This window comes from Choloepus didactylus, chromosome 3, assembly GCF_015220235.1.
Source record: "Choloepus didactylus isolate mChoDid1 chromosome 3, mChoDid1.pri, whole genome shotgun sequence".
NCBI classification, from domain to species: domain Eukaryota; kingdom Metazoa; phylum Chordata; class Mammalia; order Pilosa; family Megalonychidae; genus Choloepus; species Choloepus didactylus.
This window is the reverse complement of record NC_051309.1, coordinates 167,335,470-167,407,558: the sequence shown is the minus strand read 5'-3', so window position 1 is coordinate 167,407,558 and position 72,089 is coordinate 167,335,470. Positions and strand designations below refer to the sequence as shown.

General features: G+C 40.6%; 1 long non-coding RNA gene across 1 annotated transcript; it reads left to right on the top strand.

Annotated features, from left to right (window-relative positions):
* The first annotated feature begins 18,153 nt into the window (after nucleotides 1-18,153).
* Nucleotides 18,154-59,330, top strand: LOC119528879. The gene is made up of 3 exons (XR_005215782.1): nucleotides 18,154-18,290; nucleotides 56,266-56,384; nucleotides 58,540-59,330. It is a non-coding gene; the product is annotated as an uncharacterized LOC119528879 (long non-coding RNA).
* Nucleotides 59,331-72,089: the final 12,759 nt, after the last annotated feature.

The window sequence follows — 72,089 nt, the reverse complement described above, 5'->3', positions numbered from 1 at the left end:
GAGGAAAGGTAAGGTGGAGACAACCAAGGCATTTCCACTCTGATCTGAGTTCACACTAGATCAGTCTGTAAGATTTTATTTGAACAAAAAGGGTTTTTGATGTTAAAAAAAAAAGTTTGCAACCCCCTAGATTAAATAGATATCTAAGGTCCCTCGGGTTTCAAAATCCCCATGGTAGAGATTGGTTTTATAATTTTACCACTTAGGTAAAAATTGCAGTTTTATAGTTGTTGAATCTTTGGTGTTTTTTTTAAAATGCAATTTTATTGAAATATATTCACATACCATACAATCATCCAAAGTGTACAACAATTGTTCATAGTATCATCATATAGTTGTGCATTCATTACCACAATCAATTTTTGAATATTTTCATTACTCCAAAAAATTAAAATAAGAATAAGAATAAAAGTAAAAAAAGAACACTGAAAACATCCCATATCCCTCCTTGCCCCCTATTATTCACTTACTTTTTGTCCCCATTTTTCTACTCAAACTGTCCATACATGGGGTACAGGGAGTGTGAGCCATAAAGTTTTCACAATCACAGTCATGCCATCTAAGCTATATAGTTACATGAACACTTTCAAGAATCAAGGATACTGGATTGCAGTTCAACGGTTTCAGGTATTCCCTTCTAGCTATTTCAATAAACCAAAAACTAAAAAGAGATATCTATACAATGCATAAGAGTTACCTCCAAAATGAACTCTCACCTCCATTTGAAATCTCTCAGCTGCTGAAACTTTATTTTATTTCATTTCTCTTCCCGTTTTGGTCAAGAAGACTTTCTCAATTCCACAATGCCACGGCCAGGCTCATCCCCAGGAGACATGTCCCACATTGCCAAGGAGCTTTATACCCCTGGGAGTCATGTCCCACATAGCGGGGAGGGCAGTGAGTTTACCTGCCGAGTTGGCTTAGGGAGAGATGCCACATCTGAGCAACAAAGATGTTCTCTGGGGGTGACTCTCAGGCACAATTATAAGTAGGCTCAGCTTCTCCTTCGCAGTAACAAGGTTCATAAGGGCAAGCCCCAAGATTGAGGGCTTGGCCAACTAAACTGGTAGTCCCCGATGCTTGTGAGAATATCAGGAATTCCCCAGCTGGGGAAGCATAATATTTCCACATTCCCCCCTCCCAGTCCCTTAAAGGGGCATTGCAAGTACTTTTTATTCTCTGCCCAGTTACTCCGGGATGTATCAGGGCTTCGCACTAACCTATACAAACCAACTGATCTCATTCCGTATTCAAAGTTCCATGTAATCATGGTGTTTGAGTAAACTGACCATACAAGTTAAATTATGTAGTGTGCTACAGAAAATATAGATTGTGTTCCAAATAAACTTCTCTTCCTTTGGTCCCACACAGAAGCTGCAGTTTCAAAACACAGTTAATATCATTCCCTACCCTTTAATCTGATCTACCCCAATCTCAACCAAGTCCATTTCATTCATATCTCCAATCAAAGTCTGTACTCCTTTTCAGCCTCTTAAACATTTGCTGCATGGGGCAGTGTCGACACTCACAGCTGCTGAACTCTGGCTCTGAGTCCCAGGTGCCACACAAACAACTGAAGCTCCAGGGACTGACCAGGACACACACACAAACAGCTTAGCATCTCAGAATTTAGAAATAACTGTTATAACTCATGAATAGATGTGACTGCTGTAAGAACTTACACTCTAGGAACCTTTACAATGAGCCGTCTCCTGATAGCCCATGCTTCCTGATTCAATTCTCAGAGTTTGCATATTACTGTTAGTCCATATTAGTGAGGAGATAAAATGTTTGCCTTTTCATTTCTGGCTTGTTTCCCTCAACATAATGTCCTCAAGGTCCATTCACTTGCATACCTCAAATTCATTCCTTCTTGCTGCTGCTCAATATTCCATTGTACGTATCACTATAGTTCACCATTCAGTTATCAGTCAATGTACCCTTAGGCAACCTCCATCCACTGCAAATCGTGAATACTGCCACCACAAACACCAGTGTGCAAATGTCCACTCGTGTCCCCACTTTCAGCTCCTCCCAGTATACAACCAATAACAGGGTTGCAGGACCATATGACAACCCCATTCTTAGCTTCCTGTGGAAACACCACACTGCCCTCCAGATGGGCTGCACCACTCTACTTCCCCACCAACAGTGAATAGGTACATCTCTCTCTCTCCACATTTTCTCCAGCATTTGTATCCCTCTGTTTATTTTTAAAGAGTTTTATTCACACCCCATACAATCCATCTTAAGTAAACAATCGATTCCCAGTATAATCACATAGTTATGCACTTGCCATCACAATTTATATGAGGACATTTCCATTTCTTCTGCAATGAAAGTGGAAGAGGAGAAAGAAATGAAGAATAAAAAAAGATAGAAAAAAATAAAATACAATGAAAATGTCATACAACAACACCACCGCCAAGAATCCCATACTACTCCCCCCCTCTTATAGACCTTTAGCTTTGGCATATTGCCTTTGTTACACTTAATGGAAGAATATTACAATGTTACTGTTAACTATAGACTCCAGTTTGCACTGATTACAATTTTCCCCTATACCATCCAGTTTTCAACACCTTGCAATGTTGACATTCATTTGTTCTCCCTCATGTTAAAACATTCTTATATTAGTACACTTAATCACCATCACTGACCACTCAAGGTTTCACTAAATTACACAATCCCAGTTTTTATCTTCTGTCTTTCTTTCTAGTATCATACACGCCTCTAGCTTTCCTCTCTCACCCATACTCATATTCATCTTTGTTCAGAGTACTTACAATATTGTGCTACCATCACACAGTATTGTGTAATCAATTTCTGGATCTATACAGTCAATCCTGTTGAACATTCTTTATTCCACCACTATCAGATGCCTGATCTCTACCCTCTTTCTATCTCCTCATAACCTGTGTTCTCAACTTAAACTTGCAATGTTTGCTCATTAATGTTAGTTCACATTAGTGAGACCATACAGTGTTTGTCCTTTTGTTTCTGGCTAATTTCACTCAATGTAATGTCTATTGTCTATCATTTTGTCTTTTGGATTTTATATATAATATATTATTTTATTTTCTCTCTCTCTTTTTACCCTTATTGATAGTCTTCATTCCTACACTCTTCTCCAAACCTCTCTCCTGTCTTTTCCTATCTGCCTGTAGTGTTCCCTTTAGTATTCCTTGTACAGCAGGTCTCTTGCTCACAAACTCTTTAAGTGTCTGTTTGAGAATATTTTAAACTCTCCCTCATTTTTGAAGGACAGTTTTGCTGGACATAGAATTCTTGGTTGGCAGTTTTTATCTTTCAATATCTTAAATATATCATACCACTGCCTTCTTGACTCCATGGTTTCAACTGAGAAATCTGCATATAGTCTTATCGAGCTTACCTTGTATGTGATGGATTGCTTTCCTCTTGCTGCTTTCAGAATTCTCTCTTTGTCTTTGACATTTGATATCTGATTATTAAGTGTCTTGGTATAGGTCTATTCAGACCTATTCTGTTTGAGGTACACTGTGCTTCTTGGATCTGTAATTTTACATCTTTCATAAGAGATAGGAAATTTTCAGTGATTATTTCCTCTCTTACTGTTTCTGCCCCTTTTCCCTTCTCTACTCCTTCTGGGACACCCATGACATGTATATCCATATGCTTCATGTTGTCACTCAATTCCCTAAGACACTGCTCATATTTTTCCATTCTTTTCCCTACCTGTTCTTTTGTGTGTAGGATTTCAGATGTCCTGTCCTCCAGTTCATGAATTCTTCCTTCTGCCTCTTCAAATCTGCTGTTATGTGTCTCTATTGTGTTTTTCATCTCTTCTATTGTGACTTTCATTCCATAGGTTCTGCCATTTATTTTTTGCAAGCTTATGAATTCTTCTTTACGGTCATCCAGTGTCTTCTTTATATCTTTCATCTCTTTTGCCACATTTTCCTTCACCTCATTGATTTGATTTAGAAGATTTGCTTGAACATCTTTAATTAGTTGTTGCAGCTCCAGTATCTCATTTGAAGTGTAAGTTTGTTCCTTTAACTGGGCCATATCTTCATTTTTCCTAATGTGACTGATAATTTTTTGTTGCCTAGGTATCTGGTTTCCTTGATTGCCCCAATCAGATTTTCCCAGACCAGACAGGCCCAGGTCTTGGAGGAAGGTGTAATCAGTAACAAGTTTCCCTGAGGATGAGACCCAGTATGTTGTCAGACTTTCCTGTGAGGCCTTTAGAGACTGTGCTTTTCTTATCCTGTCCAGCACATGGTGTTTGTCAGCTCACAGCTCCCTGCTGGTGTAAAGAGACCCTGCTCTGGTGGGGGGCTGAGGCTCTCTGAAGCCAAGCTCAAGTTATTTCTGACCCCACCCCGGGCCCTGGGGTCTGAATTCTCTGAGGGAGAGCAGCCACTTGAACTGGACCACTCTCCCCTTTTCTTAGGGAAGATAAACCCTTTATGGAATTATCTCTTACACTTGAATTCCTCCTTTGTCTCTCTAACTCTCTCAATTCCACCCTTGCCTGGATCAGGGCTGGCAATTGAAAATGCCTGAGGCTTTCTCTAATGAGCTACTTAGAATGGAAGAAGAAAAAAGGGAAAAAAAAGAAAGCCCCTACTCAGAGCCAGTCCCCAGCCCCCCAGTTTTGCTGGTCAACTGGAGTTGGTACCTGGTTCTCTGTACCCCTTTTCTTGGGACACAGCCATTTTCCAGTATTCTGAGTTCAGCCATCTCCAAAAGCCTTTTTTTAGACATCTCAGGGTTACTTTCCTGCTTGCTCTGGGTTTATCTTTGCTTGTATTCAGTAGTCCGAATTTATAAATTAATACTGCAATTGGAGCTTGATTGAGTTACTTTCCCTCACTCCTAGTAGCTGGCTTCTTTTCTCCACAAGGAAGTGTTCCAACTCAGTGTGCCATGCCAATGGGGGAGTGGTGCAAGCTCCACAGTTTGGGGAACTTTAGTTACAGGTCTATGCTCTGATCCCAGTCATTGCACCTATTCCAGACTGGTGTACAATGTGTGTCCAGTCACGGATGTCCCCCAACAGCTGTTACAGCCTACTTATTTGTTATTCCTGGCTATTTACTAGTTGCTCTAGAGAGCTAACTAAATTCCACACCTTTCTATGCTGCCATCTTTCCCCACCTCCTCTGACTTGGTTTTAAAAGTTAGTAGCAGCTATGCCTTCTCTAGGGATGAGGATTAGGTTTTGGTCAGGAATGAAATACCTTCATTTACCACAGTTCCTCTGGAAAGTTGGATCCACATGAAGAAGCTCTGCTTTGTGGTAGGAATTCTAGGAGGACATGGCAGAGGCAAGGAGCAATAGATCATCCTTCTGTTGCTGCAGGAGGAGATAACTCAGGGTAAGAAGACAAAGGACAGCAAGAAAATACCAACAACATTAGAAGCTATGGAGAGAGATTCAATCTGGAAAGAAGGCAACCAAGTATCTTAGTTTGCCAGGGAAGCTATGACAAATACCACAAAACTAGTTGGCTTAAACAACAGGAATTTATTGTCTCAGGGTTTTGGAGGCTAGAAGCCCAAAATCAAGGTATCAACAGGACATGATGTCTCCTGAAGTCTGTAGCGTTCTGGTGGTGACTTGCTAGAAATCCTTGGGGTTCCTTGGATGGCAGCTCTACCTCTGTCACATGGAGAGCTGCCTTATTCCCTGGTTTCTTTTGGTTTCTGGCTTCCACTCTCATGTCCTGCCCAATTTCCTTTGCTCATGAAAACTTGAGGCATATTGGACTAAAGCCCATCCTTCTTGAGTTTGGACAAACCTTAACTGATGATGACATCTTCAAAAGTCCTACCTACAAATGGGTTCACAACCACAGGAACACAGATTAAGACTTGAACATGTCTTGTGGGGTTTGGCTGGGAATGAATGATTCAGTTCCCAAATCGAAGTGTGAAAGAGGAAAATGGTTCTGAAGTGGCTACTTACCCCAGAGGGAAGGAAAAGCTGTGAAAAGCATTTCACATGTAGGAGCCTGCAAAGCTAAAATGGGACTAAGGAGAAGAAAATAGAAGATGGATGAGAAGTGAAAGAAATAAAGAGAAGGTGGTAATAGTTCTGACATTATTTGAGAAGGCTTTCAAAGGAGTGACACCCAGTTGAAGAGAAATAAAAAGTTAAAAATCAGAAGATAAAGTTGAACCAAATATAAATTTCACAATGGAAATAACAGTAGTAGAAACAAACAAAAAAAATGAAAACGAGAAGAAAAGTAGAACTTGGAGGATTCAGCCAAGGAACAGTTTGTTTTAAGCCACGTGTTTAGGAAAAGGATGAGCCTTTTGTGGAGGCTAATAGCCCTAAAGATGAGCTTCTGAGTCAGAGTATCACTGAAAGTTCTTATAACTGTCATATAAATGGTCCTTTTAATTTAATGGCACTCAGAGGGCTCAGAATCCATTCTTAAAACATCTTAGAACTCAAATCTGGGAGCTATGAACAGCTTTTAGTCACAATCTTCTCTATTTACCATCTGCACAACATTTCCTCTCCCCGTTCAATCTTTATCAACACTTTTAGATGTCAGTTATAAAACAAAAACAAAAGAAAACAAAGCAAAATGGAAAGAGGAAGATGAAGATTTCTACAGAAAAGAAAAAAATGGTAAAAGGAAGTAACTTGTTTTAGGGTCCAAGTTACCTCATTTTGCAAACCTAAAGAATTAAATGAATTAAATATTATGACAATTTGTTACTGTGAAAAGGAAAACTAACTTTTTTTTTAATCCATACTGACTATAAATTCTGTGTCTGCCAAGATAGGCAAGGTAAGAAGCAGTTGGAGGCAACTAAGCTAAGTCAGATGTCCCTGCAGGTTTGAAAATTTCCATGGAACTTCCTCTGATTCTGCCAAGAAATTTGTCACTTTCTCTCTTTTCTAAAATTGGGACAACTAGTACCTTTTATTGATAATAATAGTTTTTACATTTATTTATTTATTCACCTTAATCAAAAGAGAACAAAAAAGCTATATGATTAAGAAGAAAAAGTAGCCTGGAACAATTTTCCCAGCACTAAATACTCACAAATCAATCATGGCTTTACATGTTTAATGCAAATGGTACAATGAAAAAGACCTTGTTTGGTGCCAGGCCAGCAATAAAGGGAGCTTCTGGTTCACACTGATCACTTCCTTCCCTGAATTCCTTCCACACAGAGTCCAACCTGAGAACTTGGCATTAAATCTCATGCTGCCTTTTAGTTTTCTCTAAATCAAGTACATATGTCTTGCTGTCCCACTTGGGCATCTCATATCTTCTGTTTTCCTCATGGCCTTAACATAAGACTCACTCTGGAACTACTTGCTGATTTGAATTGATTTGAATTGGTCAGTGAGGAGAAAGAGTACACAAAAGAAAATTCCTGCAACCACATATACCTGAACTCTTCCCTTTTCCTAAGTGTACAGGGAGGTGAGAGACTTCCTCCCCAAAGTTTCTGTCTGTTCATAATCAGAGTCCAACAGTAGCATTTGTGCAAGTGAGAAGAACTTGGAGGAATAAAGTAAGTCTGTATTCTTTTCCTCATACCAAATGGAGGCTTTTTTTATCTCCTCAGAGCCTAGTAATTTTAAAACTTGTCTATGATTTTGGAAAAAAAAAAAAAGGGAGACTTGATGGTTTATTGAAGCCAATGTATGAACTTTAGACATCTATTTTCTCCTTTTATTAATTCATGATCATTTATTAAAAATACTTAGCTATAGAGTGCCTATGGTGGCCATTATGATAAGCACTGGGTATACACTGGTGAATAAAACATGTTTGTTCATTAACCTCATGGATCATGTAGGCTACTCAGTGAAACAGATATCACAGATATTAAACAAGTAAACAAACCTATCAAAGAACATAGAAATGAATAAATCAATCCACATCCCTGAGGGTATGAACCCATTATAAACAGGACCTCTTGAAGACATTATTTTGAGTCAAGGTATGACCCAACAAAATGAGGGTGGATTTTTATCCAGATTACCAGAGGACTTATAAAAGGAACCTGGAAGTCACAGAAGCAGAAAGGAGAGGACATTGTCAGGTAACAGGAAAACCAAGGAACCCCAAGGATTGCTGACAACCAGCACCAGAATGCTACAGTCTTGTAGGAGAGAGCATGCCTTGCCAATATCTTGATTTTGGACTTCTCTAGCCTCAAAATTGTGAGCCAATAAATTCCTATTGTTTAAGTCAACCCATTGTGTCAGCCCATTGTGTAGTATCTGTGATAGCAGTTCAGGCAAACTGAGATGGTATGTCGGTTATAGCTCAATAAACTGTTATACAAAAAATAGAAACCACAGAGAGGGGTGTTTCTAAATAGGGCAGTCAGAGATACCAGTTCCTACCTTGTGTTCTAACCAAGTGTGAGCAGCTTCTCCCTCTCATTCGATTATCATCTACTTATCCTCACATGGTACTCTGCACTTACTAGGTGCTTCTTAAATATCCATGACCCACTTAAAGTATGATGGGCAGTGTTGTACCTTTTTTCTCTGATGATTATGAAGAATACAAGGAAACCCCAAGCATTTAGCTACCCAATGTTCTGGTCACATTTTAACTTGTCTGATTAGTTTGGCTCTTCCTGAGCCCTCCCCTCTCCCCCTCTTTTGGGGGTAACTTTAATCTCCAACTACTTCATTTTCCACTTTGGTGAGTCACATAGCCAGCGGATGGAGAATGTAAGTCATTACTTTTCTCATCTTTGCAGACAATTTGATACTATACACGGTCCTTTAGAATGTTTCTTTTCAATTTATATCTTGGCAAGGGTAGGCTACACTGTTTGCAATTCTCCTTTTCTCATTGCCAGCTTTTTCTGGAAAAATCAAAGAAAATAAGATGCAGGATACATCAAGCCACAGCCACTTGGCTCCCTGGAACTGCGGGGTTTTCTCATCGCCCCATCCCCTCTTTGGTTTCCAGCTCCCTCTCTTTTTGCCTGTGCTTTTGAGGCTGCTCCCTCAGGGCTCTTCTGGGATACACAGTTGTGCTCTTGGGCTGTTTGAGACCACGGTAATCCCCTTCATCTTTCACACCCCAAAAATTAAACATTCCAGAAAAACTCTTCTTCAAGGTGAGACTGATTGGCTTAATCTCTGACAGGTTTTCTACTTGTGTTGACATGAGAGGCAGAGAAAAATGTGGTGTTCTCCAGTAGGTTCTCTAAGAACACAAAGAAAGAAAGCCCCTAATCTAAACCAGCCCAGAGTTCCAAAGTTTTGGATGGGTCCCACGCTCTACAAATTGTTAGAGCTAGTTCCCCTAATAACAACAGGAAATTATGAGACTCACAAAAGATAAGTTACCATTTTCTGCTCCATGCAGCATTTAGGAGAGCTTTCCCTGATGGAGTCAAATTATCATTACAGGCATGAAAGTGTCCCTTTGATGAATAGAGATGAAAACTGAGAGTTATTGACTAACACTCGACAGTAGCTACATTAAAGTATAAGCCCTGCACCTTGAGTTTCTTTGACATTTGAGTTTGAATGTTTTCCATATAGTGAATAAGAGCCTACAGACAAATATTGACACTGGGTTCCTTCATGTCAGTCACATGTCTGAAATATATCCTATGATTAAACAGCCCGCCCTGGATTTATTTGTGGATGGCACTGAATCTTTATTCCCCGATGCATCTGTGGAAGATCAGCTGCTGTGGGACATCCCTCAATTATAAGAAGAAACTGATACATTGTGCCCAGAGGGAACTAAATAAGGAGTTTGAACCATCCTCTAAGTGGAACACCAAGCACTGAACTGAATAGCATATTTGATTCAATGATTGCAAAAAGGGTTACCTCAACAATTCAGAGATTCAGTCACGGTTTGATAATGAACTTGAAAATGTTCATTTCCTCATACCATGTAGACATAAGCCTATGGAAATATCTTTTCAGTAGAGACAAGAAGAGCCAGTGATTATAATATTAATATAAATAAAATCTCAGTATGGAGCCAACTTCCAATTCAAGGGAGTAATCCAGGTGGCTTCTACTTTTCCTATACATTTTGGAATTTGACAGAATAATCAAGTTAGATGATTGGATCAGTTAAGGAAGTATGTCTCCCTGACTCTTCTATACAGATCTATTCCCAGGAACATGGCACTATCCTGTGCAGATGGCTAGACCCAAGACTACATATGTTGTTGCCTGAAGGTTTCCTTATGCTTTGGAAATCCACTGTAACTGGGCCAGTGGAGGCTCATTTGATGTTTCTAGTTTAGTTCCCTGGAATCTCTGTCTTGCCTCACCTGCAATTCAGAGCAAGCAAAGAAAGGACTGACCTGGAGGCTCCAAAACATGGAGAGAGAGCATAGCAGAGGCAGCCACTGCTCTCAGATATTTACATCCCACTTTCCCTTAATAGGCCTTGGATTATATTTTTTTCCTCTGTTAAAGTATTGGATGGGTTTTCATTTTTCACTTCCCGTTCACTTATTTAATCTCTAAATTTTCAATTTTTAATTTCTACTACAGTTTTTGTCCATCAAGATTTTAAAAGCACCTTTTTATTTTAAAATGTGTCACTGGAAATGGCAGATTTAGTTGATGACTTTTCAGTGGAATGTCTGTGCATCAAGGGAAAGGAAAGGAAATGCTTATCTATGAGTTTTAATGCATTGCTCTTGCCAAAGCAAAATAAATGTCCAGCCTTCAGTTAAATGGGGTCTGACTCTGCAGCACAAAATGATACTAAGCAGACAATGGGCTCTCCATCAGCCTCTTTCCCACAGGTAAGTGGACACAGTTTCAGTGGTTCTGAATCCTTCTTTATCACCTGGTCCTGTCATTAGGGAACAGTGAGTATTTAACAAGATAATACAGTGTCTGCTTCAAGCTGAGGGTTCAATGAAGAGACACTACTACTGCTATAATTATTAACTACAAAAATAACTTAGATTTCCTTTCTATAAATGACCTCAAATCCTTTGTGAAAGGAAGCAAACTCTAGAAAATCAAGTGAAGAATATCCAGAAGGTGAAAGTGACTGGTTGTTTTTTCAGAACATTGAAAAAACTATTGATATCCAGAAAATTCTCTCACATTCCTGAGCCCTGGCTAGAAATCTGCTCCCACACATACCAAATGATTACAGCTAATGCCCACCTCTGGATAACAGGGACATCTAATATTGGCTACCTGTTATAATAATCTGGATTTGAAATCTTGTGACTGCCCAACAAAAATCAGTGAATTGGAAAATCTTTTACTACGGGGCCTGAGGCTCTTTTACTATGCACTCTTTTACCAACTTGTTAGCACCTAAATTAGCTGATCTCTAAAGATGGTAAATTTTAAAGAAGATAATGTAATTTTGTGGGAAAACTGTCCTTTGAATTAAGGCACAAATGCTATGTTTGAATATGACTGGTTTTAGAGATAACATCAGCAAGGATTGGTGGGCCGCATGTCCGTGTGTGACCCTGCCTGGTGAATGCCTGTGCACCCTTGGGCCAGGGACCTTCTCCCGCCTCACTATGGACTGAAGGTGGCAAGAGGTGCCAAGATGCCTGCATTGGGTTTACTTATACAATGTGAGTCTGGGATCTCCATATAAGAGAGTCTGGGATCTCTGTACAAGAACTGATAGTCAGTGCCGTAATCACCGAGCAGAGGGTTAAGAGAATAGCCAGTAAGTTCAGGTAGAAAGCAAAGGTGGAATATTGAGTTTCCCAAGTTTCTTGTTGATATCAACTTTAAACTTATGAGTTTTTTGCAACTTTTTATTTTGAAATGATTTCAAATTTAGACATTGTAAGAATAGCACAAGTTACCCCCAATACCCTTTACCATCAATTGTTTATTTTGTCCCATTTGCTTTATTGCTCCAGCATTCCCTCTCTCCCTATCTCTCTCTCTCTCTCTCTACACACACACACACACACACACACACACACATATATATTCCAATTCATTGGTTATTGTTGGGCTGTCACAAAATTTCAAATCCAGATTATTGTAACAGGTCAACAGCTGATATTAGATGTCCCTGTATCCAGAGGTGGGCATATTTATATCTATACACACACGCATGCATATACACACACATATATATACATATAGACAAATACAGACAAATTATTTTTTCTGAAATATTTGAGAGACTCTTGAAGACATAGTGCACCTTTACCTCTTAATACATCAATGTTTATTTCTTAAGAACAAGGACATTCTCTTACATTGCCATAGCACAGTTTTCAAAGTAAGGGTATTTACTTTTGATGCAGTACCGTTACCTAATCCACAGTCCATTTTCAAAATCAGTTAAACGTCCCCAAAAATGCACTTTCCTGTGAATTGTTTTCCAATCCAGGATCCAATCCAGGAACACACACACTGCATTTGGTAGTCACATCTCCTTAGTCTCCTTGAATTGGGAACATGTCTTCAGACTTTGTGTTGATCTTTGCACTTTTGAAGATTACAGGATAGTTATTTTATGGACTGTTCCTCAGTTTGGGTTTGGCTGATGTTTCCTCATGATTAGATTCGGATCACACATTGTCGGCAGAAATGTTACAGACGTGATGCTGTGCCCTACTCAGTGCCTCCCCTCAGGGGTCACATGACATCGGTGTGCCTCATTATTGTGACATTAACTTTGGCCACTTGGGTAAGGTTGAGTCCACCGGATTCCTCCACTGTAAAGTTACTACTTTTCCCTGTGTAGGTAACAGTTGAAGCCCCTCCAAGATGGCTCTTACGTCGACATTTTTTGATATGCCCCCATTATTCTTTGAACACTTTCTTACTTTCAAGCAAAACAAGGGTTTGTGAGTCCTTTTAACAAAATAGTTGCATGTTTGCATTAGCTGTACTCATAAAAAATACCGTTGGGGTCAGCCTCCCCTTTGCATGCCATTGCCCTGGCAGGCGCGTGGATGGACAGGAACCAGCTACTCCAGGCAAGAGGGCTGCCTCCAGCCCCGTGCAGCCAGCAAGCCTACAGGCCAGCGTTTGGTGGCAGAAGCTTCTGACTGTGCTTGAGGATTGGGGGCTGCTGAGTAGAAAGAAAACGTGCTTATTCCATGTATTTCCCATTCAAGCACCTTTGAATGCCATCTACATAGTTTTACGACTTTCTCTACACCTCCCATGCAGGATAGATGAGAAAGAGAAAGAATCAAATTCAAAAAGAATCAAGGATCTTAGACACTCAGTGGCCATGCCTCAGCTGTCAGCCACACCACCTGAGTTCACATCAGGCACTGCTGCCCCAGGAGCTGAGGGCACGAGGCAGCGACAAAGCCCCTGAAGAAGAAACAGAACGTGGGCAGGTTTCAGATTCTTCTCCATCAGTGCTAGGGAACATGGAGGGAAGTTTATATTTCAAACTTAACACCTAAATTCCCACCCTCTCTTCCACCACAAAGGGTCATTGTTATGTTAAAGTTGTTATATTATTCTCACTTATAAGAAAGAATGTTAAAATATTTATTTTAACCTCTAATGCTTCCTCAGACCTTAAATGAAGATTAGAAGATTAATGGTATGAGCAAAGGATCTAATTCTATTGTGGTTTTTTGTTTTGTTTTGTTTTTTGTTTTTCTTGGTCTTAAGATCATGTTTTAATAAAAGAAATCATGATTACAGTATATTAATCATAATACAGATGAATTATAGTTTCTCTTGTTTGGAAGGCAGCAACACAATTGCAGGCTCAATTCTGGAAAGTTGTGTTCTTCATAATATTTATTGAAAGGAAAAGAGAGTAGTAGGTTAGATTCAGCTAGAAAATCTAATTCTGTGAAACTGTAAACAAATTGCCTCAGGGACTTCTCAGACTGCCTTAAATCTGACTTTGCCAAATATGGGCCTTATCCCTAAAAGCAGGAAAACCCAATATCCCAAATCTACACACATGATGACAGACTTGAAAGAGAAATAACTTATACCTATAATAGCCTTGATTTAATCTTTTGGGCATGGTAGACTGAAAGATGAAGTAAGGCCAAAACATTTCCTCACCTACCTCATAACAAAGTAAGCCCTTTTATTTTTGCAACAGACATTAATTTTATGATTTGGTTAGGCACCATCACCCTCACCTCTCCACATAGAGAAGAATTTTCTCTTGACTAAAATCCAGAGAAGAAGGGTAGAGGGTGAGGAGAGAAGCAAGAGGCCATGCGAATGATGTGGTCCAAACGCATCACACTTTACCTTCTGCTATTTGGATATATGGTGACTTTAAAAGTAATTTAGAAATAAATATGCTAGCATGTGGAAAGTTAGCCTTAACAGAACATATAAGGGGTCTCTTGGCACACAAAGGTGTCTGATAAAGTGTGTTCCAGACCAAAGCTCCAAATTAAGTATTTGAGAATGAAATCCAAAAGGGGGAGAAAAAGCCAAATAGTTGGCAAAAGCACAGCTGAATCATGAAACTGTACACCAAGCTGCCAAGTTTCAAGGAATACTCTTAGGTACAATTTACTAAACCAACTAAATAAGAGGCAGCCATAAATTACAGATGTATGCAGATGTTGGTAGACTCTAGAGTCACCTCTAAGCCTATTAAAACTTTAAATACTTTGGGCCTGATAGCCTGAAAGGTTGAAAATAGTGCTGTGGTGAGCTGCTTCCAGAATACAGAGGGGAGTTGAGGGTGGTGGTGGAGAGACCTACTGCTGGGTTCCCACTCTACTCCACAGCTCCTGAGAGCGTACCTCAGAAAATAAAATAACATGCCTGCGGTAATCACCACACGGTGCCAGTGGAAAATGTAAACTGCTCCAAGAGCAAAAGTGCCGACCGGGCTGTTGACGTCACAAAACTTTCACTGATTTTTAGAAACAAAATGCCTGCATCGGGAGATTACTTTCAACACAATTCCATTTAGCTAATGCATGAGGGAAAACTTGAATGTTAGATTAAGAAACCAGCTTCTACACCACCCCAAGGAGAGGGAGGCCCTGTGTCAGGGCTGAGTGACTGGGAGACACTGCTTTCTTAGCGTGAGGAGCTTGCATTCAGCTTTGTGTCTCTTCAGACAGAGCCACAGCTCTATTTCCCTAAGAAAAGAAAAGATACTTTTGTAAAGCATTGTGCTATGCTTTGCAATTTACAGAGAACAAGAGCATACATTTGGAACTTTCAAAGTTGCAACTCCTCTGAAATACTGGATATCATTTGTTCTCAAATAGGTGTTTAGGGGATCCAAAATGCAATCCTAAAATACTGCCTAAAATCTTCTCCAGTGGCAAAAATTATAGTAACTTACTCAGTTGGCTTGGGTTGATCACCAGATAGATAGGAAAATGGTCAAAGTTCAGACAATCTGAAACATGAATTGCTTGTAAAGTGAGAACCTTCATACTTCAGCAACTTTACTCAACTCTTTCCTCTTGTAAATCTAGGTTGGGACTATAATTGATACATTCACCAAACAGGTGTATTATGTCTTCTCAAAACTGATAGTGCAAAGCATAACAGTCAAAAAGATATGAGGTAAACAACTCTGAACACACATCATAAATGATACATATTTAATCTCAAGATGAGGCACACAGACTTGGGAGTCAGAACGCTTGGTTCAAATCCCAGCTCCACAGCTTACTGGTTCTGATGACACTGGGCAAGTTACCTAACTTCTCTGTGCCCCAAGTGTCACATTTGTAAAATAGGAAAATCATAAAAATACCCACCTCAGAAGATTTTTGTGAGGATTAAATCAGTTAATTTATGTGAAATGTTTAGGATCACAACTGGCAGATAATAAGTGCTATATAAGTATTCATGGTGCCATTCTTATTATCATTCTTATTAGGTAAGGAGTGTTGAGTGACAAAGGAGCCACAGTGACTACTTTCCAGGAGAGATCCCCATTCCCCTCCCACGCAGTTGGGACAGGCCTCATTAAAAAAAAACAGGGATTTCTGGAAGCTGTGATACTGAGGAAAGAGTGGTGGCTGGAAAACCACAAGACTAAAGTGTGCCTTGGGGGAAACCTGCCTCAGGGCAAAGGGGATTGACCGTGCAGGAATAGGGGCACAGTACAGAAGGTGAGGCCCTTGGCACTCTCTTGCAGAGCCATTGGAAGCCTTTTGAGGCCTTTGGGAAGGGATCGAACGGATTGAGTGGAGGGGGTTTAAGATAACATTGGCAGCAAAATTAAAGGAAAGGCAGGGCAGGAGGTGGGAACTTTTAAGAAGAGGAGATGGCAACACTCCCAGTAATGAACTAAGTAAGAGCGGCCATTTGTCCACTGCTAGGACTGCAGGAATGAGAAAAAAGGTCTATAGCGGCTTTGAAAATATGGCAAGGTTTCTTGCTTAGGATGTTGAAAATTGCCTGCAGGTTGGCCCCTGTAAAGGGGAACCTAAGGGAGAGTGTCAGAGAATTAAGCAACTTCTTTCTACAGGTAGCATGTTCGTTCAGCCTTTTCCCTTACTATTTAGCTTATCTCTCACTTTAAATAAACCCACTCTGCTGAATGTACACTATTAATCAAATTGGACACTAAATTATTCTGCTCAGTCCAAAGGCTCAAACATAACACTGCATGTTAGACAGAGACAAATTATGTTATTGCAGCTTAACTCCAGTAGACATTCATAATCCGAGAGAAAAAGAGAGGAAGAAATTTGTTATGGAAGCAGGGCACCCATAAATCCTTACACATGGGAGGTTAAGACTGGGCATTCTGAACCAGGAATTACAAAAGGGCTGAAAAGCCACTTGTAGTTCCAGAACAAAGATATTCCCTCATCTCAACCCTTTTCTTTTGCAGTTTTTTTATTCAGCCCCTGCAGATATTTTTCCCCTGGTGGAAACCACTCAGATTTTATCACAAATTTTAGTGAAGAAATCAAATTTCTTTTGCATCAATGTGCTTTATAGTTAACACTGTTTGAATTCATCTTTTCCATCTAGCTTCTCCCTTCCAAATCTTAGATACACTAGTGGTGGCAAGAAATGATACCTGATTTGAAGATCACCAAAATGCCTGGAAAAGAAAGGCAAAGGAAAGAACCAATGGCCTGGCATTGCCTGATGGCAGTGTTTAGGCACAATAGTGGTCAATGTCATATACAGTGTATAGATCTTGCTCTACAATGGCCCAAACTATCTTGAAAACTCTCATGTGTCCTGGCTAGTATGCAAGTCATAGGAGTAGAGACACTCACAGCTTCTCTTCCCATCTTTCCTTAAAAAAAATAAAACAATAACAAAAAATAAAGTCATATTTAGTTGCCATCCTCTCCTTCAGGCACTATACAGTAAATAAGTCGAACATGCATGAGATAAAAAAAAATTTCTGTGTGCATTCCATTTGGCTAAATTAGAGATAAATAATAAAAATAGCCAATCCATTCAACTTAATATGTGCCAGGTACTTACTAAGTGCTTTACATACATTATTTCATCTAAATCTCATAAACTCCATTGTCCTTATTTTATGGCTGAAGAAACTATAGCTCAGAGAGGTTAAGTAGCTTATCCAACGTCACACAGCTGATAAGTGATGGAGTTGGAAAGAACCCAGAGTGTGGTCTCAAAGTCTACCTACTTAAGGAACATGGCAATGTGCTATCCTCACTTTTCACAAGCCTAAGGAGGTTAAATGACTCTTCCAAGGTCATGAAATTAGTAGCAGGGCCTAGGACCTAGATTTATGTTCTTTCTTCTTCACTTTCCTGTCTAATCTCGGCCTCTCCCCCTTGTCTTTACCTCCTCTGCTTGGCCTTTTCCCTGCCTATTCCCTGCCCCTAACCAGTGAGAGTCCTGTGTGTTTTGTACTTCCAGAGGGCATTTCTTAGGTACTTTATAACATAGCACTATCTTTCTTTATTTAAAAAATGACAGTGGCACAGATAAGCCGTCGGACTGAATTAAGCCAGATGGTCCTGCCAGCCATCTCCAGGCACCTTGCCTGCTTTTACTCTTGTTTATGTGTTTTTATAATTTTTAAGCTTCCCCAGCGATTCTGATGGGCAGCCCGAGTAGGAAACACTATGCAAAGGTAAATTCCACATTGAAGAACAAAAGCTGGGACTTCATGTTCTATCTCTTCTTGCCATATGGAGACTTCCTGTGCTACCTATTGTGAAGGGTCCGACGTGACTTCCCTTCCCTTTGGTGGTCCGGATAGCGCTATCATGGGGGGAGGAGCCAGGTCTGCAGGACAGAAGTGGCAATCGCTCCGCCCGTCGTCCGATTTTCCTTGATCCGTCCTGATTTGTGATCTGCTCCAGTCAAGGGTGTGAGATAAGCTTCCTGGGAATGCTGTTCTTGGGGAGAATTTTGAGTCCTGGTAAGCCCTCACCAGAATTCCTAATTCTAACTTCTGCTTTTAATTTAAAATGACAACTTGGCTCCTCGATTTCGAAATAAGGAAGGCAGGAAGCAGGGAAGCGGCAGCAGAACCGAGAGGAAACTCCCCTCTGGGGAAGCTCCCTCGGAGCCCTCGGCCGCGGATGCCGCTGTCAGTTTCTAAACAATTCCCTGGCTCGTCGTGGCCAAAGCAGATGTGACCACCGGGACAAGAAGGATTGGACATACCCTGTCCCTCAACTTTTTAGATACTTTATTTCCTTTCAGACTCAGAAGAGGTGGATGAGGGTTGAGGGAGGGTGGGGAAATCACAATCTCAGTTTGCAGGAGAAACCCAGACCCCAGCGAAGGCTGTTTGGGGGAAGACGCCGGTGCCGCTCTGCACCGCCGCTCCGCACGGCCACGCTGCAATCCACGCCCCTGGCTCAGCGCGGCCGGTGGAGGCGCCGCCCTCCACAGCTAAGAGGAAACAAATGCCTGCTTCCAGCCTCATGGTGCTGCGCCCAGTTTCTTGTTTTCGAAATCAGAGCAAAATTCCTGACGGTGATATGGAAAGGTGAGGGGGTTAAGTAAGAAAAAGTGGGTAGAAACCAACTGAACTCGAGTTTCCTTGTCTCCAGATTTATGAACCCCCAGCACGGGGATTTCCAACAGACATTCTCCTGCCATAGCTGTTTCAGTTTTTTGTTTTTGTTTTTGTTTTTGTTTTCTCCTCAAAGTTAGAATCTCTGAGCCAAGTCTTCTTTCTTCTTTCCCTGGAGAAAACAGGAAAAAGCCCACGTTCCGCATTTTAAAACATCTGGTGGGACCATCAGGAGAGAAAATGCAAAAGCTATAATTTAGCTTACCTTTTGGGAATATGTTTATTACATTTACTTTCTTGGAGACACAAAAAAAAGTTTGGCATTTCCCCCATTAGTTAATGGGTTCGGAATTTTATTAATCAATGTCTAAATGTTTATAAAATAATGCCACCTTTTAAAACCTGGGGCAAGGACCATTTCCAAATGCTTCCAGTCAGAAGAAATAATATTAAAATACCAGTTGCATATGTGCTAAAACCAGTCTTTGGGGAGTAGGGCATAAGCTCTCAATTATCCCAACCAACTCCAGAGCCAGGGAGCAAGGCCAGAAAGTCACTCCCGGGCTGAGGAATGTACCCCAGGTCTGGGCTTACGGCACCCTCAAGCAGCCCGGGCTGAACTCCTTACTTCTGGATACCCAAAACCCACCCCTCGCCCGGCCCTCACTCCTGCCCCAAGGGATACCAGAGCAGTGCAGCATTAGCCACACGTCTCCAGAGAGATGTTGATGCTCAGGACCAGTGTGGTTCTCCCTAGAGAACATGCTACAGCGCTAGTGTGTGGGAAAGGTGGAAGTGCATTTTACACTTTCCTTTCTGTCTGAGTTCTTACTCCCTACGTCACTTAGTGTGAGTATTTGTTTATGTCAGCTTTCCCTGTTAGTTGGCAAAATTATTGAAGGCGGTGACTATTTGTTTTGCTCACATTCAATACCAAGCACTCAGCACAGAGCCTGGTAAAATGCCCAGCATTCCACTCTAGGTAAAAAACAAAGAGAAGTGAGTGGTTTTGTCTACTGAAAGTCATGAACATGAATGTTCATAACAGATTTGTTCATAATAACTCCAAATTGGAAATACCCCAAATGTCCATCAGTAATAGAATGGATAAATAGATTGTGGAGTATTTGTGCAATGAAATACTATCCAGAAATGGAAAAGAATAAGAAAAGAAGCTATGACTCTACTCAATAACATAATGTTAAGTAAAAGAAGCCAATGAAAGCATAATTACATTTATATTAATGTTCAAGAATAGCACAAATCTATGATGACAGAAGTCAGAATGGAGTTACCTCTGTGGGGAGAGAGGGAATGTGGGTATTCGCGGAAGGGTCCAGAATTGAGTGAAAGCTGGAAACCCTTCCTTTGGGTTGTGATGGAGCAGATGGTGAACTGTTCCCCACTAAGAATGATAATTAGTGAGAGAAAACTATAGTTAGGGCTCTGCCTAGGTATTTGGCCCAATTAATTGCCCTGTAAGAAGGAAAAGTTCCTTGAGGAAAGGGTCTTTGACCTTTTTCATCCTGACTCCCAGCACCTGGAAGGGTGCCCATCACACAGTAAAAATATTTTTGAATTATGTCATACTTTGGGCATTTCCACCTTCCTGTGGCCATACTCCCCTGCCTGGTACTCCCATCCAATACCTTCTCATCCTAACTGAATACTCTCACCACTATGAGAGCCTGCTGGGTTAAGAGGGCAAGCTGCTGACCCCAGTCAACACATCTAAAATGGAACACGTCATATTCCCACCTTCAGCTAGTTTCCTCTCCTGAGCTACCCCTTTCTCACCCACACCTCCCATGTATGCACAGCTACCTTAACTCCTTCCTCTCCCTCATATCCCACAGCTAGTTTGTAAACAAGAGACCATCTCATGTAACTGTTCCCTCCTTTCAATTCCCACCACTGTCATCCTGGAATTTCATCCTGGAATATCCTCCAGGAACCTCACCCCTTGTGCTGCCAGATTAAGCTTCCTAGAGCACAGTTTCAGTCCTGGCATGTTCCTTTACAAAAACTTTCAAAGGCTCCCCATTGCCTACCACGTAAGTTTCCCAACTCCTTGGCCTGGCACTGAACGTCTTGGTAAAATAGACCCCAAACACCTTCTTAGGGGATTTGGGAAGATGGCAGAGTAGGAAGCTCCAGGAATTAGTCCATTCACCAGAACAACTATTAAACAGGCAGGGACTATCTGAATCAACTATTTAGAACTCCAGAGTCTAGTGGAACACTCTGCAGAATCCAGGGAAGGGTGGGAGGAAGAGGCTGATAAATTGGGGTAAACGCCAGTGAATTTCACTCTCCATGTAGCAGCTGCCATTATCCACCCTCCACCCTCATGGCAGACAGTAATGAGGTGTGTAATCCCAGCCCTTGGTGAAACTTGGTGAAGCTTGCTGATGCCAGGGTGAGATATAAAGACCCAGTTCTGCAAGACCCATGGATATGTGGTCCAATTGTTGATTACAGCTTTTGATTAGTAACTTCAGCTTGCTGGGGACCCAGCGCTAAGAGTAGCCATTGTTCCAACCTGCCTCAGGCAAAAGCAACAGAAGAGACTTAAAGAAAGTGCCCTTCCTCAAAACTACAGAAAAGAGTTACAGAGCTGTATTTACAGGGCGAGTGATGAAACAAGAAAACGCAGCTTGAAAGGGAAATAGGACAAGCTACTGGCACTCTTGCTGGCTTCTCGCTCAGCCCTTCCCAAGCAGAGGGTGGAAACAACCAGCACTCCTTTTGTGGGTCCTTGGCCTTATTCAGGCTGAGAAAGACTAATCTGGGGAACCCTTCTCCTGTTTGCTCCTCCTCCCAGAATTTGCCCTCCAAACAAAAGCAGCTTGGGACAGCAAAAGTGGTATAATAAACAATTGAGGCAGGTGACCTGTAGCAAAGATTTACCTGCCTTAATTCCTGCAGTGGAGCACCCAGGAGAGGGAGAAGGTCTGTTTCTTAGGGAGTACAGGGGTCATTCGGATTCATGTAAGCAGGGGAACACCTGAGGCTACCAGCAAGCATAAGCCCAAGACAAGACACAGGCCATAAAAGGCAAGAAGGACCCTGCACTTGGCATTGGCCTTGGGCTGACCTTCCTGATAGGAGCACTGAACTCTGAAGAACACCAGCCAATGCAAAGCCAATTTGCATCAACGGTAAAAGCTATTTCTTCACATTGATTTGTTTGTTTTGCTAGGTCTTGCACTCAAGAAAATCTGTCATATCACCAGCTGAATAAAAATTCAAGAAACAGACAACTCAGGAACCAACTCCCAGAATTAACATTTTAAAATATTAAAATGTACAGTGTGCAGCAAAAGATTATAAGACAAACAAAGAAACAGGAAATGATGGCCCATCTTTGGATAGGCCATCTTTAACCTCTTTGGAAGAGGTTAAAATAAAAGTCCAGAAAACTTCAATGAAGAAGACCATACTGTGGACATACCAGACAAAGACTTTTAAAAAACAACCTTCATTATGCTCAAGGAAATGAAGGAAAATACAGAGAAACAGATAAAGGATATCAGGAAAACAATGAATGAACAATATAAGAATCTCAATAAAGGGTTAGAAATTTTATAAAGGAACCAACAGAATGACTGCCATCCCAATTAGATTAAGTTCTAATTTCTCCAGAAACCAAGGAAGCAAAAAGGTAATGGGTTGAAATACTTAAAGTGTTGAGAAAAAACAATTGCCAACTGAGAATTTTATATGTGGCAAGACCTTCTTTCAAAAATGAGAGCAAGATTAAGACATTCCCAAATTTAAAAAAGCTGAGGGAGTTCATTACCCCTAGACCTTCCTCTTGCATTTAGCAATGTAAAGGGAGTTCCTCAGACTGAAAGGAAAGGACACTAGACAGTGGATCACAGTGACATAAAGAAATAAAGACCTCCAGTAATTGTAACCATTTGGGTAATTATAAATGCCACTTCCATGGCATTGTATTTTTTGGTAGGTAACTCCACTTTCTCATTCTTACAACTGCTAAAATGCAAATACATAAAACATAATGATAACTCTATGGTTTGGAATATACAATACACAAAAGATATAATTTGTAACAAGTACAAAAAAAAGGTGGGGGGAAAGAAGGGTATAGGAAGAGTGTATGTATATGCTACTGAAATTCAGTTGATAGCAAATAAAAAATGATTGTTATATATTTAGGATGTTAACTTTTAATTACATGATAATCACAAAGAAAATATATGAAAAATATATCCAGAAAGAAATGAGAAGGGACTCAATATGGTACCATACAAAAAATCAAATAAATATGAAAGGAGATAGTAACAGAAAAATTAAGGGTCAAAAAAAGGTATGACTTATAAAGATTAAATACCAAGCAAACCCTGCACTCTCAGTACTTACTTTAAATGTAAATGGACTAAACTTTCCAGTCAAAAGGTAGAGATTAGCTGACTGAATTAAAAAAAGTATGACCCAACCATATGCTGTTTACAAGTGACTCACCTTAAATGCAAAGACACAAGTAGGTTGACAATGAAAGGATGAACAAAAATATACTATGCCAGTAGTAACCAAAGAGAGCTGGAGTAGCTACACTAATATCAGATAAAATAGACTTTAAGTCAAAAATTGTTAGGAGGGACAGAGATACTCATCACTTACTGATAAGGGGTCAATTCAACAAAAACCCATAACAATTATAAATATATATGCACCGAACAGCAGAGCCCCAAAATGTATGAGAGAGATATTGACAGATATGAAGGAAGAAATAGACAATTCTACATTAATAGTAGGAGACAAGAAGACACCACTTTCAATAATGGGTATAACATCTAGACAGAAGATCAATAAGGATATAGAAAACTTGAGCAATACTCTAAACCAACTAGACCTAACAGACATATATAGAACACTATACCCAACAAAAATAGAAGACACATTCTTCTCTAGTGCACATGGATAATTCTTCAGGATAGACCATGTTAGGTCACAAAAACGTCTCAATAAATTAAAAAATAAAGAAATCATACAATGTTTCTTCTCTGACCACAGTGGAATGAAGCTAGACATCAATAACAGACAGAGAATTAAAAATTCACAATACGTGGAAATCAAACAAGATACTTTTAAACAACCAATAGTTTAAACAGGAAATCAGAAATAAAATTAGGAAATATCTTGAGGCAAATGAAAGAGAAAATAAAACATACCAAAACTTATGGTAGGCAGTGCTGAGAAGGAAATGTATAGTTATAAATGCTTACATTAAAAATGAAGAAAGACTTCAAGTCAGAGACTTAACCTCAAAACTGAAAGAACTAGAAAAACAAGAGCAAGCCAAACCCAAAGCAAGCAGAAGGAAGGAAATAAAAAAAAGTTTACAGCAGAGGTAAATGAAATAGAAAACAAGAAAACAATAGAGAGAATCAACAAAACCAAAAGTTTGTTCTTTGAAATGATCAGTCAAATTGACAAACCTTTAGTTAGACTGGTAAAGAAAAAAGGACTTTATCATGAAAGTAAAATGACAATCTACACAATGGGAGAAAATATTTGAAAACCGCATATCAGATATCTAGAATATAGTGTCTAGAATATATAAAGTCATCCTTCAACTCAAAAACAAAAAAACAACCCAATCTTTAAATGGACAAAAGGTTTGAATAGACAATTCTCCAAAGAAGATATATACGTGGCCAAAAGGCACATGAAAAGATGCTCAATATTATTAGCCCTTAGGAAAATGCAAATCAAAACCACAATGAGAGTTATCTGTACTTTTTAATGTATTTTATTTTATTTTTCCTCTGCCATTTTTTCTTTTATTTTTTCTTTTGTCTTTTTTCTCCTCTTTCTCTTTTTTGCAGAATAAATGGAAATGTCCACATGTAGATTGTAGCATGAATGCATAACTGATTATACTCTAAACCACTGATTGCTTACTTAAGATTGAATGTTTAAAAAAATGGAGGGGTACAAGTGCTGGAGAAAATGTGGAGAGAGGGATGTACCTAATAACTGCTCGTGGGGAAGTAGAATGGTGCAGCCCATCTGGAGGGCAGTGTGGTGGTTCCACAGGAAGCTAACTATGGGGTTCCCATATGGTGTCCTACAACTGGGTTATTGGACATATACTTGGAAGAACTGAGAGCAGGGATATAAATGGACATTTGCACACTACTGTGTATAGTGGCAGTATTCATGATTCACAATGGATGGAGGTGGCCTAAGGGTACATCGATTGATGAACGGAATGGTGAACTGTGGCGTATACATACAACAGAGTATTGAGCTACTACAAGAAGGAGTGAAGTCGTGAGGTGAATGGACATTGAGGACAGTATGTTGAGTGAAATAAACCAGAAATGAAAAGAAAAACATTATAATGCCTTACTAATATGGACTAACTATAATGTGCAAACTCTGAGTCTGAGAGCACAGGTTATCAGGGAAGGTTTATTGTAATGGTTCCTAGATATTAAGCTCTTATAGCAGTTACTGCAATTCCTGAATTGTAATGGTTGTTTCTAGATTCTGAGATGCTGAGCCCTTGTGTATATCCTGGTCAGCCCCTGGAATTTCAGGTATCAGTGTGACACCTGAGAATTGGAGCTACAGTTCAGTAGCTATGAATGTCAACGTTATCCCATACAGCAAATGTTAAAGAAGCTGAAAAAGAGATCAGACTTTAATTAGAGATATGAACAAAATGGCCTTGGTTAGGACTAAGATAAATCACGCTAAAGGGTAGAAGATGATATTCACTGTGTTCTAAAACTTCAACTTCTGTGTGAGACCTAAGATAGAGATGTTTAATTGGTGGAAAATCTTTATTTTTTGTAGCACACTATATAATGTAACTTGTATGGTCAGTTTATTCAACCACCATAATTCCATGGAACCTTGAATAGGGAGTGAGGTCTGGTTTGCTTGTACAGGTTAGTGTGAACCCCCAATATATTCCAGAGTAATTTGGGCAGAGGATAAAAATGTATTTGAAAAGCCCCCTAGAGGGACTGTGGAAAAATGTGGAAATATTAAATTTACCCACTTGGGGAACTCTTTATATTTTCACAAATATTGGGAACTACCAATTTAGTAGGCCAAGCCCTCGATCTTGGGGCTTGCCCTTATGAAGTCTGTTACTGCAAAGAAGAAGCTAAGCCTACTTATAATTATGCCTAAGAGTCACCCTCAGAAAACCTCTTTTGTTGCTCAGCCTCTCTCTCTAGGCCAACTTGGCAGGTAGACTTGCTGCCCTCCCCCCTACTCCCAGGGGTATAAATCTGCCTGGCAACATGGGACATGACTCCCGGGGATGAACCATATCCCAGAATCATGGGATTGAGAAAGCCTTCTTGACCAAAAGGGGGAAGAGAAATGAAACAAAATAAAGTTTCACAGGCTGAGAGATTTCAAATGGAATCAAGAGGTCATTTTGGAGGTTACTCTTATGCATTATATAGATATCCCTTTTTAGTTTTTAGTGTATTAGAATTAGTATATACCTAATATATAGATTAGGTATATATATTGGATGTATTAGGATATATTAGGATATTGGATATATTAGGATGTATTGGGTATATATTGGGTATATTAGGATATATATTGGGTATATATCTAGGTATATACCCAAAAGATTTGAAAGCAGGGACTTGAACAGATATTTGCACACCAATGTTCATAGCAGTATTATCCACAGTTGCCAAAAGATGGAAGCAACCTGAGTACCTATCACCTGATGACAGGATAAACAAACTATGGTATACACAGACTGTGCCTGTTTGAATGTATTATGTCCCCCAAAACGCCATTATCTTTGATGCAATCTTGTGTGGGCAGACATATTAGTGTTGATTAGATTGCAATTCTTTGAGTGTTTCCATGGAGATACAACCCACCCAACTGTAGGTGATAACTCTGATTAGATAATTCCCATGGAGGTGTGGCCCCGCCCATTCAGCATGGGCCTTGATTAGTTTACTAGAGCCCTATATAAGCTCAGACAGAAGGAGTGAGCTTGCTAAAGCCAAGAGGGACACTTTGAAGACTGCACAGGAGCTGAGAGAGGAGCTGCAGCTTACAGAGCAACATTGTGGAGATGACCTTCGAAAGCCATTTCCTGCTCTGGAGAAGCTAAGAGAGGACAAACTCCCCAAGAGCAACTGATAGTGACATTTTGTAGAAGAGCCACAGCCTAGAGAGGAACGTCCTGGGAGAAAGCCATTTTGGAATCAGAACTCTGGAGCAGATGCCAGCCACGTGCCTTCCCAGCTAACAGAGGTTTCCCGGACACCATTGGCCATCCTCCAGTGAGGGTACCCGATTGCTGATGTGTTACCTTGGACACTTCATGGCCTTAAGACTGTAACTGTGTAACCAAATAAACTCCCTTTATAAAAGCCAATCCATTTTTGGTATTTTGCTTAACGACAGCATTAGCAAACTGGAACACAGACAATGGAATATAATTCATCCATTAAAAGGAATGAAGTCCTGATACATGCAACAACGTGGATGAACCTGGAAGACATCATGTTGAGTGAAATAAGCCAGTCACAAAAGGACAAATATGTGATCTCACTGATATAAAATAATTCAAATAATCAAATTCAAAGAGTCAGAAACTAGAATATGGTTTACCAGGGGCCAGACTAGGGATAGGGAATGAGGAATTAATGCTCAAATTGTAGTTTTTATTTGGGTGATGGAAAACTTTTGGTAATGAATGGTGGTGATGGTAGCACAAGATTGTGAATGTAATTAACAGGACTGAAATACATATTTGCATGTGGTTAAAAGAGGAAACTTTAGGTTGTATATATGCTACTGGAATAAAAATTTTTAAAAATCCATAGGATTGTACAACACAATGAACCCTAATGTAAACCATGGACTACAGTTAATAGTACAATTATAAAATCGTTCTTTCACCAGTTGCAACAAGTGTACCACACTAATGTAAGGTGTCAATAATAGGGTGGGGTATGGGAACGCTGTAGTTTAGGCATGATTATTCTGTAAACCTACAACTTCTATAATAATAATTTTAAAAGGCACCTTTTGATCTTTATCTGCATTATTCTCCTACTCACCCCATACACTTGAGTAAATGGAACCCTTTGCATTCCCAAAACAAATGTTTCTGTTTCCCACTGCCCCTGCTGATGGGATTCCCTCCCCTGGGTGTGACTTGGTCTCTTTACTCCCCCCTGGACCCTCTACACATCTGACCGTTGGTTCCAGTTAAGTCCTGACCATCAACCCACATTCTGCCTCCTCCAATGTGTGTTCCCTGAATTCCCCAGTTGTTTGTACTCAGCTCCTGCTCTCAAGTAATTTATTTTGTATTTGTGCTATCTTTATGGCACCACTTACTATTTGTTGCATTGTGGTGACTCATCTTCCCTTTTAATTGTAAACTCATTTAGGGCAGAGTCCAGGTCTTATTCCTCTTTGAACTCACACAGAATCTTGTACTTGGGTGTTCATTGGATGCATATTGATTGAAAGTATAAATGCATGAAGGAGAGAAATTAATCCTCAGTTATCTGTTATATTGAATACCACTCAGTAAATCACCTCACGCTTAGTTGCAAATGACTTGTCTAAAGGGTTATACACATGAAGACATTTTCTTGTAATTGGGGACAATCCATTAACCAAAAAGATGACTCTAAAATGATGGAACTTAGGATTTGTAGTGTTGGATATTCCGCATGGCCCTCAGATCAAATCAGTGACAATTCTGCTTTTATAAAATCAGCCTTAAGGAAGGGCCAGGTGTGGATGTTTCAGGGTTCCCAGAAGTACTTGTCTCCCAAGTGGCTGGGTATGACTTTACCATACCACTCTCTTTACAGTACCATACTTTACATATGACTTCATATACTTTACAATGCCATTCTCCCTCAGCTCAAATTCAAACAAGGCCAACTGTCAACTGGCTCTGCCATCCACTCACATGTGGCATTGGGAAGTGACCTACTTCTCTGAGCCTCAGTTTCCCTGTCTCTCAAACAGGACAAACAGTTCCACTTTGCCAGGTTCTTATGAGGAATATGATCCAGGGCCGGCATATTGTGTGAGACATGTAGCTATTAGCACTAATGTTCCTTCTTGGACCCTCTTTCACAGCAGGCGTGCTTGTGGTTCTGTTTGGCTCTGCATGACTTTGGCAGTAAAAGCCCCATACTGGACACTGTCGGGTGACGTTCCAGCCCTCCTCACCAATCCCCATGAGAAGTTATAACGGGATGATTTGAGGCAGGCTCCCTGATTCTTACAAATTCCTCCACCTCTGAGTTCACTAAGACCAAAGGAGGTTTCCCGGGGAGAAGAGAAACATTCCAGTCTGCTTACATACAAATTCCCATGGGATGGTTGAGGAGGAAATCACTGTACAGGAAAGAGGATTGAAGAGACTGCTTGGCGGATGCTTCAGGAGAACAAAAGGTCTCAGGGTTAAGAATGCAAAGTGAGAGGAGAGTGTGCTGCTGCCAGTTCCTTTTGATGAGCACATACACTCAGTACTGAGAGCAAGCATGCACACGCACACATTAAAGTACCAAAAACAAATGTGAAGTTTCCCTTGGAAACAATTATAGGCCCTGGCAGAAAACCATGAGGTAAAGAGCAAGAGACTGGGCCCGTACTGACCCACTTGCACCCCAACACTCTATCTGCCTAGGAGAATGCTTCTTTCTCCCTGCTGGTCAGGCCAGACCCAGGCCCAGCCTTTGGCTCCCTTTGGCTCTCCTTAGGGACTGTCTCGCAGGGAATCCGAACAAACTGGAAGGGAATCAACTCGCCTTAAGTAAATTCATATGCACCTCTCAAGCTCACAGTGGATACACATTCACCTGGGCCCCTGCCCCTTTCAGGGAAGGTTGAGCTGGCCTGTATACTGAGGAACTGGAAAGAGGTCTTTGCTCCCCAAGCCCCTGTACTTGTAAAGACTTTCTCTACAAGGAGTCAAATACTGGCTCTTTCTTATGCTTTGGATTCTCCGTACACATTTCTGTGGCTATGTGCTATATGTAAAGTTAAGAGAAGTTGATAGAGCTGAAAACCTCCACAAAAGTTAGCCACTGAGCATGAATCTAAATATGCCCCAGGAAAAATGTGCCCAGAAAAATTGTTAATTAAATCTTGCTGGAAAGCTAAGTCTGACTACAGTTATCTTGAGTCTAAAATGGATCTGCTGAGGAATAATGGAGATTCATCTTGTGGTTCCAGCTGGAACTTTCTCACTGCCCAGAGTTGACAGGGGTGGAGGCGGAGTGTAGCCCTGCACTATCTGCTTAGGGGTCCTTGAATCGCAACAGATAAGCAAGACCCTGAAGGAAGGACTGGATGAAGGGAAGACTGGGGAGTTTGAGAGTTTATAATTAGCTGCCTCCCCCTTTCTCTCTCCTTTGGCACATTCTCCCTTCTGTCTTTAGCACAGTAGCTCCCCCCCCCACCCCCACAACCTACTTCATTAAAGGTAAACTCCAAAAGATAATGAATATCCTCTATGATGATTCCATTTGGCTCTTTGAAGAGTGTTGGAGAAGAGACCAATTGCCACTTGGTGTATGAGTGGAGTGGTAGGGGGTGGGGAGGAGTTGGGTGTTTGAGGTGGGGCAGTAAGTAGCAAATGTTTAAGGAGAGAAGAGCAAATTTGGAAATCCTTCCATAGCAAATGGAAAATAATAACGAACAGAGGCCACTGGGGATCATGAATGCCCAGTGGTGGTTTGAGGCTGCCCACATGAAGAGGTGTCCATCTGTAGGGCTTTCCCCAGAGCTCTGGAGTATATGTGGAATACACAGGGAGAATGAGGTCAGGCTGGAGATTCTGAGAGATAGTGGGACATAGAACAGGAGAGTGGTTGACTTGATGGCCATCCAGTCTGCCAAGAAGGAAAGGAATGGTAGGAGGTAGTTGATGGTTGGAGACAAAATCCAGGAATCAGAAGACTGAGGAACATTCTGTAAGACCAAATCCAGAGTTTACCTTCTTTGTGAGGCCTTTCGTAAATGAAGGGCCCAGAAATCTCTTGAGCCCATGGAGCCCCGGGGAGCCTTGTGTCTGCTCTGATTTGTTCATGAAGACACACAGGGCACCTTCCCAGTTTACATAATCTTTTTGACTCCCTCTCTGCAACCCACACATTCTCTGCTTAATTTGATTCTTTATACAGGGCTGTGGGGAGAAGCTGGGAGGAGATCATACAACACAGGCAAAAGACACAGCTGGGGAAGGTTGGGGCAGGAAAGGTGTTGCAATGGTGCACATTTGCTTTTTATTCCTCAGTGGACAACTATGTGGGAGGGAGAGGCAGTGACCCAGGAAGTCTGCTGCCCTTGCCTTGATGCCCATTAACTCCAGTGCAGGCCACCAAGCAGGGGCTGCAGGAGGCCAATGAGGCAGCAGATGGGGCAGCCTCTGCTTCCCGCTTCCCAGACCCATTCCTCTCTCTGGGAAGAAAGGCAAAAGCAAGAAAGGAAAGGAAGAGGAGGAAGAAGGTAAAGATTGCCTCTCTCCCTTTTCCTTCACCTTCTGCACCTGCTGCATTTGGCAACCATTGCTGATTTCCATTTTGACAACCCTGAGACACTACAGCATCAACAAGCCCATCCCAGTGATGCAAGATTGATTAGGTTGTAGCCTGTCTGTGCTCCACCTTACATTCTTCTCAGGAGATCATTTTTTCCTGTGTTAATTTGTGAAAACTGACAGTTCACATAGCATATCTGTAGAAATTCTCAGTACAACTAAAAGAGCCATTTGAATACAACATCCCTTGCCTGGATGTGTTAAACTTCATTTAGTCCTACTCATATTTCTGCTTGTCTGACTCTAGTATCCTCAGCACTCAAAGTCTAACCTAAATGGGCAGTTGATGAAGGCATAAGGATTTGTGCACCTTTATGGGTGCTTTTAGAGTATATCTGGTCAAATCCTTTGGAAAGCCATTTTACAATACTGTCAAAAGTCTTCACCTTGCATTCCCAGAGATTCCACCTCCAGGAATTCACCCTAGGGGAAAATGCAAAGATTTATGAAGAAAAATATTAATGCAAGTGTTCTTTATAAAAGCAAATGTTAAAAAGTGGAGATTAAATTGAATGAGTTATGGCAAAAAGGAACACTTCGAAACCATTAACAATTGCATATTATTATGCATTTATCACAGAAAGGTGCTCCCAATATATGAGGCAAACAAAAGGGGGTTACAAACAGCATGAGCATGTTTTTGTGAAATGAAAGAGAGAGAAAGAAAGAGAGGAAATAGGCAAGGAGAGAGCAAAAGAAGGAAAGAAAGGGCTATAAGGGTATACTCTTTAATAGATCTCTGCGTGATGACTTTTTCCTTACGTTCATTGGTATTTTATAAAATTTCCTTATGAACTTGTATTATTTTTCAATTAGCAGGGAAAAGTGTTGTTTATACATACACAAAATCTGTCAGCTTAGCTGTGACTGTCTCTGAAGTGAGACTAGTGTCTGTGACTAGTGTCCTTCCCCTCCCCATCCCCTTGTCCCCCCAATCCCCTCTCTGTCCCCCTCCCCCCACTCCCACCCCTGCTGTTCTTGGGGTGCTCACCCACCATTCCAGGAGGCCAAGAGCCACTGGGTGAAGGCAGGGAGGAAGCATGTGGAGGGGCAGATGATAGAATGCCTGGCTATTCAAGTTCTCCAATTACCAGCACAGGCACACGAACCAAACCAAATCTCCTGTTACAGATATTTTTGTTTTCAGAGCCCAAAATACTGAATCTCCAGGAAAAGGAGAAAGCCCGAAGGGCTCTGCTGGCTCTCAACAGGTTATTTCAATCCATGGCTTTACATTCTTCGTCAAAATAGTTTAAACGTTTGCTTCCTGCTGAGGAGCAGCGAGCATGTGCTGTCCACATGGGGGCTGCGTGGTTGCAAAGTGTCCTGAGCACGGAGCAGGGAGAGCCCCCGGAGCCGCCGGGCCCACAGTGCCACCGGCTGAGACCATGGCCCCTCACTTACTCTCCAGGCTTCAGCTTCCACTTCTGTAATAATGAGTAATATTTGTTCAGTAACAATCTGTGTGGTAATCGGTACTTTTCACCGTGTTTGAGGAGCTCCATGGGTCAGTAAAAGTGCCTCAGTGGAAAGGGGTCCAGTGGGGGTCAAAGAAGATGCCAAGTGGGCAGTGTCAGGAACCCCACCCAGGATAACCAGAGTGGCTCCACATCGACTGCTTTTATGTTAAGGTTCAGAGCAAGGTTTTACCTGGAAAATAGAATTCTACAATTATAAGGTTGAAAACCCTTTGACTGGAAATGTAGCTCTAATACTCTTTGTTATAAAATATCATTGGTCCCTAAGCACAGTGAGCTTAAAATTATTTTTTAGTTGAAGCAGGCATTGATCACTGGACCCATTTCTGATCTCTGGTACAATTAGGTATTCACAGAGAGAAGGGCTGTCATCTTTGGGTACAGCTTCAGAAAAGAGATCGAAATACTTACCAAAGATGTGTTATTAACTCTCCTTTCTACAAGGTACCTGGCGGCAATTAGTCCTGGCCTTGGGTAAGAGGCTTTAGCAAGAGTAGTCTAAAGTCAGGGGGAGCTATTTTAGGCTTTTTGCTTGGGTTTTATTGGGTATTTTCTTTCCACACAAGGAAATGGTTCACTGTCCTGTTCTCCAGAGTACCTGCTATTTAGTGAGGGCGATGTCTATGTTTGTGCATATGTACCTATACATAATGACCTTGGGTAGGAGATACCTGCATTTTAGAAGAACATTGGATGAAGGGAAATATATGCCTGGCTTTATTTCTTAAAATAACACACCAAAGCAGACTTCCCAAGTTATCTGGCTGGACAAATTTTTAAATTCCCTCCTTTCCTGGAACAAGATGGAGGAAATAGAAAAGTAGGAGGAGACAAGGAGAGGAAATGAAGAGGGAAGGAGAAAGAAGAGGAGGAGGAAAATAAATTAAAATCCATTTATTTTAGAGCAAGCTTTTTAATCTTGACTATGCTGGATTTTAGTTCTGTTTGTGCTGACAGAATTCTTAGCCTGTTCAAGTTCCATAAACTTGAAAAGCAAAACCATCTTGCTCTCTTAGAGGTAATGGGCAGTTCTGGATTTGTACCCAAGCCCCAGTTCGTTCCTAGAGGAAGATATGATAGGCGATTGCTGAACCCTAATACCATCAACTTTATTCAAGAGAAATCAAGGTAAAATGAATAGAAAGGGCATCTTAAAGAAAATGTAAGTGGCGGGGGGAGGATTTAGAACATGATGAAAGTACTCCTTCAGTACGAAATAGGAGAGGAGCACTGACACCCTCCTCATTTAATAACAAAAGCCAGACAGCTGTGTTTGCATCCTGGCTCCACCACTTATTAACTGTGTGATCTTGGGCAAGTTACCCAACCTCTTTGAGCCTCCGTTTCTTCATCTAAAATGGAAAGAAATCCTAGACTCTTATCTCCATGTTTTGTTAGAAGTATTTAAAAAGGTAAAGCACAGGCCTGGCACTTGGTAAGCATTTTCACAAATGCTGGTTCTCATCATGTGTAAGAGGACTGGGGTTGGATATGTTGTCCAACTCCCACCCTCAACAGCTTCTCTGCTGGGTCGCCCTCCACAGTAGCGTGAGGTTTGTGCAAACAGTGGGTCCTGGGGCATCACTCCTTATTTGCCCTATCTTAATGATGGGTCCACCTGACTGAGGTCCCTTCTAGAATCGCCTTCGCCTATGGAGACAATGCCCCTCTCAAGTCCATGCACAGGGCTTACACCCTGCCAAGAAGTTCGATGATCTCAGTAAAACAGGTCCAAGCAGCTACTAAAAGTGCTTGGAAGACCTGATTCTAAGGTAGAGTCTTATGGTCGGGGCTGGCAAACCCATGCCATGTATTAGCAACACAGATTCTCTTTGACTAGTTGACTTCTTGGAGACAAAACAAGATAAAACCCTTAGAGGTCAAAGTGTATTTCAAATACATGGGAGAGAATCAAGAACAGTTCAAAGTTTTCTTTTTTTTTTTTTGTTCATGTGTTGAGGTATAATTTACACACAGTAAAATTCATCCTTTTTATGTGTACAGTTCTGTGAATTTTGACATGCTTACACATTAATGTAACCACCATCACAATCAGGACATAGAACATTTCCATCAGCCTCAAGCCCCTTAGTAGTCAATCATCTCCTGTTCCCACTGCCAACCCCTGACAACCACTATAGTTTTGACTTTTCTATGAATGTCATGAAAATTCAGTTTTACTTATGCAGCATGAAATCGTATATAACTTTTTGTGTCTGGCTTCTTACGCTTAGCATAATGCTTTTGAAATTCATCCATGCAAAAGCATTTATTAGTAGTTTGTTCCTTTTTATTACTGAGTCATATTCCATTGTGTGGCCATTACTACAGTTTGTGTATCCATTCACTAGTTGGTGAACACTTACGTTGCTTTCTAACATCCTTAATTATGGAAAAAGCTGCCTTTAACATTCACATTCAGGTAGGTTTATGTGTAGAAATATGTTTTCATTTTTCTTGTGTAAACATCTAGGAGCAGGATTTGCTGGGTCATGTAGTGTTTCTTTAACTTTATAAGAAACTTAACAAGCTGTTTTCAAAGTGGCTATAACATTTTGCTTTCCTATCAGTTGCTCTGCCTCCTTGCCAGCACTCGGTATGGTAGTTCATGTTTGTTTATTTGTTTGTTTGTTTTTATTCAAGTCAGTCTAATAGAGGTATAGTGGTTACTCCGTTATGGTGGTTTCATTTGTTTGTTTTGTAAAATAGTTGTTCTTTTTTAATTAGAGAAGTTGTAGGTTTACAGTTGTAGCTTTCTCTATTATTATCACTTTGGATTACTGTGGTACTTTTGTTACAACTAAGGAAACCATCTTATTATAATTATACTATTAGCTATAGTCCATAGTTTAGTGAATGCAATTAACACCACTGAATTGTATATTTGAAAGTGGTTAATATGGGAAAATTTGGGTTCTACACATGTTAACATAATAAAAAATATTTTAAATATAGAATAGTACCGCACGAAGAGTGAACCCTGATGTAAACTCCATTATGCTTTGAATTAGTATTTGCCTGAAGACTAGTAATATTGGACACTTTTCATGTGCTTATTTCCATTTCCTATCCTTCTTTGGTAAAATATCTGTTTTTTTGAGGATTGGATGTTGTTTACTTATTTTTTTACTTTTGAGAATTCTTTGTAATTTGTGGATACCAGTCCTTTATCAGGTATGTGTTTTGCAAATATTTTCTCCCAGCCAGTGGCTTGTCTTTCCATTTTCTTAATGGTATGTTTCAAAATGCAGAAGTTTTACATTTTCATAGAGTCCAATTTATCAATATTTTCTTTTATGGTTTGTGCTTTTTGTGTCCTCTCTAAAAAATCTTTGCCTAGCCCAAAGTTACAAGGATTTTTTTTCTACATTTTTTGTCTAGAAGTTTTATAGTTCGAAGTTTAATGTAAGTTCTATGATTCACTTCATAATTTCTATATATAATACAAGGCATGGACCAAGTTCCTTTTTTTTGTATATGGATGTCTAATTTTCCTAACACCATTTATGAGAAACTATTATTTGTCCTTTGAACTGTCTTTGCATCTTTGTCAAAAATCAATTGATAATATACGTGTAAGTCTATTTCTGGACTCCACTTTGTTCCATTAAACAATGTGTCAATTCTTATTCCAATATCATACTGTCTTGGTTACTATATCTTTATAGTAAGTGTCAAAATCAGGTATTCTCTTTTTCAAAATTGTTTTGACTTTGGGTCCTTTTGATTTTCCATATACATTTTAGAACCAACCTGTCTATTTCTAGGAAAAAGACTGCTGAAATTTTGATTGGGATGAGTTCTATCTATAGATTAATTTGGGTACAGAATTAACATGCTGACAACATTGAGTCGTTCAGTGCTTGAACATGGCATATCTCTCCATTACATTTGGTCTTTTTTGCTCATATTTTGTTAGATTTGTACCTAAGTACTATTTCATGATTTATTTTATTCTCAGTGATGCCCTTGTAAATAGTACCACTGGTTTTTATTTTCACTGTCTAATTATCCATCGCTAGCATATAGAAATAGAATTGATTTTTGGATATTGACTTTGAACCCTGTACCCTGTTGGACCTAATTGCATTTTTCTAGATTCTTTAAGGTTTTCTATATAAGCAATTCATGTCTTCTGAGAATAAAGACAGTTTTATTTATTTCCAATCTGTATTCCTTTTATTTCTTTTACTTTGCCTTAATGCATTGGCTAGACCTTCCAGTATAATATCAAATAGGAGTGGTGAGAGTGGATATCCATGCCTTGTCAGTCTTAGGAGGAAAATATTCAGCCTTTCATCATCAACTATGATGTTAGCTATAGTTATTCACAGATGCCATTTATCAGATTGAGGAGTTTTGTTTTGTTTTGTTTTCATCATGATAAATGTTGAATTTTGTTAAATGTTTTTCCTGCATCTATCAAGATAATCATGTATTTTTTTCTCTTCTACATTGTTGCTACAGAGAATTAGATTGACTGATTTGCAAGCATCAAACCAACCTGATATTCCTGAGATAAACCCTACTTTGTCATGATGTATTCTATTTTTTTATATTACTGGATTCTATTTACTATTTTTAAAAGGATTTTCATGTCTATGTCCATGAGAAATATCAGTCTGTAGTTTTCTTTTCTTATAATGTCTTTCTCGGGGTTTTGGTATCAGACTAACGTTGACTTTCACATAATAAACTAGGAGAGTCCATCCCAAGTGGATTTTTACCATGTGCAGAGACTTGAGTAGGAATTGTAAGAATTTATCGTGACCTATGTGCTCTTCCTCCAGTTCTCGCTTATTCAGGGCTTGTAGATTTGGAAGAACTGCAATGGCTGTTCTGTGGAATTTTGCAATTGAAGTGACCATTAATTGTCAGTCTGTGGATCGTTTTTTCTGAGGAACAGGAAGACTATGCCATGCATACAATGACAGGTATAGTTCTTTTACTGACCAAAGGTTCAGATCATGCAAAGAAGCAACCCTCATGCAATGATGAGCATTCTCCAATATAGAAACTGAAATGAAGTACTGCTGTCTCCATTAGATTTTCATTCTGGTCATTTAGATGAGAGCATATTCCCCCCATGCTGAGGAGCTACATTTGTAAGACCTGTATTTCTACAGACAAGACTAAGGTCAGCACTGTCCAATAGAACTTTCTTTAATGATGGAAATGTTCTATGTCTGTGATATCCAGTATGATAGCCACTAGCCGTATATGGCTATTTTTTCCCCTGCAATTTTATTCAGATATATTCACATACCAAACAATCATCCACAGGATACAATCAATTGTTCACAGTATCATCATATAGTTGTGTATTCGTCACCACAATTAGCCCTTGAACACGTTCATTACTCCAAAAAATAATAAAAATAAGAATAAAAATAAAAATAAAAGTAAAAAAGAACACCCAAAAATCCCATAACCCTCATCCCCTCCTATTATTCACTTACTTTGTGTCCCCATTTTTCTACCCATCTGTCCATACACAGTCACACTGTATAAGCTGTATAGTTATACAATCATCTTCAAGAATCAAGGCTACTGGATTACAGTGCAACAGTTTCAGGTTCTTCCTTCTAGTTATTCTAATACACTAAAAACTAAAAAGGGATATCTGTATAATGCATAAGAATAACCTCCAGTATGACCTCTCAACTCCATCTGAGGTCTCTCAGCCACTGAAACTTTGTTTCATTTCTCTGTCCCCTTTTGGTCAAGAAGGCTTTCTCAATCCCATGATGCAGGGTCCAGGCTCATCCCCGGGTGTCATGTCCCATGTTACCAGGGAGATTTATACCCCTGGGAGTCATGTCCCACATAGCTGGGAGGGCAGTGAGTTCATCTACTGAGGTTGCTTGGGGAGAGAGAGAGGCCGCATTTGAGCAACAAAAGAAGTTCTCTAGGGGTGACTCTCAGGCACAATTATAAGCAGGCTTAGCCTCTCCTTTGCAGTAACAGGCTTCATAAGGGCAAGCCCCAAGATTGAGGACTTAGCCTACTAAATTTGTAGCCCCCAATATTTGTGAGAATTTAAGGAATTTCCCAGGTGGATAAATTTAACATTTCCACATTCATCACAGTCCCTCACGGGGGCTTTTCAAATACTTTTTTTTATCCTCTGCCCAAATTACTCTGGGATATATCAGGGCATTACACTAACCTGTACAAACTAACCAGATCTCCCTCCCATTTCAATGTTCCATGTAATTATGGTGGGTGAACAAACTGACAATATAAGTTAAATTATATAGCATGCCATGGACAGCTATTGAACACTTGAAATGTGGTTACGGTGACAAACTGAATTTTTAATTTTTAATTTCTTTAACAATTTAAACTTAAATAGTCACATGTAGCTAGTGTTTACCAAATGGACAGTACAGCTATAGATGATCAATTTTGCCTCTTGAACTCTCATGAATATAAGTCCTCACCAAGGAAAGGGAGACAAAGACTTGGGGTAACAGACCAATCCATAAGGCTAGAGGTAGACTGGGCAGCCTGCAGTCTGCCACACATTCCACCACGCTGCAGTCTGATGGGGTCTCAATGCTTCTTAAATTAATTCTATTCTGATTTGTTCTGATATTAACACCACCATGAAGACAAGACCAAAGTTGTCAATGGATGACAGCATAAATATTGTTTATTTAGAAGTTGATGTTCTTATGGTGCTCTGTGTTGTTCAATACATATTCTCTGTGGGAGGCATCCAATTGAATATTCAGCATGGCTTCTCTGAGATTTGATTCCCACAAATTGAACAAATGTTTTGGCTCCTGAGGGATGGTGGCATGAATGCCTGAGCTTTACATCTTCAAACCTCAATAGAAGACTCAAAAAGGAATCCAACTTCAGTTTTGCTTTTTGTTTCTTTCCTAGAAATTTAATTTCCTTTTCTACCTTTCTTTTTTCCTTTCTTTTCTGCTTTCTTTTCCTCTTTCTTTCTTAAAAACTAAGATGAATGAGGAGAACAATTAAAAATAAATGGCATGCTTTGGAGTGGCATTGAGCTTGACTCGATTTTTATGCTTTTCTATCAAAGTATAGTTTACGTTAAATCACTTACTTGCTATGGGAGATACACACAGTGAGTACTACTTAGAGATTCATCAAAATGACAAAACTGAGAGTCTCCAGGGTAGGAAAAGGTCACCACACTGTACAGCGCTTGGTTTGTGTGCGTCCTTAACAAATGGTCTCAGGATGGTGATGCGTTTGTTCTCCTCTACTCTGAGGGAAATGATTTAGTGAATGCTCTGCACCTTTCTCTCCTTTCAATGCCACCCTTGACCCTGCTCCCACACCCTTTCACATTAGATCTTTTTGCTTCACTGGCCTTTCCTGATGAAGAAGAGTCTCACCAAATCAAGAATATATCTTTTCAAGGGAGGTCAATTAGTCCTGGGGTGTAAAGAGGGCTAAGCTGTCGTCTCCACTCTGATGGTTGATTTAAACACTATTCAAAAGCTACAGGGTGCTAGTGAGACAACTCTGTGGGAACTGATGAGGGACATCATCCTCTATTCCCATAACCCATGCCTAGTCACCCAAGAGAATCAGCCACCGGCCATAGCTCCCTCCCACCCAACTACATGATAATCAAAACAAGCCCCTTCTGTGCACACTTTCTGTAGCATGTAATTGGCCAATTGGGGGAAAGAGAAGAAAGGAAAGGCAATGCATTGAAACAGCTTTCACAGAATTATCTTAACAAGAGCTCTGAGGACCTGGCTCTACCTGCCAAGAGGCAAATTTACGGCATGACCCATGCTTGGAGGCTGAACTGTGCACAGAGCTGCTCTGTAAAGGACCCAGAACCACATACACCAAATGAGCCAGCTAATGCTTCCTAAAACTATAGCATCCCAGAGTCAGGAGCCCTTAGAGATTGTTGGGAGACCTACCCTTTCTCTTCATATTCCCCACTAGTGGCCTCCAGGGAAGGATCCCCAGAATAGATCCAAATCTATTTCTCCCAGAATAGATGCAAATAGAACCAAAGATTTCACTACAACCATCATATTCCCCTACTCTCCTTGGGTTTATCTATCTGCTCCAAGCATATTTCCCTGCTTCTTTCAATGGTGCTCATATGAGATGATTTTGAGGTCTTTCCCTATCCTGCTCACTCTTACAGTCACAGGCGGTAAGGAAATTCAAGCTCAGCTACATCTGTATAGCTGCAGTCATTTGCCTCTAAATGTTTTATTTGAGTTTAGCAGAGTTAGGTCAGAGGTGCATGAAGAGTGTGGAGGCAGGGAGTCAGAGGAAGGAGAAGTGGTAGTAGCCTGATTCTCTCTCAGAAGCACCACTGAGAGCATGTTGGCTTAGGGTAGGAGGACGTGGAGACATGTAAAAACTTCAGTCTTATATAATAATATAATAACAATATAACTTTTGAGTACCTGTCAGGAACTATACCAGGCATTTTGCACACATTTATTATTACCAGAAGGTAAGCTTTACTATTCCCATTTTACAAGGAAAGCATGGGGCTCATATTTTTTAAACTGATTTGTCCAAGGTCATATAGATAATAAATGGCAAACAATTTTTTTCTCAAAAGTTTCTAACTTGGAATCATTTCTCCTGACCAATGCCATGTCCTAGAATTATACCACCTCTTGAGGTCCAGATGTTTCCTGTTTCAACCTTTTAGATCCATCCAGTCACTCTAGTATCTGATTTTTCAGGGCTTAACACATTTCGTACTATGACATTTAGTTCCTTCCTGATTCTTCCAGAAGGATTTGCCTGCTCTAAAGTTGGGTATCTTCCTGATCCCATGAGCCAGCCTGAGTCCCTACTTCTTCCCTCATTGTTACGTGACGTAACTCTTTAGCTCCAGAGATTCCAGCTCCCTGAATCACTGAGTCCATGTGTTCTCTTCTTGGCAAGTTCTGTGAAATGATACTTGTGCTGGTTTGGATGTATTATGGCCCCCAAAACACCATTATCTTTGAGGCAATCTTGTGGGGGCAGATGTATTACTGTTGATTGTATTGGAATTCTTTGATTGAGGGTTTCCATGGAGATATGACTCAATCAACTGTGAGTGAAATGTTTGATTGGATAGTTTCCATGGAGGTGTTACCCCACCCATTCAGGGTGGGTGTTAATTGGATCACTGGAGCCATATAAAACAGCTAACAAACAGAAGGAACTCAGAGCTGCAACTTAGAGGGACATTTTGAAGAAGGCCGTTGAAAGCAGATTTTTGCTCTGGAGAAGCTAAGAGAGGACAAAACATCCCAAGAGCAACTGAGGGTGACATTTTGAAGAGCAGCTACAGCCAAGAGGGACACTTTGAAGAATGCACAGAGAGGGGCTGGAACGCAACGTGGGATCACAGATGCCAGCTCGTGCATTCCCAGCTAACAAGACGTTTTCCAGATGCCACTGGCCTTCCTTCGGTGAAGGTATACTTGCTGACGCCAGAGCTTAGACACCTTTGTGGCCTTAGGACTGTAACTTGGTAACCATATAAGCCCCCTTTATAAAAGCCAATCCATTTCTGGTATTTTGCATAACAGGCAGTATTAGCAAACCAGAACAATACTCTAGGGGATTAAAAAAAAAGTCGGTTTTTAGATCCAGGCCTCCAGATGCCATTAGACAAAGTTTAATATCTCAAAATTTTCTGCTAAAAGTTCACATCCTCCTTCCACTCTGTGATCTTTTCCAAAGAATCTAGTGTCCTATGGACACTTCCTGAATTGTCAGAAAGAAAGAAAAAATGAAACAAGCATCCAATTTTTTAAAGGCTTATTAAGTTGACTTTCAGCATAGTGCATACTCAAACGATACAGCTTGATCAAATCTCTAGAGCCCTTTTTTGAACTATCCTGCTTATAATACAATTGAGTTGGTTGAAAGCCATTAGAAAATTCACATCAGAAGTCTATTGAGAGTGAACGTGGACATGATATTCTTACTGATGAACCTGGTTCTCACCAACTAAGGTGTACTTTTCACTTTTAACAACTGTTTATAAACTACAGCCCCATGTGGTTCAGACTCTGTGAGTCAGAACATTCAAGTAGACACAGTCCAACACTACAAGTAATTAAAATCAATTCCAATGTTTTCTGGAATTTCTTCAAGAATGTCAAAGGAGAATGGTTTCATAACCCATAGTAACACTTCTTAAAACTTTCTTCATTATTTTCTCTCTCGATAAAAGTCATATTCCACAGTTGCCCCAAAGTTTCTTTCTTTATATTTCATTGCAACCTCCAATCCCAAGGTATTTCTTTAAAAACAAGTTGGCACAGCCCTTCTGGGAACCCACAGGAACCCACCCTGCACTAATATACGTGCAATCCACAGTGCAAAGTAGTTAACCTACAATGGGCAAACCTTGACCATTGGGGTATAGGAATTGATAAATAAATATTTCTTCCTCTCTTCCATTGGGCATTTCATAAACATTTCCCATTGTCCTAGAGAGGTAATTTATAAGATGCTTAATATCCTTTAATAAATTCCTTTTTTGCTTGAAGTAATCAACGTTAATTCTGTTGTTTGCAACCAAGAACCATGTCCAATAAAGCTTCCAATAACAGTTATTTGAGTTTCAGTTGCCCTGAGTCCTTGCCAATATGATTATTACCAATTTAAACAAACAAAACAAAAGCAAAATGAAATCAAAACACTTCCTTAGGATCTAGCTTTATAGGACAGGAGAAACAAATAAGTTTCTACAGAGTGGCCCACAGTGAGCTACAAACTTGCTTCAGGATTCTCATAAGAACCAGGGACCATAGGAATTTAACTGGGAGGCAATTTCCATCCTTCTGTTACTCTGATTGTTTTGTACTGTGACCCCAGATCTTACCTGATACTTGGTAGAAACAAATGGCTTTGGAAAGCATGACTGTTTCCAGTTGCCAAACTAAAGGAGGGTTTTTCTGACCTGATGGACACCATAGATTTGTTCCTGCTTCCCAAGGTATTTATCCAAATTGCCTTTTCTTATAACACTTTCTCAAAATTATCTACCAAAGTACCCCTAATAACAAAGTGAATACGTTACCTTTGGAGTATGGTGACAGATAAAAAGTGGCACAACTCAAATTTAAAATGTCTTTGAAGTTTGTTTTTATCAAGAAACTAATTCAAATTTTACATTCTGCTCCCTAAAATATCAATGTCTACTCATATATAAAAGTAATATTTAGAATTACCTACCAAGGAAACTTCCAATTAAATAAGATAGATTAAAAAATGCATATTTATCTCTGCTCCATCCCAAAATGCCACTAAAAAAAAGTTTTAAGAGATATAAAACCTCAAAGAAAAAGAGAAGATGGCATAGAATGAGGGTAAAAAAGAGATGCCAACTAAACTATGGAAGATAAAAAAGGAATTAACAGTAAGTGACTTAGCAGAGCAGATAAAGTTGAAACCTCAATGACTATGGAGGTTTCAACAAAGAAACAAAAATCCAGACTCTTTGGGCTGCAAAATTCCAGGAATGGCCAGGAATTAATGTATCAGTTTCTCAGAACTGTTTGAGGTTTGAGGATTAGGACTGAAAACAGGATTTCTCAGAATTGTTTGAGGTTTGAGGATTGGGTTGAAAGTCTATTTAGGGAGCACCTTACATCCCAAATCCTCTCCTCCTATGCTGCCGGGTGACCATGGCCCCCACACCCCTCTCTGGAAGAAAATGGAAAATTTACTTTCAGAAGAAAATAAGCCAGAGAGCCAGGGCAGTAGACACATTAGGGTGTGTAGGATAGTACCCTACCAAAAGCAAGAAGATAAAGTGAAAGTCTGCATCTCAAACTTGAGCACCTAACCGTCTTCCCTCGCTCAGCTCCCAAAGCCGGTGGCACACCCAGGCCTGGAGGAAATGGCTGACCCTAGAGGAAAGGCCTAAAGAAATCGACATCCGTGGAACACAAGCGAAAAGTCCAGGCCCCTGAACCAAGTGTGTAGAAAGGACAGGGCAAGGGGAGCTGCCGCCCAGGGTGTTCACAATAAGGGATTGCTTGGAGAGACCAAAATTAACAAACCAAAAATAAACTTGGGTGAAACAGAGACCAAGCAGGGACAGAAGGAAACTTAAACCTCAATCTAAAATCCTCAGAGACAAAAGAAAATATTGCCTCCTCAAACAGGAATAATAAGAATAGGGTGTTCTTTCAAAAAGAAAAGAAAAACTTTCAGAGAACAAGATAGCCCTCTTGAAAATTAAAAATATGGAGGCAATAATAGAAAAAGAAGGTAAAGTTGAGAAAATGTTAAAGACAGTAGGACAAAAAAATAGCAAAATGGAAAACAGGAGAGATAAGAGCAAAAAAATGATAATAACAAAATGGAAAATAGGAGAGAAAAGTTTTTTTTTAATAGAAAACCAGTCCAGAAAAGCTGACCTCTGACTAATGGGAGTTTCAGAAATAACACCAGGTAAACAGACGGAAGAAAAAATCAGATAATATAGGACACCTTCCCAGAACTAAAGGCCATGAGTTTCCAAACTGAAATGGCTTACCAACTGCTCAGGACAAGAAATGAAAGCAAACAATACCGAGGCAAACCGCTATGAAATTTCTGAATATTGGAAATAAAAAAAAATCCTAAGAAATTCCAGCAAGAAGATACAAGGCATCTACAAAGGGCTAGGAATAAGCATGGCATTAGATTTTTCAAAAACAGCCCTGAAAGACAAAAGACACTGGAGTAATCATACCAATATTTTTAATTAAAGTATTTTCAATCTAGAATTCTATAGACAGCTAACTAGAAATCAAGTGTAAGCTTACAATAGAATATTTTCTGACTTGCAAGGTCTCTAAAATTTTACCTCCCATATGACCTATCTCAGAAAGCTACATTAGGATTTGCTCCACAGAAAGGAAAATAGTAAACAGAGAGATGAATTTTATGCAAGACATCCAGAAAATGGGGACTACAGACTCAGGAGGAAAGTAAAGAGAATTCTAGTAACAATGATAAGTCCTATGCAGCAGGACTTGAGTGTCCCCCAGTTCTAATCGGAAAAGGAAAATGAAATACTCCAGAGGCAATTTTCTTGCAAGAGAAAAATAGAACTGATTCCTAACATCATGTTCTCCTGGGAAATATGGAGATGAATCAGTGGTATGTACATAATACTAAGCAAATTAAAAGAAAAAAAAAAAATTTTGAACTCCACCAAAACCAAAAAGCTGTACAAGAAAGGAAATGGAATCATAGTGAGCTGAAAACAATATTTACACCACCACTGAGTACTAGTTTAACAAACAATTATGATGCAACTGCTTTGGAAGTTGTCTAAACTGGGGACTAGAGGGAAGTACGTGCGTGTATGAGTTATGTAAGGAGGCTGAAGTTTCACCTTTCACAAGGAAAGTCAATAGTTACTATTAGAAGTATCAGTGTCATTATATTATTTAGAAATATGGAACTAAATGCTAAGGAAAAAAGCTAGAAGAAATGAAAGCAGGTGCCTCTGGGGAGTATGACTTGAGATGGGAAGTCGAGCGCTGCTCTTTTAAGTCTTGTGCTACTTGATGTTTTTAATTGCATCCACATATTACTTTGGGCAGACATATTTGAATGAAAGAAGCAGGAAACCAGAATTTTATTGGAAACCTCCAGGCTTAATATGCATTAAAATTTAATATAAAATTAAAATATAAAATGGGAAAGGGGAACACCATAAATACCTCAAAGCTCAAACAAAGTGTCCCTCTAAACTCTCTAGGCCAGATCAGCCCTGTGGACCACTGGAAGACTTTGAAGGGAAGGGAATGAACATTTATTGAGCACATACTGCATGCTAGCATCATTGTAGATGATTTTCAGAGATCATTCTACCCGATCCTCACTGCAACTCTGAGAAATAAAGGAGGTTATTTTACAGATGAAGGACTAAGTTTCTAAAACAGTTTCTAAAACTTGATTGCAGGTACTTATTTATATTTCAGAGTCTGAGCCCCAGATAGCCTGTGGACAGAATCTGAAAATTGGTTCTCATCACTATTGAGTGAAATGCATGAAACCATTTCAGAGATGAGAAAATTGAGGCTCAGCAAGGTCAAGTGAGTTGGCCTGTCATACAACTAATAAGTGAAAGAGCTGCTATGTGGTGACAGGGACTATGAATTATTCCTACTTGTACCCCAGGACCCAGCACACAGTGTGGTGTATAAGAAATACTCATCTAAAGTATACTGTCCAAAGGAGGCAAGAACCTGACTGGGTCTTGCCTGCTTTATCCGCCCAGGAGTGCTTCCAGCAGAACCAGCTTCCCAAATTCCCTCCTCTCCTGACCTGACACACATGTGACCTCAGCCTGGGTTGTTTGGATACAGCTGCTGCAGAGACAGGACCCTCCAGCAAAACAAGAGGGAACCATCCAACCCCCTCAAGTGGCCCAAGGCGTCCGTTTACAGCTCCAGGACCCAGGCCTTAACACTGAAATGTCACAGACTTTAAATTACAGGACAATAGCAATTTGGGGCTTGAAAAATGGAAAAATTAAAACTTCAATAAAAAAAAAAAGGAATTGTGGAAACAATTTTGGAGCCCACAGAACTTTTGAAAAGGTCATTAACAAACTGTGAAATCAGGGAGATAAAAATCAGATGCCCGGGGGAGAATGGCAGTGCCCCTTGTCCAACCCCTCACCCTGAGTCTTGGACAGACCAGTTTCCACTCTGCAGGTCCAGGAAGCAGTGGGTGCGGAGCTAATGCAAGTCGCCTGCTCCACACTGGCTCTGAGGGGGCAGTGTTGGGAAACAAGGAATGAGGGAATTCTCCAGCAGGCAAAGTCAGATCAACAGGATATACAGAGGATGATGCACAGAGAGCCAATGCTCAACAGAGGGCCTGGGGGGCCTTGGGTCTTTTCAAAGAATCTTAAAAAAGTGGATTCATTCTTGTGGTTTCCCCTTGCTAATTCCACATCTCCGGGCAGGAGGCAGAATGTCAGAGCCTACAGCGGGGTCTTCCACATGTTCACGAGTTGAAAATGATTCCCCGGAGAAAAGGACTTGCCAGAGGGGTGAAGTGTGTGTGGAGCATTCACAGACAGCAGAGTAGAACACAAAATATTTTCCAAAGATTCCCTTTGTTTTCTAACAACTCTAAGGTAATGGTAACATTAGCAAAATTTGCGTTCTGCTCTTGATCAGAAATTTTGGAGTCAGCCATCCTCGTTACCCACAAAGAAGCGTCTTAAGACTAAGGTGATGATGAAAGAGACCTAGAGAAGTTTGTCCAACCCTAACTATACATGGCAGAGTGGGAAGTGATTTAAATTCGCTGTCATGATTGCCAGGTTTAATGGAAAGGGTGCATGAGGAGAGGGTGGGAGGAGCTAAGCCTCCAGCTCTGCCTCTGAACATGTGGGCAGAATATAGAGGGTGTGAGGAGGCAAAGGCCCTGGCACTCAGGAAACCCAGATCCGATACCTTCTTCATCCCCATGAAAAACAACACTTAAGTCCCCAAGAGACAAGGGTTTATTTCCATGGAAGTTCATGCATGAGGCCACAGGTCCTGCTTTCCTCAAATATGGTCGGTCATCCACAGCTGTCTTCTTAACCTGATCTCTGGCTCACAGGAATTACTCAAGGACCAACCCCAAGCCCTGTGGAATAGCACATTTTCAGGCCCTGCTCTCTACGCACTAAGTTGCAGAAAACTGCAAGGATAGAAGAGCATTTATATTTTCAACCCTATTATTAAACATTTTGGAGGCTCCATCACAAGTACCAGGTGCCTGCTGGATCTCCCCGGGGCCAGCCTCCTGGGGTAGGGTGGCTGTGTTCTTTCCCACCTCTGTTGGAAGGCCATGAAAGACCAAGAGATTCAGCGTCACAGAAATGCATGTTCTGTGCATTCGTACTTGGGGTGAGCTTCTCTCATTTAACAGCCTCGGAAGGAAAACTATTGGATGGTGGGGACCAGCAGCATATCATGGGGAAGGGCATGCAGGCAAGACTGAACTGCAGACACTTATCTTCAGGAACGTTCTCTAGCAATCTTTGCTCCAGAAATCCTTGAATTCCTGCAATATTTCCTGGGAGATCTCTCTGTCCTCCCTACTCAAATTCACATTGAGGCAACTGGTCTATGTTCAGGCAGAAATGTAGACTTTTAGGAGGGATTTGTTTTCTAGATTTTTTTGCCTAACAGTTGGGAGAAGTGTTGCTGCTGTGCCTAGAGGCTTTCAGGCTCACAGCCTGGCCCTGCAGCTGGCACTGCTCTGCAAGTCAACACCCTTCTCATGCATTTATGCTTCAAATCAAAATCATCTCCACCATTGCCTCCTACATGCCAACAACAAAACATTTTAAGTGCTGAAGGTACATCTCACCTTTCCTGGGGGCTATTCAAATTCAGTAAATGAAATCCTGCGGCCTGACTCCAGAATCTTTCTATACAAAATAGAAGGCTAATAGTAAAGGTTGCCCTATATTGATTGTCTGAAAGACAATCTGGCACTATATAAAAGAAAATCCTAAAAATGAGCATTCCTGAAGTGAAACTTCACTTTCAACAACTTATCTTGTGGCAAAATTTAAGGTGTTTTTTTTAAAGATATTCACGTCCACAGTTTTTATAATAGGAAAAAATTGAAGTTAATCTGAATGTCTGTTCAGACATTGTGCTGGTTTGGATATATTATGTCCCCCAGAAAAGCCATGTTCTTTAATGCAATCTTGTGGGGGCAGACTTATTAGTCTTTTGGTTAGGTTGGAACCCTTTGATTGAATGTTTCCATGGAGATGTGACCCACTCAAGTGTGGGTGAGACCTTTGATTAGATCAATTCCATTGAGGTGTGACCCTGCCTATTCAGGGTGGGTCTTGATTAGTTCACTGGAGTACTCAGGAGAGCTCAAGAGCTGACACAGATGCTGACACTTGGAGACACTTGGAGATGCAGACAGAAGGACATCTGGAGATGCTAAGCTAAGAGATGAAGACCAGAGTTTGCCCCAGAGAAGTTAACAGCGGATCCCCAGATACTTAGAAAGGAACAACCTGGGAGAGAGAAGCAAGGACACAGACACACCAAAGCTGAGAGAGAGGAGCAAAGATAGAAACCCAGAGTCGTTTTTGGAGAAAGCCATTTGGAAACACAACCTGAGAGCAACAGACCAGCAGACGCCAGCCACATGCCTTCCCAGCTGACAGAGGTGTTCCGGACGCCATTGGCCGTTCTTCAGTGGAGGTACTCTCTTGTTGATGCCTTAGTCTGGACACTTTACAGCCTTAGAAATGTAAATTTGTAACCCAATAAATCCCCTTTATAAAAGCCAGTCCCCCGGGGAGGAATGTAGACCTGGCATCGTGGGACGGAGAACATCTTCTTGACCAAAAGGGGGATGTGAAAGGAAATGAAATAAGCTTCAGTGGCAGAGAGATTCCAAAAGGAGCCGAGAGGTCACTGTGGTGGGCACTCTTATGCACAATATAGACAACCCTTTTTAGGTTCTAATGAATTGGGGTAGCTGGTGGTGGATACTTGAAACTATCAAACTACAACCCAGAACCCATGAATCTCGAAGACAATTGTATAAAAATGTGGCTTATGAGGGGGGACAGTGGGATTGGGAAAGCCATAAGGACCACACTCCACTTTGTCTAGTTTATGGATGGATGAGTAGAAAAATAGGGGAAGGAAACAAACAAACAAACAGACAAAGGTACCCAGTGTTCTTTTTTACTTCAATTGCTCTTTTTCACTCTAATTATTATTCTTGTTATTTGTGTGTGTGTGCTAATGAAGGTGTCAGGGATTGATTTAGGTGATGAATGTACAACTATGGAATGGTACTGTGAACAATCGAAAGTACGATTTGTTTTGTATGACTGCGTGGTATGTGAATATATCTCAATAAAATGAAGATTAAAAAAAAAAAAAGCCAGTCCATTTCAAGTATTTTGCATAATGGCAGCTTTAGCAAACCAGAACAGACATTGTTTAAATGACTTATGATACATCCATGCACCATACAAAGATCTACTGCACCACTGATAAGAATAATGACATGAGGGTCTATTCACTGAGAGGGAAAATGCACATGAAACAATATAGAGTGAAAAGGTGGACCACAAACAGTCCAGTAGGATAGAGTTTACAATATATATATACATGGATATAGAAGATGTTGGTTCATTCATTCTATGTTCCAGTGCTTTTCCAGGCACTGAGCCATGAGCCAAAAAGCCAGAGTTCCCACCTGTTCTAGTTGCTTTGCTGTTGAAAGCAGATACCATAAAATACATTGGCTTTAACTATGCGAATTTATTAGCTTACAAGCTAACAGTTTTGAAGCTGTGAAAATGTCCAAATCTAAGCATCATCAGGGCGATGCTTTCTCCCTGAGGACCGGCTCCCACGGCAAGGCACATGACCGTGCCTGTGGCTCTCTCCCTTCTCTTCCATGTGTCTGTGCTTTTAGCTTCTTGCTTCTGTGGCTTTCTTTCTCTCTGTCTGAATTTCATTCTCTTAAGAAGGACTCTAGTAAGAGGATTAAGATCCACCTGGGGCCACGCCTTAACTGAAGCAGCCTCATCAGAAGGTCCTACTTGCAATGGCTCCACACCCACAAGAATGGATTAGATTTAAGAGCATGATTTTCTGGGGCACATACAATTCCAAACCACCACATCCACACATCCTGAGTTTACAATTTAGAAGGGTGGCAAGAAAGGCAATAAGGAAATAAACATAAAATAAAAATAAGGTAGAGTAAAGAACTAGAGAACGAAAGAGGGGCTATTTTAAACAGTGTGGCCAGTGAAGAACTCCCTTAAGGAGATGAGGTTTGGGCAGAGAACGGAAGGAGAGAGCGGGAGAGCCAGGATCTGCCGGGACAAGGACACCACATTCAAAGGCCCTGAGATAGCCCACACTAGGCACGGTCAAGACACTGTAAGAAGGCCCGGGGGGACAGATAGGAGAGAGCCAGTGTGGGAGCAGTGGGAGATGAGGTTGCCGAAGTAGCAGGGACCAGGGTAATGGGAGCCACTGGAGGGTCTTGAGTCGGAAAGCAGCAGAGGATGCTGGCTGCTGTGTGGATTGTCTGTAGCAGGCAGGAGAGTGGAAGCAGAAAGGCTGCTTGAAGGCTGCTGCTGGAGTCCGAGTGCTTATGGCTTGAACAAGAGTGGAAGGAATGGAGTTGGTGAGAAGTTGTTCAATTCCAGACATATATTGAAAGCAAAATATATAGGATTATCTAATATGCTGGATTCACAGTGTTAGGTAAAGAAAGGAGTAACACTTTTGCCTGAATAACTGGAAAAACATGGTAATGCCATTGACTGAATTAGGAACTATTGAGGGAGGAATAGTTGGAGAGGGAAATCAAAAGGATATATACCAAAATATATGATTATGATCATAGCTAACACTGATGGAAGCGCTTGCTTGCTCTGGGCCAGGCACTGTTGTACCTGCTTTACATTTATATTAATTCATTTAAGTATCACGATAATTCTTTGAGATAGGTTACTGTCCTTGCATCTTGGATTATGGTTTACTTTTTTATTTATCTATATATTCTAATTTTCTCTGCAATAAACATGCATACCTTGCATAATAAAGGAAAGCTGAAAATACACATACATATAATGATCACAGTGATAAATGATGTTTATATTTACAAATTTTAGGACTCAATGAGTCCTTAATATTTACTCAGTCTAGGTTGTGTATGAGACTGTTTCACAGATGATCTTTCAGATCAGCACCTTTCAACTTTTTTTTATTCCAGATCAGATAAGTTCATATGCAAGATGCAGTCTCATGAACACCCCAGAATAACACCCTGCATCTGTATCTTATCTATATTCAACCCCTTTCTCTCCCCACTTTTAAAAACACTGGAGTGCAAATGAGAAAGAAACAAACATTAAAGGGATAACCTTGAATCTGTTCTGTCTTTCATATAAAATGTTGCAAATGGATTACCTTCAACTAATACACCTAACACATCCCAAATGGATGGAGACTCACCAGTGCATCCCCCCAACAAGCTGAGACCCTTAGATTTACATGATAATGCAAATCAGATCACAGGATGGCATTAATTGTTTTTTTATTTGCAGCATTTCATGACTGAGAGCTCTTGATCAGTTTTGTCTTTTCTTGCCAATGACTAGTATTTAACCGCAAAATTGGTTGTTTTGTCCAACAATTTTCATCTCTGTGGATGTACTCAGTGAAGTGTAGAGAGCAGGGGTGATTGTGGCTCCCTGTAACAGATGAACGGGGGGACGTCTGGAGCAGAGCCCCTGCTGGTTACCATAACGACACTCTTGACTGGAGAGTTGTGCAACTCCACCTGCTATGGGAATAACTGATTTGGGTGGAATTCTGACTGCCCCTTGTTGCTATCTGATATGCTCCAGATACAGAAGTCAAAGATGAACCAATCATATCCAATTTAAAATGGAAAATCAGATTGAGACCTCAGCTCATTACCCACCTCCATTAATGCTTGGTAAACTCCCTGATGACGGAATGATACCAAAGGCAGTCACATTCAATTACTGTAACTCCAAAACAAACATCTCTTTTTTTATTCATTTATTTTGAGAATGTAGAGAGAAATCCCATAGTAACATGAGTCTCATTAAAGAGAATTGGATATGCCTTTGATCAAATTGTGTCTCCTCACTCGTGAACGTCGGAACTGAAAAGGAATTAAAGATGGCCCAGCCCAGCCTTGTCTCTTGGCAGATGAGGGAAAAAGACTCAGAGAAATGAAGTGATCCCCCCAAGACCACACAGAAATGAGCACTAGAACCGAGCTGACCTTACCCTGAGCACACAGCTCTCTCCACCCACTGGACTGTGTGGCCTTTTCTTGTCACACTGCATCTGCAGAAGCCTCTGCTGGGGTCTCAGATGGGCACATGACATCTCAGGAGAGGACTCAGGAGCCTCCTACCACAACTCTGCCATATGCCACATGTCCTCATCAGCAGCAGAGCTAGGCAGTCAGGGTAGAGGAAAAGCACAGGGAGTAGGTTCAACACTGTAGTGCCACACGGCTGGGGGCCATGGGGACATTTGGCTCTACCCTGGATTCCTACCTAGAGATCATAAAAGGAAACGTGGAAAAACTAAAGATAGGAGAGAGAGAATGCTCATGAATGTGTAGAAAGTGTAGGGAGACATTAAGGACACATAGGTTGAAAGCATTGACAAACCAATCCTCTAACTTTTAAAAGCTACTTTCAGTAATAACTATTATCAAAGAACTTCTGCTCTCCTTATGCATGTTTGCCAAAGTTCTCAACAAGATAAAACTCACACCTCAATTATTTTTTTGACTGATACCTTCTCTTGCACCTCAGCTATACTCCCTTTAGCAGAGTTCCAGTTTGCTAATGCTGCCATTATGCAAAATACCAGAAATGGATTGGCTTTTATAAAGAGGATTTACTAGGTTACACATTTGGAGTTCTAAGGCCATGAAAGTGTCCAAACTAAGGCATCAGCAAGAGGATATCTTCACTGAAGGAAGGTCGATGGTATCTGGAACATCCCTGTCAGCTGGGAAGGAACATGGCTGGCGTCTGCTGGTCCTTTGCTCTTGTGTTGCATTTCAAAATGGCTTTATCCAAAATGTCTCTGGGTTTCTGTCTCTCTTAGCTTCTCTCAGCTCTCTGCTTGGTTCTCCTGGGGCATTTCTCTCTAAGCATCTGGAAGTCCTCTCTTAGCTTCTCTGGGGCAAACTCTGAATCACATTTCTTAGCATCTCCAAATATCCTTCTGTCTGCATCTGCCAGTGTCTCCAAGTATCTGGGTCTGTGATGGCTCTGAGCTTTTCCTGGGGGCAAACTCTGGATTACATATCTTAGCTTCTCTCCAAAAACGTCTCTCTCAGTTTCTCTGAGCTCCTCTTCTCCATAAGCTCTCTTAAAGGGCTCCAGTGATCTAATTAAGACCCACCTGGAATGGGCAGGGTCACACCTCCATGGAAATAATTTAATCAAAGTTCCCACCCACAGTTGGGTGAGTCACATTTCCATGGAAACAATCAAAAGGTTCCACCCAACAAGATTGGACTAAAAGGTCATGGCTGTTTTGGGGTCCATAACAATTTCAAACTAGCACAAGCAGACAAGCAATTAACAAAATCCTAGCTTACAAAGTTGTCTAGAGCCACAGCGCTTATGATAGGAATAATTAAAAAATTTTAAAAATGTTGGCAGCTCCATCAATTCCGAGTAATCATTGACAACATGTTAACTTTGGGAGTTCATTGAGGTGTGGAAATACAATCAAGACTTTATGCCAACTGCATAGAACAGCATTTTCCTGCCTATAACTATTGGTCACAAGCTAGTAACCAACCACTGGCTTTTACATATACCGTAGGGTACAGTCTGGGTTTACCTAATGAAGTTTGTTACCCTCTGTTCTGATGGCAAACACTCCAGTTACCAAGTCGGTGGTCTGTGGAAAGACTTCCCCAAAGCAGTGACAAGTCAATCTGCCAAGTCAGTTACATCGCTGGCTCTGCTGCTTCAGGCAACAGCAGCAGACCCAGCCTAGGGTGAATTGTTGAATTGTCCCTGCTGGCCTATGATTATTTGTCACTTGGATTCAGTGAAATCTGTAAATAACGCTAATATGTCATGTACAAGTCAATTCACAGAGAAAAACTACCTTTCTGCTTTAATGAATAATGACTGGCCATCTTTCTGGGAGCCAGACTTGATCATCATCCTGACCATCATCCTGATGCTGCTACTGGCTGTGCCACCTTGGACAGGCTCTGCTCTGAGCCTCTGTTCTCTCACCTGTAAAATAAAGCAGAAGGTCAAGGGGATCTCGACAGTCATCTCAGACTCTAACATACCAGGACTTTGCTTTGGAAGGAAACATCTATACAGAGAGGTCAAAATAGGAAAGATGTCTCTTAGAGTTGAAAACAACCAGCCTTGGGAATATCACAAGTGGCTCTTGTTCAAGGCCAGGGCAATACTTTACTAATGTTTAGGGAGACGCCGACCTGGGCTAGAGGAATGGGGATGTGCCTCTGGATGTTTGCATCAGGGCCTGTGAGTCTTTGCAGAAGCATTGACATTGAAGTGTGCATTTGCATGCTACTCTTCCCTTGGCAAGTACCAAGAAACTTTGCACATATTTAACCAAGAGTTGTTGTTCCTTCTCAAGATGCACCCATGATTATGTTTAACCCCAGGACATCACACAGTTGCCATCATCCTCAGCATTATCCAGGAATTGTCAGTTGGTCAGATATGGACTTGAGTAAAGTAACCTTATTCTTAACCTCACTCCCCTAGGATCCGGATCTTCTGCTAATTTGGAATCCTGATATTTCATCACTCCTGAAGCTCTGCACACTGTCTGCAGAGAAAGCTGCCTTCGTGATTCTCTCTCCAACATGCCTGCTCTTATTAAGGTAAGAAGAAAGGCATGTAAGACTTTAAGCCCCAGCCTTCTTAATAATAGACTCAAGAAAATATTGCTGAGAGAAAAGGTGATGGCAATGATAGAAGTTGGCAAAAGCTAAATTCACAGTACTGTATTTATGTGGGGAATTTTATCGCAAGCTATTGGAGAAACTGTGCCATATTTTCATCCAAAGTGTGTAGATTTGCCTTGTTTTAAGCAACCCTAGACAATAAAATTCTAGCTGTTTACTATAGTCACCAAAAAGAAAAACCTCAGTAATTGCTTTAGTTTCCTGGATGCTAAAACAAGTATCACATAATGGGTTGGCTTAATAGCAGGCATTTATTGGCTCACTGTTTTAGAGGCTAGAAGGCTTGCTTGCTCTGGGGTCAGTATCTTCTGGCTGGCCCGTGGTGTTCCTTGGCTTTTCTGTCACATAGCAATGCACATGGTAACATCTTCTGCTTTCTCTTTCAGGTTCCATTATACTTCTAGCTTCCATTTATCTCTGTTTGAATTGCATTCTACCTACAAAGGACTCCAGTAATCTGGGTTAAAGTTCAGCCCGATTCAGCTGGGCCACATCTTAACTGAAGTCACATCTTCAAGAGACTCTATTCACAATGGGTCCACATCCACAGAACCAGGTGTTAGGACCTGAACATGCCTTTTGCTGTGGGCATGATTCAATCCTCAACAATAATTTACAAAAGGATTCAGATTAGCACTATCCCTATGCAGGGCCTATTATGGGCACTGTTTTAAGTGCTTAAACAAATATTAACTCATTTAGTCCTCGGAACAGTCCTATGAGTTAGGTTTTTTCATTATCGCAGACATGAGAAGATTCAGTGATTTGCGGAAATCATACAGCTAGGAAGTGGAGCGTCCAAGATTTGCACCCAGGCTCCAAATCCTGTTCCAAATCTGAAAGGATATATTTCCTAGTACATATACAAATGACATTATTTTTACTTTTGGAAAATCTTGTTTTTTTAATCACAGCTGTTTAACTTAATAGCCCAGAATCATAGCCAGGCCCATGAGCACTGCTTTTTTCTCATGGATTTTGAATGAGAGGTATATATTTGCCATGCCTCTTTCAGCTGCAATGACAAGAAGCCAACAGGTCTAAGCAAAAGGGTCTCAAAAAACAAAGAAAAAGAAAAACTTTGTGGGTTTGGGGATACAGTTGTCCTTGAGGACCCCAAAGGATGCCAGCAATATCAGAGCTCACTCTTGCTCTGGCCCTATTTCTTAGCTCTGCCTTCGTCTTTCTACTGTCACATTCACTTCTGTTCTTTTACTGAAGATGAGCATTCTCTGTGCTTGTGTGTGTGTGTGTGTGTGTGTGTGTGTGTGTGTGTTAAGGAACTGAGGGGCATGGCTATGGGCAGCTCCAGGCCTACCTGATTCCAGTTTAACACCCCAAATGCAAAGGAGGGCTTCTTGCCCCAGTGTCCTGTATATGGTCCCTGCGAAGGCCTCAGATAGGCCTGGCTGTGGGCCAATCACATGGTCTGAGGGCAGAGGCACTACTGCTGGCTCTTCCTTCCAGCAAGCAGAGAAGCAGAACACTATGAATCACAGCTCCAACCTCAAAGCCACGTGCACTGCAGGAGGAGAAGTTCCCCAAGGAACAGGAGATACTGCTAGGGCCCTAGGCAGACAAAACAGATGTCAACTACATTCCTAAACTTATTGGGGGGGGGGGGGGGGGAGTAATTTTTAAGAGAACCCAAAACACCCTACATGCATGAATTTTTTAAAAAGTGACAATGAAACTATCTTGTACCCAGATTCCAGCCATTCGTAGTTGAGGAGAACATCAGGCTTTGCTGACAGTGACCATGTTCAGGAAACAAGAAACTCTTGGTATGGGCTTGGGGTGGGAAACCTCTAGCACATGGGCAGTAACTGAGATCACTGTTATACACAGATCTGCAGCAGGACCACAGGTCATCCCCAGTATCCATTCTCCCTTCTTCCATAGTAACAGAAACCCCAGTTGTAAGCTGGGTACACCCCAAACTATCTCACAGCTAGGAGTAGCCATGTGCTTAAGCTCAGCCCAATGATGGTAAGATGAAAGTGCTTTTATGCTTTGTAAGAAGACAGTAAGACCCATTTTTTTTTCTCTCTCTCTCATTCATTTCTGTCAGCTGGAATGGAGACACATTGGCTGGAGTTAAAGCAGCCATAATGAACCATGAGATAAACTTGGTACGAAAGTCATGCATGATGGAGGAACAAAACAGAAGTTTCTCGGGTCCCAAAGAATTCATGAGCAGAATAACCATCTCAGCATTGCACTGTCTACCTCCAGACTTTGCTGGAAAGAAATAAATTCCTCTCCTCTTCAAGTTGTTGCTATTTTGAGTCTCTGTTACTTATGACCAAACCAAATCTTAACTGAGTTTAAAAGTAAAACAATATTAAGCATACCAGGACATAAGGAACTGAAATGGACAAATGGCACTGAATAAAGGGTTGGGGGTGCTCATTTCTTAAGTGAGGAGAAAGAAGAGTTGTTTGTCACTGTGCTTTCCTGAGGGGGCCTCCCTGAAGACAGGCACCAGGCTGGCACTCGGTCTATGTTATCTTGTGTAATCCTCCGGCATCAACCCTTTGAATTTACAACTGTGGGAACAAAAAGTCAGAGAAGTTAAGTCTTTTTTCCTAAGGTCACACTGCCAGTGAGTGGGAGAAGTACAGTTCAAACCTGTGGAACTGCCCACAAAGCCTCTGTTCTCTCCACTACACCACCCCATTTTCTCTCCTGGCTTGGGGGTTCTTAATATATATGAATCCAAGATATTAAAACATAAAGTTACGTAATATGAAAGTCAGTCATCTTACCCAAGGATACAACACAGAAGTTCTCTAAATGCCAAGCTTTTCAATCTATTTAGAACCTAATTCAATTTTTCAAATTAATTTACAGCCAACTTTCAGGAACACACTTGCTAATCCTCTACTGAGGGCTTTTAATTGTGAAACAATCTCTACTTCCCCTTGATTAGGGGAGGGGGTAGTTCTGCTTTTTATAATATCCTAACCAGTAAATTCAATTCAGAGATTAAAGATTTCTCCCCTGTCTGCAGAGCAAGTTAGCAACAGAGTCAGGCTTGATGTCCTCTCTCCCCAGGTTTTGCTTCCTTATAAGACTCTTCTCCACTCTGAAAATCCTCTGGCCCTGCAGAAATCTTGCAAGAGTCCAAACACCAGAGCTTGGTCAACCACTATATGGGGCTGACAGATTCTTGGCTCTTCCAAGTTTTGAGTTTGTTTTATTGTTTTGGTTTGGTTTGGTTTTTTTTTCTTTGAGTGAATAAGTAGGCCTAGTTAGGTTTATTATAGGAACAAAAGTTCTTCTGGGAAGTTAATTCTCTTGAATGGCTGAAATGAAAAATAATACCCCCACCCCACCCTTCACAGTCCACTCTGATTTAAGCAGATGAAAATGCTAACATTTCTTAACCAAAGGCTTTATTTGGGGTGTAGAATATAAAGTGCCTTTTCTAGTCATTGTGACAGGAAAGGAATGCACAGGTTTCTCAAGAAAAGATTTCAGGCCCATGCTGATTTAATTTATGTATCTTCCTGCCAGGAATAAAACCTCATGGATGTGGCACTTATTCAATGATTATTTGATATTTTATGTATTCAGTGCATATTTGTACATTTTCTTAAATTGTTTTTTTCACAAGCTTTATATAAAGAGATAAAGTACCTTTTTTTTTTTTTCTGCACAGCCACATTGAAAGTATTCCTTCCATGCAGAAGATTAGTGGTTATAGGACAGCACATGGAATCGTGACCATTATTAAGCCCATGGACAAATTAACAAAACTAGTCAAAGGGAGACCCGTGGTTCTGTGTCTGGCCTTGATTTTTGATGTTTGCAACAATCACCTGGAATAATTTCCTTAGCAAGCCGATCACCTCTTATTTTTTCTCTTTAACTTAAGTGGGAGAGAAAAAAAGAAAGTAGAACCCTGACTCAATGTGTGAGCACACACACAAGCAAGTGTGTGCTCAATGTGAGAGAGGGTATGATATATGCAAGAAAGAAAAATCTCACCTCAAGAAATCTGCTTTGTGGGAGTTAACAATATTGTCAATTGTAAGATTGTTTTTAAAGGTCTTTGTGTTGAACTTCTTACTTTCTCAAGTGTTAATCCATTTAGGAGACACATTATTAGCAGACTGCTTTAAAAAGAACCTATAAGGAAATAAAATATTAATTTGTGAGGGATTGTATCCGTTGTTCCATCAGTTCTACAGGTGTGTTCAATTTTTCTCGCCACCCCACTGCCTCGCTCCCAGGCCCTTCCTGGAGTCACAGTGTCACTCTCCTGACAATTCCTGAGGTTTAAGATCGTGACTTCATCTTCAGTCTTCTCCTTTTCTCCCTCTTTTCCCTGTTCCATTTTCTACTTCTCCTGTCCTGTAACACACACAAAACACATAGTTTGTATCTCAATTACTCCTAATTTATTACAGCATTTTACAGCCTGGAGTGAGGTATGGGCCCCTGTAAAAATAAAAACTTTCATGGTGTGATGGTTAAGTTCATGTGTCAACTTGGCCAGGTGATAGTACCCAGCTGTCTGGTCAAGCAAACACTGGCCTAACAATTGCTGTGAGGACGTTTGAGGCTGGTTAATGAACCAACAGGCTGGTTTATTAAATCATCAGTCAATTGACTGCAGCTGTGACTGGTGACTCACCAAAGGGCATGTCTTCCACAATGAGAGAATGCAATTGGCTGGATTTAATCCAATTAATCAGTTGAAGACTTCTAAGCGAGACAGTTAGAGGACCTTCACTTCTTCAGCTGCCCAGTGAAGCATTTCCTGAGGAGTTCGTCAGAGTTGCCAGTTCATTTCCGGAGGAGTTCATCTAACACGTTCGTCGAAGATCACAGTTCATTTCCTGAGGAGTTCGTCGAAGTTGCCAGCTCGTTTCCTGAGGAGTTCATCGGACATCTTCCTTGGAGTTGACAGTTTGCTGACTGCTCTACAGAATTTGGACTCATGCATACCCACAGTTGCATGAGTCACTTTTACAATTTGATAGTCAGAGACACCTCGCATTGATTCTGTTTCCCTAGAGAACCCTAACTAATACACATGGACCCCCATTGTTAATTTGATTTCTTTTTAGCCTTATTTAAATATGCACAACATAGAACTAGATTTTAAGTCCTCACACATAAAGTTCTTCTATAATCATAAAATAAAAACAAATCTAAAAATTAAATACAACAGTACAAAAGCAGTAAAATTCAGATATATTCATTCCGGAAAATTATTTATTGAGTGTCTACTATGTGCCAGGCAAGTCAGAGGTCCCAGAGACACAGCAGTGAACAAAACAGACAAAAATAACTGCCCTTGTGGATTACATTCCGGAACATTAGCCTCTCTAACGGAATGTACCAGATAATGTTAATATGCCAAAACCAAAATGCTGTTCACAACCTGACCATGTGGGACTGACTGCTCCTGGGCAACTTCATTTGAGCCCAGCACTTGCTGCTGTGTACCACATGTAACTCAATCTCCAACCTTTCTTCTCTATTCCAGCAACTACAGCTATTTTCTCCATATAGTGAACTAAGACATCATTTGTTAGAATTATATTCTTTACATATTAAATCCACCTTTTTTCTTTTCTCATTAACCCTTGATAAGTAAAAGAGTACATTGCTCTGCCATGCCATTCATTTTCTTGGGTATCAAATCAAAATGTATACTGAACAATTTAAGAAACCAAAATCTTACTCTGTGAAAGCTCCTTTCAAATGCAAATTTCACTATAAACAAGAAATTTTGTCCCTGGAACTGGTAAAACAATTTGACAAATGCACTCTGAGTCATCTTCTGGCACATTCTGGAATATGGTTTGATCAGAATTCCTGCGTTTTCTAGAGCCTTAACTCCAAAAGAACACCAGGATGGAAAAACACGTTCTCCGCCCGTGTTTCACGAATGTATCTGCTTGGTTTTTCTTTCCATTATTTAGATCAAGAAATGGGATATATAATACATATTTGTCAAATTTCAATGTAACACTTCAGCTAATTTGTTATATGCCACCGGGATCATTTATGACCATCCCCACCTCCCTGCTGCCCTATGTGAATTCCCAGGCCCTCACTAGACAAATGCACAAGAACAAATCATTCTTTATTACCACAGAGAGATGTTTTGTTTTTTGTTATTTTTTTTTGAAAAATTATCTTAAAATCATTTCAGCCAATTTTGCTCTTTGGGCACTTCTAATGCTTAAGCTCTTGGGTAAACAATCTTCCACTGAACAGTGTGTGTGGAATGTTATTGTGATTTTGACATTTGGAGTGGCCACCCTCCCAGCAGCCAGACGTGCCTACCGGCACACCAAAAGTTCAATGCTGTCATTTCGGTGTTGACGTGGTACCAGCACTCAACTACAAATACAAAGAGAACACAAGTACCTAAAGTGCCTGGCAGGATTCAGTTTTAATGTGATCGTTCAGATGATCAAAAAGAAAATGGAGCATTTTCAAAATCTTTGAGAGAATTTGCTGAGCCCTGAGACCATATCTACAGACCCTAACCAGGAAACACAGATCTACAACGTGCCTCAGGCTATCTTTGTCCATGCCCAGTGCCCCCATTATGCCCACTCTAGATCTCTTATCCCTGTTTTGCCACCACATCTTCCCTCCTTTCCTCTATCCCCATCCACTCCAACCCATCCCGCACACAGCAGCCTGAGTAATTGTCCTCAACCAACATTTTTGGAGACCTATTGTGTACCAGGTGCTGTTCCAAGTCACAGGAACACCGAAGTGAAAGATACATGATTCCTATGCACCAGGAACCCACAAACTTGTATTCTCAAGGCAGCCCTCTTTTCCAACAACTATCCTGTCCTTTCTCCTGCAGAGCATTCCTCAGAATGTTTTATTTCCTCCTAGTCTTCCCAGATGTGTTTCTCCAGGTTTGACTCCATACATCACCCTCAGTAACTCACCTGGCTATGAGGCAGACCTCTAATTCTCAGAGCTCACGTGTAAGTTCGTGTTTGTATGTCTGTATTTGCACGTATGTTTCTCTGAGTTTGTGCTGACTCTTTGAGATTATGAGAGCCTCAAAAGTCAGGATCTTGGGTCCTAGAGTCATTCTAGAGTCTAGATTCATTCCAGATTCATTCTTTAAACAAATATTCCCTAGTTCCAATCACTATTTCCCAGGAGGCAAAGATTTTCTCTTCTGTTCCTTGAATGAGCTCTTTGCCACCCAATTCAATCTCAAAATTAACCCCAGACAGTATCAAAGAGCAAAAGTCTTTGTTTCTGTAACCCCTGGAATTTATGTCAAACCCAGCTAAGACTGGCACCAGAGTCTGGAATTTCAGGAGTCAGCGAAGCTAGAAAGCTAGGCTAGGCCTTCTGCATGCCCCAAACCCCACAGCTACTAGACGAGGGCCAGCTCCGCAGGGCCCCCTACCCTCTCACTGTCGGAAATTAGGACACAATGCACAACGGTGGGTTTGCTCCCTTTCAAGTTTAATCAACCTTCTTTTGGGGCCCCAAGCAGAGTAATGGCCTTCATTAGCATTGGGTGGCTCCATTGTTCACATTTCACCATCTGGTAGCAAAAGCTGATCAATTTTTGCATTATGGTTGTCTTAGTGACATATAACACCCATAATGTCTAAAATTCAAAGAAGTCAAGGCCACCTCAATTGCCAACAAATAACAAGTGAACTTTGAGCAAGGAAATTTGCAGTGACACAGAGGAGGAGGGGAATGAGAGAGAAAGAGAGTTGTGGAAGCCCTCACTTTAGTCCATAACATTCCAGAAATCATTCTCCAAGATTCTAGCCATCGGAAGTATTGTACACACTAGCAGCAAACACTCTTCCACATACTGATGCACTTCATCCTCATAAGAGCCCTATGAGGTAGGTATTATTATTACTCCATTGTGGTAAACAAGGGGATGCATAGCCAAGATCCCTTTCAAGGAAGGACTTGTTTCTCAGTTGCCGGTTAGTGTGGTCAGCAGACCACCTCCAGCTCCTTCAGGCTCTGTCTCAGCTGCAGAGAGCCCCCTTGCCCAAAGGAATAGGAGCCCCTCCTCCCCCGGCAGCCTGTGTCAAGAGAGTGAGGCAGGGAATAAAGGACAGGCTGTTTCATCCTGAGGAGGGATCACTGTGATGGATAATCACTCCAGGTCTCCCCACAGGGTTGGCCTAGGCTTCGTCAAGCCTGCATCGCAGGTCAATTCCTCTCTCTGCCCATCTGTTCCTCCCCTTCCTTCTACAGGTGTTGATCTCTAATTAGTAACCTGCACACCTAAATCTATCTCCCTGTCTGCTTCCTCAGAACCCAAGCTTACAATTGAAGAAATTGAGTAAGGGGTTTATACCATCAATAAGAAGCAAGATTTTAGTCAGTTAGACTGGCTCTAGAATCCATACACGTAGTTATTTTGTTATTCTGTCTTGCAAAGAATATGAGGGACTTTGGAAACATTCTCTTTCAAACCCTAATTAGCCTTAAAATCCTTCAGCTTCAGGGCCAAATCAGAGATGAGGACATCTGTGTTAGCTCCTCCATTGTCCGTATCCCGGCTATTCTACTTGGACTAAATATCAGATACCTCTGTGGGTTTTCTTTCAAGAGTCTTCTCAGTCAGGCAGTATCATAAGGAATATACAAGAACTCATGAAATAATGATTCCTCGAACTCTTCAGGGTCCTCTGACACTCTAGATAAAGGTTGGAAATGTCCCTCAGTGTGACTCTACGGTAAGCCATGCGGACCACAGAAATGAGACTCTGTAGACACAGAGTCTCGGTGACATGTCTCTCGTTGCCTGTATCGCCTTCACGAGAGGATCCCTGATGCATCAGATCCTTCCGGTTTTGTGTCACATCATCTCCTCTGACCCTCAGTGTGCCGGTGACTGTGACCTTGAGGTCCCACCTCATTCTGGCCAGCCGTCCAGCTCCCTCCCTGGAATTCCCTGTCCTCCCTTGTCAAGGTTGTCCCTTCAAGGCCCTGCTCTTCCCAGCTCCCCTCCAAGAAGCTCTTCCCAGTTCTCCTGACCCTGAATGATCTCTTCTCAGAAACCCTCAAGTCTCACATGCTGTGATACTAACGTGACACCCAGCAGACGATGCTTTGCCTTATTAGTCCCTTAGCTGCTAGAATGAAAGCCCTTTTGGGACAGCGGCCAGTATTCTCTTTTTTTAAATCATATTTTTAGAACTTTAAGAAATACACAAAATATGAAGAATAATAGTTATGTCACTCAGAATTAACAACTGTTCCCATTTTCAGCCATTGCTTCCGGATTTCCACCACCAACCTCATCCCATTCCTCTCCTCACAGAAAGGGAAGCTCCTCCACTCTTGTGAGGTAGCTGAGTCTTTCACAAACATGCATATATTCTATAAACATTACATGGTGTTTTAAGTATGAATAATTAAATTTCACACAGGAAGCATCATTTCCTACTACTGTTTTGAATCTTGCTTTTCCACTCGACACCATGACTTTTCCACTAGTAATTAATTGCATTTCTAGTACACACACTGAACAGCAAAAAATTTTATTGATGATGATGAACAAGGAGAGAAGCTAGAAATTCATTTATAGGATTTTTAGGACCTTAAGAACTGTATACTTTGTACATCCCAGGTTTTCAACTTATTAGCTGTGTGATCTAAAGCAAGTTACTTAACTGATCTGTGCCTCAGTTTCTCATCTGTAAAATGGAAGATAATGACAGTAGCTACATCACATGGTGAAAATTAAATTAGTTATTGCATTGCAAGCTCCCAGAATAGTGCCTGGCACCATAGTAAGTACTCAAAACATTACTATATTTAATAGTAATAATAATATTATTATATGACATAAGATATCAGGGAAATTTGAATGATACAGATTCCGAACCTTAGGAAAGTAGAGAAAAGAAAAGGTTCATTAGGAAAGTTATCACATTATAAATAATATTTAATTTTATCATTAATATTTCCCCAGAAAGCCCCACTCTTAAAAGTCTAGGCATTTTGCTTTTTTTTTACCCAGTTCAACTTCAGGCCCATCACCAATTGGTTCTTAATCATTTGAACCTCTTAACCTAACTTCACAAACAGAATATGCTCAGAGAAATCTGAAAAGTGAATCTGTTGGCTGGATTTTGGCTGCAGTTTCTCAGCCTATACTTCACAGAATTTTTAGTTGGTAAGGAGAAATCTCTTTTAAAACCACTGTGACAAAGTTATTTTAGAGTTTCAATCATTTTTTCTTTCTTTAAGCCGGGTTTTTTTAAAAAAACGCTGCCCTTACACTCTCTGTATTTATTTGTTTTGGCCTTGGTGGATTTAGACCAAGCTAAACTTTATGGACCTAATAAAATTCCCAACATTCTCAGACATGGGTTGTGATGTTTGTGCACTGGGCAGAAAACAAAGGCTCATTTATGAGGAGAATGGACATGCTCAGAGATAAATGAACTGAGGTCAGTTGTTTAGGATTAGGTAGTGGCAAATCTGTGACACAGGCAAGATGTGTCTTGGGTGTTTTCCTTCCATCCTCCCTTCCCTCTGATTTCTTTTCCCGACAGGTAACACAGAGGCCCAGGGATGTCCCTCGACCAGGACCTCCCACCATGCCACTGCCCTGCCAAGGGCTTGCTCTGCCCAGAATGAACTATGTTTAGAACTTCCCATCACGCTCTCACACACACCCCTTCAAAAATCATCTGTCTTAATACAAATTACTAAGGCAGGGGTGGGGGCAGGGAAAGGGGAGTTAATCCTAATTGGTACAGAAGTTTCCATTTGGGGAAATGGAAAAGTTTGGGTTATGGATGATGGTGATGGTAGCACAACATTGTGAATGAAATTAACACCATTGAATCATACTTGAAAGTGGCTGAAATGGGAAATTTTAGGGTGTATAGATGTCACCAGAATAAAATCTTTAAGAAGCCATAGAACTGTACAACCCAAAGAGTGAAAAACCAAAGTCAAGTGTGAACTATAGCCAAAACATAATTACAATAATATGGGTTCATCAATTGTAATAAAGGACTACACTAATGCAAAATGTTAATAACAGGGAAAAGTGTGGGGAAGGAGAAGTATATGGGAACTCTGTACATTCTGAATGATTTTTCTGTAAACTTACATTTGCTCTAATAAATTTTTTTTGAATTATCTGTCCTGTGTTTCCTTCCCTCAGAGTGAGGCTGTCTTGTAGGTGAGGGTTGGTTAATCTGATAAAGTAAGTTGATTTGTTGCCTCCATCAGTAGGGGAGGCCTTTCAGCCAAAGTTTTCTGGAGCCAATAGCTCAACCCAAAGCAGTGGTTCTGTTGTTGGGGAAGTGGGTTGAGCTCGTGGGACTCTTAAAATTATACCACCTCAGTGGTTGCCTAATTCACTCACCTACAGGACTAGCCTCCAAACATTAACATGGTGCGGGAGTGTGTAATATTATCTGTCACGGCAGTTGGGAACAATCAGACATCATTTCATCTTGTACTTTACAAGCATTATAATTTTCAACAGACTTTTATTTCACTTGATCTTCACAACACCTCTACCTCATTTGCTAAAGCATGATGCTCTTCCAATTGGTTTTTTGTTGTGCTTCCCTATACCAAATGGAAGTTCTCTTACCAAAAGGATTGGATGACACTGGTGACTTAGGGGACTATGTTATAATGGCTAAAAACCATGCAACTTCCTTTAGGTGTTTAACATGGAAAAGAAATAAGCAGTGGCTCTTACTCCTTATACAGGATTAATGCTTTTTTTAGGTACTCAGGTAAGAATTATTGTTCCTGAAAGAAACTATAAATCCCCAGATGGTCAATGAACATGGCCTTTCCATCTTTTAAGATCTCGAATCTCAGTGGGAATATATTATATGATTAATTATGCCTAGAGCAAATAACACTGTTGTCAATCTTCCTATAATCTTGCTCCAAAAAAGTTCGTCTGTGTACTTTCTATCATGCACAATGCTTTTAAAAACTTCTTTGAGCATTAATGTCTTGCCATACTTCCTGTCACTAAATTTTCTCTATTGCTCCTTAGGTCTGCACAAGTTTTCAATTTAGATTATATTTCCAGCAAATGTTATATCTTTTAGGGTGTTTGCTTTCTCTTTCATTAAAAAGAATCTGTAATTCATTTTGTTGTTTTGAGAGAAAATAGCCTAAATTAGTACATTCAGAAATCCTAAATTATTGCTTAACAGAGTGTGTGTGTGTGTGTGTGTGTGTGTGTGTGTGTGTGTGTGTGTACATGCATGCATGTGATTTCAAGGAATAGTAGAATTGTAGAAAAGAAAGTCTGTGCTTCACAAATGCTGATGGAGAACAAGACTATCTTCTGCTAGTTCCCAAAAAGCTAATACAGAGGAGCATTTAAAAGCACAATGGAAAACTTCTACTGCAGAGCATTTTCAATACTCAAAACTATATATTTTCCAAAGCATTCCCTTGATGCTCAGTATAAACATTGGCCCACAATGCTAATGAGCAATTCTCTGGGGGATTTTAACTACATAAGAATCTGCATTTAGCCATATTAACACAAATTTAACTACATTTCTTTTTAACAGCCTGGTAGCTCTTGAACAATATTGTGACCTCATCAAAATTTTCTGTGTTCCCTTCTGGGTAGAAATCCTTCTCCCAAATTTACAGTGCCCTCTAACTCTTTCTCTTCCTCCTCTTTTCCAAAAAAGGAAAGATTTCAGTCATTAACACCTTTTTTTGATTTAGATTTCAGTCAACTTAATTTCTGTGGGGTAATTTGGATTTTTAAACATCCCCAAAATATGTAATGACCCAAGTTTCTATTAGAGAAATCTTAGACACCAGCAAACAAGTGGGGGAGCTTGGCAAGGAAGGAGAAAGGGCACTTTCCCTCAGTTCTTGAAGGAAATCACCTAGGTTGCACGTTCATTTCCCAGCAAGGTTGACCTTGTTAACTGTAACACAAATAACAGCAAGAAGCACTAACTACCAAAGAATCTCCATGGAACTTTGAGGCTATAAAAGTCCCTGAGTCTCTGAAATTGGTATACAGTTTTTCTTTGCTGCTCCTCATTTCTCTTGAGAAAGGAAGCCATTTCCTGTACCTCATGGGGGGATTTTATCCTGGCTGTCTTGCTTCTGACCATTTGACCTCTGAGGTTTCCACTGATTCTGAGATTCTAGGGTTTTACTCATCTCAGTAAGCCCAGTGTTTAACACGGTGACAAGAATCAACACCCAATAAACATTGAATGTGTGAATGAATGAAGGAATGAATGAATGAATTTTGGATTAAGCTGGGATTTCAGTTCCAGGATACAACAGGAACAGTACTAATGGAGAAGTGCAAATACCTAAAACAACATTTCTAAGACTGACAGAATTTAATAGCCTGTTAACAACATTAGAACTCTTCGGGATGGCAAGTCAGCCTTAATCAACATTCCTTAGGAATGGCACTAAAGGCCTGAATTTCCTTAGTAAAGTGTGGATGAAGCTTCTAAGCAGGAGTGTCCAGATTTACTATTATAAGAAATGATACAGAAACACTAGGAATCAGGAAATGAGGTATTGAGATGTTTTGTTCTAAACAGGAAGTCTCCAATTAACCACAACTCAGCTCACGAGGACTTGAACTGGATTTCCATAAGCACCTCAAAAGATCACACTTTAGGGATTTATGTACTCACAACAAATATGACATTATATACTCACTCTAAGTCCAGTCTTTCCCTTTAATAGATTTGATGAACCTTTTCCTCCCCTGTGGTAGTCCAAAACATATGGCCACCCAACACATAGACACATCAAATTTCTTAAACCTATGAATGTGACCTTATTACAGATGTAATGAAGTTAAGGATCTTGGGAGGAGGAGATTATCCTGAATTATCCAGCTGGCCCTTAAAAGCCGTCAGAATTGTCCTTATGAAAGAAAGTCAGAAAAGGAAGAGGTAATATGACCACAGTGGAGAGATTAGTGTGATGTGGCCACAAGTCAAAGAATGCTGACAGTTCCCAGAACTGGAAGAGACAAAGAACAGATTCTCCCCTGGAGCTTCCACAGGGAGCACAGCCCTGCCAACACCTTGAGTTCAGACTTCTGGACTCCAGAACTGTGAGAGAATAAATTCCTGTGGTTTGTAGCCACTCGGTTTGTGATTATTAGTTGCCACAGCCATAGGAAATGAATGCGTCTCCCAAATACCTCCCATCTGGTTTGGTTAATAGAGAGAAAAAAAAAAGCTTTCTTTCCATACTGGATCTAAGTCTTAAAATAGAAGTCTCATTCTTAAAATAGCTAAATAGCTAGCACTCACCCCAAAAAAGATAGACACATGACTGATAGCAGATATTTTCCTGAGATTCCATAAATTGAGCAAGTAGAGGACCTGAAGGTTGGGAGTTGAGAAAAGAAATATTAAAAGGAGGTTAAAACAGATGAAAAAGCAAGACGACTAGGGCACAAGGAAGGGGATCTCCTTACCTCCTGAGTTACCAAAGCTGTTGCATAGTCAAGACACTTTATCATGTTAATATCTCCCTTCTCTGAAATTTCATCAGATAATAGTCACAAGCCTCAGCTAGGGTACTGGGCAAGAGCTACTTTGAGCAGACTCAGCAAGGGCTTTAATCTCCACGTCTGCATCCAGATGTGGGCCCTAGTCCTGCACACACCCACATTTCTCTCCCACTTCCTAATTCAGGCCCATGACAAGGAGAAGCTAAAGATGTGAGAGTACTCAAGGGAAACTAGGACTCCCAGAGGACCAAAATTGCTCTCTTGTTGGTTCCACTTCCAGTCACTCCCAGCTTCAGAGGCCAGCACTCCGAGGAGTGGGAAAGGAAGTCGCTGCCCAGGGCTGAATGCCATCAGAGGAGAGCCGTTACCTCACTTGCAGGATTAATGTTGATGAGACGGTCATACTCCACGGGCTTCCCATCCCCTCATATGCTTTCATCTGTCCACAAGCGAGAAATGAAAGACCAATGACTGTTCTCAAAGCAAAGGGGAAAACATATTCTTCAAAAGTGTTTGATGGTTGGCTTGATCTGAGAAAAACTGCTCCTGATTAGTTTATCTTGAAATTCTTAAATTTAAATTGAGCATTAATGGATTGGAGGTATTTCTATGTCATAATCAATTTACTCTACTAAAATAGAAATTAATATTTTTTTACTCAAAAAATGGTTCAAAAATTTATAGCCATATTCTCCCCACAGGACATATGACCAATATATATGAGTGCAGCTTCCAGACCCTATTTGAGTGAATGTTTGCATATAAGTATTATTAGAGAGTTATTCAAATACTGTCTTCAAATATTTTAAAGCATCAACATCCTGTCTTTAAACAAGCATGCAACAACAGAACCATCATAATGAAACAGGATTTTTTTTAATTAAAAGAGAGAAGAGAAAAAGTTATAGGGTCACTTAACAAATGTTGAAAAAGAGAAATAACAGTTACATAATTTCTAACTATGCAGTTACATGTAAATAAAGTCCTGGAACAATAAAATTGGTGACTTCCATAGAATGATGTCATTGTTCAATATCATTTTTACCTTTCTATCCTACTGTTAACAAGAAGGGAACCCCTAATTTACATCCTTTTGATTTTTATATGATTTCTATGACAACGAATGATCGCCA